Genomic DNA, 72,089 nt, shown 5'->3' with positions numbered 1-72,089 from the left:
AGAATAAATATTTGTCACATTTGAACACTAAACAGACTTACGTCATTGGACTGGAACAGCCTGGTCATCGCAAAGAATGCCTCCGTAGCCTCCGTGGTTCCAAAGTGTTCCCCCTTCAAAGACCAGATGATAATAGAATGAATCAATGGTCAAGTAGGGCTGCAACTAGACGTTATTTTCTTTGTGGTCATTCTATTGATTATTTTTCAATTAATCTAATACAAATCAAGATGTGATTTATTTTTGTATAACAGCATTATTTTGTGTGGTTGCCCTCTGGAGAACCAGTAATTGCCAGAATGTATTTATTTATCTGTATAAACTTTATTTTGCATGTCTTCTTGAGGGTCTCTGTGACGTCATGTGGGTCAATACATCATAACCATACTGTACTTGGTACTATGCATTCAAAGATTAAAATTGTCGGTTTACTTTCTGTAAAATAGCTTGTAAATATTCGTAATTTTTGCGTTTCTTTTGTGTGTGATTGTTTCTAAAGTGTAGTAGCTTATTTGGTCTTGCTACCTAATGCCATTTAAACCACTGGCTCTCAAACATTTTCATGTCAAGGACCCCAAATTAATATGCATTTAACCAACGACCCTCCCAATCTAAAAACATTTTATGCCCCTCACAACGTGTCACATCATGACACAATGTGAGCTTGTAGATTGACTATTTTCAAATAGCCAATGTATAGGTTTAAAGTGCTCACGTGGCCTATAGTAGTCGCTTCTTTTGGCCTTGTTTTCATAAACCTGGCTTGCTCTTTTCTCTCGCAAAATCTGGTGAAAACAGCAGTGACAGTGAGGCAGAGCGCTGTACCTGGTTGAGGAGGTAGATGATCTTGGTCAGGATGTGAAGACATCTTCTGGGGTTGATGGGAGTCTCGTTGAAGATACGTGCCTGAAAGACACGAGGAGAGAGTTCATTCTAGAGATGTGCCAAATACCACGATTCCGAATCCCATAACCTTTGTATCGGTCGAGTACCAATGAATCTCGTCCGGTGTGTAATTTCAAAACAATCCAGGACAGTGGTTCTCAAATTGGGGTCCAAGAGACCCTCGGGGTTCCTTGAGGGGGTTCCAAATGGACCCTTACAGGTCTGTAACTATGAGAGTGGAATGGAACCGTAAAGATTCCATTTGTACACTCTCAGAGTTGTGGGGGTCATTGAAATTGGTAAAACGGTTTGAGATAAACAAAATGCCATTACTAATTGATACAGTGCTACAAGTTAGTAAAATAATAATGTAAATAGTACAGTTAAGAGCATAAGATGGGTATACATCAACTGAAGGATTGAAAATATGACTGGAAATGACAACAGACACATCGTCATGTGCTAAATTAGATGGTATCAGAACATAGACTGACATACTCGCCGATACCAGCATTTTCTGCAGTATCGGCAGCTTTTTCGATGCTAGTGCATGGTGCCGCTTGACTGTGCAGTTAGGATTTCCTAAGGATTAGGATTAGGATTTCCTATTTTTTTGTGTATTAATCTATACACCATGGCATGCAATGACATCCTCTGTATACTTTACCTCCTGCAACACTGCACTCTTCTCCAGGTGTTGAAAAGGGTTCGAGCCACTTCCTGATTCAATAAGAAAAAAAGTGATTTAGGCTTACATAATTCAAACACTTAGAGTAACTTGTAATTATCTATGAACCCCTGATGACCCCTGGTTTAAAGAAAATACTTTTTACAGTAACGTCTTTGGCTAATTTAATTCTGCACATATACGTATAATGTGTCCACTGGCCGTATTTGTGCATAGAAAGATTGTTGTATTTTGCTTAATTTAGACATCACAGAAGGTGACAAAGTTGCCCACTTTGTATTTGCACAAATGTTCTGATGAATTGAAAATGGAGGACACTCATGTAAACAAGTCTTAGTGCTTTTTCTGGTTATATTCTCAGTAGCAGTTCTTTTTTATTAACCTGTACCCCCATTCTACAAATCGTGAATACCATTTTCAATCAATCCAACAGTCCACAGCAGTTGGGATGGCTAAAATGCAAGAGGACACATTTCACTCAACTATGTGCAGAGACAGATGCAGGAGCCAAAGACTGGGCACTTTGTGCGGGACACGAAAATTAAATAAGTCCAAAAATATATTAAAATGAATGATCGCTGCAACGTCATGAAAGAAATGCTAGCATTAGCTAAACTAAACAATCAGCAGCTTGTTACACGTAATCAACATGATTGTCAACATTAGGATTTATTTTATCAAACTGAAGCATCTCATAAAACACTTATTAATGAAACAATGCGCGAATGAATAGCCTATACAATGCAACTATATAATGTCATAACAAAACCTCTAAGCTAGCTGACGTTATAGCTTAGATGGCTAACTCTGTTCGAAACACCAAAACATCAACAGTCAGTTATTCTTCTTCATTGTAATATAACTGTTACTACAGTAATATCTCACCAGACTCCTCGTCCTTCTTGTCGAACTTTTTAATCATCGTTAAACGACGTTGTAAAGTCCAGTTGTTATGATGAACCTCTAAATGCCGAACACAGAACAGAACTTCCACGTCACACTGTTGGACTTCCACGTAGACGGAAATGCGTCACACGAATCCCACCGCAGTTCTAGGAAAGCCCCGCTGTGATTGGCCAGTAGTCGCTGTGAATGACAGTTCTCTGCTTAATACTCTATGGCTTAAACCAGTGGGGGGAGAGAGATGTTGTAAGATCTGCCAGTCAGGAGTCAGGACACAATAATGTCCAAACAGAGCACACTTCTCACCTGTCCAATACTAAAGGCTTGCATATATAATAGCTTATAGCTGAGAAAGTAGGTGCTCAGAGTTCACTTGTCATATTAGTGCAGTGTCATTTTGTTCCACATGATGGCAGTCTGACTCTAAACACACTCAGTCATGATGGCAGTCCAAACACACTCAGTCAGCAAGCATGCACATCCAGTGGTTCTCAAAGTAGGGTCTTGGCACCACCACCAGACAAGGGTTCCTTGAGGGAGTGCCAGGAGGAGGTCGCCCAGCTGGATGACTGACGGAACCAAATGGACCCTTACAGGTCTGTTTTAAACTAAAAGTGTGATGGGGTCTGTGGCCCCTAATGCATATAGTCATTTAATATACTATTCAAAAGTAGCAGATCCACAAGGTTTTGAGCTTATAGATCTGCTACTTTTGATGGTTTCTGTCGTGAGTGAGTGAGTGAGTGAGTGAGTGAGTGTGTGTGTGTGTGTGTGTGTGTGTGTGTGTGTGTGTGTGTGTGTGTGTGTGTGTGTGTGTGTGTGCTTGTCCGAGAACAAACTCAGTCAGCAAGCATGCACATTACAGGATAGGAGGCTTTCCGAGGCTATCCAGTGGTTCTCAAATTAGGGTCTGCGGACCACCACCAGACAAGGGTTCCAGGGTGCCAGGAGGTCGCCCAGCTGAATGATTGTCGGAACCAAATGGACCCTTACAAGTCTGATGGGGTCTGTGGCCCCATGCATATACATCTGACAGGTGGAAACCTCATTAGGTTATAGGCTATACTATTCAATAGTAGCAGATCCACAAGGTCAAAACTCCACAAAGGTTTTGAGCTTATAGATCTGCTACCTTTGATGAGTTATGGGTGGGACAAGAAGGGTCCTATCTGCCATGATGTTGTAATGATGTTGTTGAACAGAGCCTGAGAAGAGGAGGCCTTCCCAATTGCTACGTATAGAAGCTCCTATATCCGTTAGGTATATATATGATCGGAACCACTTCAAGTGCAATGTTGTTTATGCCGACCAGGTTTCTAAGACATTCAATTCAAATATCGTGATCAACTGTGTGAAACGCACAGCGTTTGACAACAAAATGTGCACAATTTTGAATGCTTTTGAAACTTTGTAATAACTCAAATCTTCTATGCGGTTCCCTGACACAAAATATTTTCAGATCTGGGTCTGCCCCCAAATAAAGTATTGATTTGGGGGTCCTTGACATGAAATTGTTAGAGGACGAATGGATTAAACAACAACATCAAGGATATCTCAAATAAGCAACTATACACAATTTTATTTAATTGTATTGAAATAAACATGCCCAAAGTCGCTTTTAATAAGCAGACTTGGCAACACATGAGGGCTGGACAGTAAGTGGTTCCTGCCTGGTTGTTTGGTGCTGCTCTGCTCTGTGGGTCGAGGTGTTGGTCAAGGTACTCACCGTGAGTGACCGCCCAAGATAATCACATTTTACCATGCATATAGCCTATATGGGTGCATGAGCTGTGGTTAAAAAAATAAAAAATAAATAAACACTGATGCTATTCTAGATCTGCTGTTTTTGAATATGCCAACATATAGGATAAGTGGTTAAATTATTGTGATGCAGCTTCTATATGTTAATTATTAACCAATTTTGCTGCAGGGGATGTAGAGGGGAAAGAGAAAACCTTTTTCTAAAAGTTTAGAGGGTTTAAAGTGGTTAAAATGTATGAAAATGAATGAATCCAACATAGATTACAGAAAAGATAAGTCAACAAACAAGATGAACGAAAGGTACCCGGATTTCCCTGCATGCTTTTCATCTCTTTCTCTCTCAGCTAAGGGGGTCCTTGGTCTGAAAACGCGTTGACCCATCTATATATAGACGCTCTTCAGGGAAAATATCTGGTGCGTAAATCGTGCGTAAAGTGCCTCCCCTCCATTCTTCTGTTGTCAATATTACATCTCATGCACCCTTTAAAATGGCAAGAGAATGACGTTGGTTGTGTTGCGCATCATGCATGGATGTTTTAACGTGGCTTTCTGCTGCGTGGATTGATTCTATCACAACGAATTTGAACCTGCGGCTGCACACAGCGCGCACATGCCTGCCGTGACTGCAGAGGAACGTGTAAACTGTATAGGCTATAGTTAGATAGATTATTACTTTATAACCGTTTTATAGAATGTAAATCTACAATAGTTGTCATTTACTACAAGACGACCTGGGAACCCATTCGGCAAAAAAAAGAATAATCTGTTTTGAGATATTTAATAACTTTATAGATTGTCCTCAACTTACCTCAAGGGTAACAGGTAAGTCGTCGTCGTCGTCCCCCCCCCCCCCATTATACTTACTTATGCCTTATGCACGTTTTGTGCCTTATGTATTATTGTTGTTATTGTGGTTGTTCATGCTGTTATAGGCTATAGCCCACTATATACAACCCTTTTATCAGTTAAATTATTTGCATAGTTGCACTCTGGCTTAGCAGGAGTCAGGAGAGCATAAGCCTATACTAATTTCATCAACACAGGCTATTAAGATCCATGAGTTCAAAATTAATATTATAGTCTAATAACTAAGTCTATGCACTTCCCTCCATCATCATTCATCATCTCTCCAGGCTACAGAGGACATGTTGTCATCCCTGAAGACCGTGCTGCTTCTCTCGGTGTTGTGCGCTCCTCCCTCCGAGACCTCCAAGCTGTGTCTGCGGCTCTCCTCCTCGGCTCCTTACCAGGTCCAGGCCGAAGCACAGGAGCTGCTCTGCGGCAACCACATCTACAGAGCCGCGGTGCGGAGGAGCGGAGGAGGAGACGACTGGGACTCTGCTCAGTTTGCTGCGTTGAGATCATCCGCGGAGTTTCTCTCCTCCTCTGCCGCCGAGTCTTCTAGGGAAAGACGGACATCCTCGTCGTCGTTCGGTTCTCCTCCTCTTCCCGCAAACTACAGGTTCCTCAGCCAGACCAAGCTCCGCAGCAAGCTGCTTCAGCAGCAGAACAGCGTGAGAGGAGGAGGAAGAGGAGAGGACCGGGGGAGCAAGTTCACGCTGTCCCTGGACGTCCCCACCAACATCATGAACGTCCTGTTCGACATCGCCAAAGCCAAGAGCCTGCGCGCAAAAGCCGCCGACAACGCGCGCCTCCTGGCGAAGATAGGATAGGACGGGGGAAGTGAAGTGACACTGATGATTAGGCTATATGGATGAGGAGAATGATGATCATGACGGTGACTGTGTTGTGACACTTTTTAACTTGATATTGAGTCTATATTAAATTAATATAGACTCAATATCAAGTTAAATATCAAGTAACACACGCGAGTAGGTAAATCGGGCTAAAGGTTGACTATTAATATTATTAAAACCTTTCGCCCGATTTACCTATACTCGCGTCATGCATAGGCTACCCTATAGAGTTTTCTATCATTGACATAAATAAACAGGATATGTATAGGCACCATGAGGAAGAGTGGGCACCTCGGCGTAAAATTGGAAACTTTTTTCCTCTCCAAAATGTTAAGAAATACAATATTTGGAAAATGTTTTTTAGTATAGGCTAATAAAGTAAGGCCTATGTCACCCTCTTAATTAAGATCTAATATGTTTCTAAAATTGCAAATAGCTACAAAACCGGCATAAACAAGAAGTTGAAGATATAATGAATCTGCCGTGCTGGCCCATGCATGTTCACATCATGCTTTGCATTACAAGCGCCAGTTTTGGCTCTCGTTGCCACCGAAGCCCATTATAAATAAAAGAAAGAAAATGTAATTCTATTGTGCATGTCATATGCATGTGCACACCAGATTAGAAGAATTTTCAAAATATGGATCCCCCCCCCCCCCCCCCCCCATTCAAACATTCGTCTTATCCTTTTCAGGCTGTGACCCCACAAAATAATCATATTTGAACTTGAAGCAGTTTTTACAGTTTATTGATTACCTTTGATGCAATAGTGGTCTTTTTGGGGAGGTATTTAAAAGTCCTTAAATTGTCACTTCACTGTCATCTGGTGACTCCCCCAAAATTATTTGGGGACAAATCGAGACGACCCACAGGTTGAGAACCAATGCCGTACCAAAATACCTTGAAATGTGATAATTTCTGTTAAAACACTGTCTCCACAGTTGTTTAGCCTACAGGTATAGAAGCTTTTCAAGACGTTTGTGAAATGAAGAATAAATTGTGCAGGGATCATGCACGTCGTATACTCAAAGGATAATTCATATATAAATTCAAGGTTCCTATATAGGCTACTGCATGTGACACATGTGTGTTCCTCCTAAGATTATTTTTATACTTGAAACAAATGATTATTATTTTTTCCCCCGAAAAATAAAGCAAATATAACTATTATAGTCTACTAGTCTGTTTGTCTCTTGAGTAGGCCTAAGTATATATCTGCTGTCAGGAAGAAACCACCTAACTCACTCCAAATAAATATACATTTGCAGGAAATGAAGAAAGACTTATTTTGAAAACAAAGCAATACAGCCTGATCAAAATTGGTGTTGTCACTTTATATACCCGGCATTGTCAATTACTTGCATGAGACTTGAGAGGGGGAGAGGTGGTGGAGGTCATATAGGCCTATAGCCTACCTGTACAGTGTGTGTGTGTGTGTGTGTGTGTGTGTGTGTGTGTGTGTGTGTGTGTGTGTGTGTGTGTGCGTGCGTGCGCGCTATATCAGGCCATGTCATAATGCTTGATTCATACTTATGCCATCGCGCTGCAAAGTGGTGTGAGCTTGTAGATGTGATATTTTCAGAGCACAACACCCGAGCGTATAACCAACCATAAAATGACCTGTCTTTTAGTTACTGGAGGTCTTCTCCACTAGCCCCTCCCTAACATTTTAGTCTACAACTTTATTTGTTGATGAAATATATTTAGTCATAGTTTTAGCTTTAGTACGTTTTCGTCAGTGAAAAAAGGTCGACCAACATTTTTCGTCATAGTTTTTGTCGACGAAATCAACACTGCCTCCCCGGACTACCCACTAAAAGGTTAAAAATGATTTCAGAAGTTACATTTAAAACGTGTTTAAAAAAAAAAAAAACGTTTCAGCTGGAGAACAAAAAAGGGAACCGAAACGTGGTGTTATCGTCTCCATGTCAAGGACCCCCAAATGAATGGCATTGGACCCCATCTGAAAATATATTGTGTCAGGAACCCTTAAACAATTTTCATTTGTGTTTGTTCGTTTATGAAAGTGTAACTTTCATCTTTCCTATGAAATGAATATGTTGGATTCATGTTAATGTGTATCTGCAGACATGTAACCACTTAAAACAAATCAATACTTAAACTTGACCTTTGGCTCTGTACTTGGTCTGGAAATAGCTGATCTCCAAGCTCACAACGCGGTTGCATGCAGCACATTGCATTGTGACCTTGTACATTAGCTATTTCTGTAGTATATAAAGTAGGCCTACTCAACATGTGAAACATTCATCATGGCTCCTGAAGTGGTGATAAGTTCATATTCATTCATTAAAGTCTTGATTTGTTAAGATAAATAATACAATCTTCCATTGCTAAAAATAAAATCAGTCACAGACTGTGTGGATGTATACTTGCAGCTTATCCTTGGCTTATTCATTCATAAACAAAGTGAGCAGTGGGCTCACTGCGTCAACAGGGGGCCCAAAGAGTGGGCTCAATTTAGTCAAGAACCCACTACGAAAATATAGCTCTACAAAAACGTGAATACAAATAAATAAACAAACAATATTTGTAAAAACCCACCACACACAAACTTAATGGGTGTTCAATAGGCTATAGCACTGATTTATGAAAATAAAAAAGTTGAAAAATGGATATAGCTGGAGTCTGCCCGACGACAGCGACGAGTGTGTGTGGGGTTTGGTTACTATACTGTGTATATGTGCGTCACATCTTCTGGGCCCTGCCCTTAGCAGGGTGTGATGACAGGTTGTGTCACTGTCCACCCACTCTCCCTGCAATAGGTCGGATAATGATGTAGGCCTATACCTTTGGACATACAAGGTTGTCACCAGATAGTGACGAAATGTTTAGTGTCTCTGAACTGTTTCCTGTCCCCATTTTAATTTGAGCCGACTTCTTGAAACCCATGTGCATCCTGAGACTTTATGACTTAATGCGTCACTTGTTTAATTCATCATTTGTAGGCTATAGGATCTGTTATAGAACTGAGATGTCCTTTCTGATGTGAATAGTAGTGGGTTGTGGAGAATAATTAGGGGGTGAAGAAATCAGGCAGACGTCATGGTGTAGGATTTAGGAGTTATTATTAGCTCAAAGGAAGTTATTGGATTTAAAAACATCTAGTAGATTGAAGTAGATTGTGAGTGGTGTACTGTAAAGAGGGTATGCGCATGCATGCTTAAAGTGAATGGCACATAGAGTGTCAAAGAGACAGGCAAAGTGAGTTTAACATTGTTTAATGCAATCAGATAGGACTTTTTCTGTTTGGATGTATGGGCTGTCAAGGCCAGAAAGTTATTTTTTGCCACTCAGTATATGGGTTCCTGCATAACTTCCGGGTTTGATGATGTCACACGCATACCCTCTATATTGCCTTCTTGCCAAAACAAATATTAATACCGGTAAGACTCCGAGGGTGAGAATTAAAGCGACCTCGCCCAAAAGGGCGAGGTTGTGTGCACGCATCCCCCTGGGTCAACATATGGAATGTCAGAACAGGAAGGACGGGTGCGGAGGATCAACAAATGGAATGTCAGAACAGGTCAGCTCCATATATGGAGATCTAAGGGTTTGAGGTCAGATGTAGAGTTGCTGGCCGGCTCTATGCAGATAGGTGATGATCCGGTCTACTTGTACAGTATGGTTATCCAGGGTTAGATGAAGTCAGTGTCATGATCTTCATATATGGAGATGGTCACGATTAAAAAAAAAAAAAAAAAACACAGCCCACTCACGTATAGGACAATGTCATCATGAGTCACCATGTAGAACCAAGGCTGGGTGTTTAATGAATCTACCAGGGTTCAACGTTTTACATTACAATGGGTTTGTTTAGGAAGGGGGCGTGTCTGATAAAATGAATATCAAATATATATTTTTTGTGATATTTATTATCCCACGATTTTGCAACCCATTTTTGTTGGGCTGTTGGCTAGACCACATGCACTCTTGTATCTCATAAATATGCATATCACATCTGATACTGCATGGAACAAAGCTAATGATTTTACTGTTGACGATATTGCCAAAGACTTGATGATCATCGTGCTTTGCCATAACATAGCTTTACTCTCAGAAGAAAACTCCCTCCATGCATCCCAATTCCCACCCACCCACAGTCCACACACACACACACACACACACACACACACACACACACACACGCGCCCACGTTATTGGAATCCCCTGCTACCCCGACGTCTGTCTGCCGGTGAGTCCTCTGACACAGCCACCTGGCTCCCTGCCTGGACAACACCGCCCCCCGCAGGCTGGACATATGTACCTTCACGGTGTTACCGTTGTGTGGTGGGAGATATGCAGGGAGACGGCGCCAAGGGACAGAGCTTGATATTGAAGTTCACACAAAATTACCTGCAGTTCTGCGTGCATATCCACGAATATCCCAAGCTGTGCATCATGCATGCCTATTCCCACTATAGGCTGAGGAATAAATGCCACTTGACAGTTTTCAAATCAGCCTCATGGTGGCGCTACAACAGGCCAAGTTGCGTCACACACACACACACACACACACACACACACACACACACACACACACACACACACACACTTTTTAGCTAATTTCTGCATCTCTTGACAGACAGACTCAACGGTTAAAGGACCACTTCACAATTTTTCAACCTATCTTCATATAATAGGTCCTCACTAAGAATCATGAAAAAAAATGGTGCAATCTATTTATTTTCTTTTCAAAATCTTTTTATTCAGGTTTTTGTAACAGTAGCCCAGGGGCAAGTATTAAACAGACATAAAATCTAAAAATAAAACTCAATCCCCTATCCCACCCTCCCCCACCCACAATCCAAGGATAGTCGGAAAAACAGAAATAAAATAAATAAATCTATATACACCTATACACAAAAATACATGCATACATAATTACAAAAATAAATAAATAAATGGATAATAATAAAAAGCAGATTTTTCATAGCAGAGCAGGTTTTGTTTCTGTAGAATGATGTAGAATGTTGGATAGAGTATTGAACAGATTCCCCAAAAATTTCGGACACATCCAATACTGATGGATCAAAGTTGCATCACCGCTCTTGCACTTGTCACAGGTAGGAGTTACGTCAGGATAAATACTAGCCAGTTTAGCCTTAGACATATGAGCTCTATATGGACTATTTTAAACTGCACTATAAGCAATGTCGTGCACAAAGAGAGGACTTGTGTATAGAAGAAAAAATAGAATCTCATACTTCAGACAGTGTGAGCCCCAGATCATGTTCCCAGTCAGCCTTTCTTATCCAAGGGCGCTGGCCTTGAATTTGAAATGATATCATATAATATTGAAATGGTGCCCTTAATCGTTGGGTCAAAAGACAGAAATTCATTAGGCTTATTAGGGAAGCCAGGTAGTATAGAGCTCACATAATGTCGGGCCTGCAAAAATCTGTAGAAGTGTGGTCTAGGTAGACTATATTTCTTTGAAATTTGATCAAAGGATGCAAAGCTCCCTTCTATAAATAAGTCTTTAAACCCTAAATAAATAGGTCTTTAATGCCCTTTCCATGCCAACTCTGAAAGGTCATGTCTTGCATTGATGGAACAAAAAGGTGGTTGGAAGCAACAGGACTGACCAGGGAGAGGTCTCTATAATTATAAGTTTTCCTGAACTGGGCCCACACGCTCAGCGTATGACGCACCACCGGGGTTAGTTATTGAATCAGGCAGGGGCGGCCAAGCGGTGAACTAAGAATAGAAGTGATAAATCCCTGTAAATGAACCCCAACCAATGGTTATTTGATATTTGCCATACTTTAATTGTTCTTCTTTATTAATTGCTGGCTGCTATATTTACTTCATAATACTACAGGTTCAACGACGTCGAGTCTGTGGGGGCTATGGGGCTGTAGCCCCCATGAAGAATTAAATAGCCCCTTTTAGCCCCCATGAAGATTTTCGTGGACATTTTATATTAACATTACAGATTTTCTGGGAATTATTGACCATCTGTGACTCTGTCGCAAAATTCTGAAAATGTGAACCTCTCCGCCGGCTGTTCAGAGGTGTTAAAAGTACTCAAATGCTAATCAGGTTTCTTTTGTTTTCACCTAGCCAGGTATTATATGCCTACAGTACAGTGCCCATAGGCGGCGGGTGTGTATAAGGCTAGGGAAGGCTTAGCCTTCCCAAAAATTATGCTGGGTATTTTTTTTAAATATATATAATATATGTGCGCAGCATTATATAGAAGGCTATTGTGTGTGTGTGTGTGTGTGTGTTGTTGGTCCCTGGTGATCGGGTAGGTAGGCTATACAGCAACTGGCCTAATCAGCATATGATTGGCTACTATTGGTATGTCTGTAAAGCTCGTCCGCTTCCAGTCGCTTTGTAGCAAACAGTAGCGCGCGCTGGTTTGTTTTGGGAGACAGCAAAACGCAAAATGTATTTTCCAAGGCAAAGATAAAGTAATTCAGAAGAAGAAGCTGTGTCTCGGCTGTCAGAACTCAGCACCACCACCAGTGCCCGCACGGTTCACAGTTCACACCACTGCAGCAACACTGACACGTTCAGCGGAGTGACTGCTGTCTCTGTGCCGTCTGTGAAGAGCCATGAGCCGCGACTCCCGGGAGGGGCAGCAACACCGCCGGGTAATCTACACAGACTATAGTGAGACTACACACTGACTCGAGAGAAAAGACCCATATCGTCCAAAATAGGCTAATCAGTCGTTGTCTGTGTATAGGCCAATTCATTGGTAAAAGTGCTAAATAACTCATTTTTAGACCATTTGGGAAATAAATAAATCCACAGCGGCGCGATCTAAGGGTAATGGACACATAACGGACACCCGGGTATAAATGCAATAATTTATTAACAAGAAAATAATGAATATTTACAGATATATGGCATCATGCATAAATTACAATCAACATAAAACATATTACTTTTATTACAATTTTTTTTGACTATGGCGTCTTCTCTCGTGTATCATCAGATGTCCGGCTCCATGCTCGCCTCTCCTTGGAGGCCAGTTGGGTCAAAACAAAGTATATCACATTGTGACAGCTGTAGTGAGTCTACAGTCCACCTGCCTGCTGGCAATATAGCCTGGTTGTGATATGTAGATGTGATTGATATTTTTGTTTGTTTTTTTAAGTCATTCTATAACACAAAGTAATTGAATTTATTTTATGTATTAATTGTATTTTATATATTCCTATGTTATTACTAATTTTATGTATAAATATATTACTAATTGTATTTATTTGATGTATTACTATGTTATTACTAATTTTACTTCATGCATTACAAATTGTATTTGTTTTATGTATTACTGTTATTACTAATTTTATTTTTTATGCATTTATTTATTTTATGTATTACGGTTATTACTAATTTTATGCATTACTATATTGATAATTTAATTTATTTTATGTATTATTGTCTATATTACTAATTATATTTATTTTAGCCATTACTATGCTATTACTAATTTTATTTACTATTTTAATTTACATTTATTTTACCATTTTAATTTACTATAATCTATTTTTTTATCGTTCGTTTTATCCATTTATTTACATTATGATCTAGTTATTTATATTGGTTTATTATTTTATTGTTTATTATTTTCAAAGAGCCCTGATTGATCACATCTACATATCACCACTACCAGTCAGGATCTGAGTGACTCAGAACCCTGGTGACCTCCAGATGGAGCCACACAGGAGACCAGCAACGTCCTAAAGAAAAGAAAGAAATGCTCATTACTACTTTGTTCATAAAACAATATTGATTGAAATATTTATTAACAGTTTGCAGAATTACAGTACATGTCAAGCACAAACTCAATACAAAGGCATGCATGATGCACAGCTTGGGATATTCGTGGATATGCACGCAGAACTGCAGGTAATTTTGTGTGAACTTCAATATCAAACTGCAAGTGGACGACCCAATTAAGCATTACACTCGTTTAAAAGAGGGTCCACCATGTTCAATTCTTCAAAACATTTAGAGACGTACAAATAAGACACTTCTATATAGTCAAAGAACAGAACAGGAATTCATCATAAAGGAGGTAAAAAGGGAAAATAAACGTATACAGTGAGGGGAAAAAGGGAGTCACATAAGTCTTAATGACTGTTGGTAGGGCGTTCCACATTTTGGTGGCATAGGAGTGAAAATAATTTAGTCCCTCGTTTGTGCCGAATCTGGGTTGTACATGGTTCGTTGCACTCCCTCTGGTGTTGTGGGTGTGGACTTCGTTAACATAAAGGAAGTATCTAGACAGGTACATGGGTATCTTGGTGGTGTATCGAATCTTGTGGACCAGACCCATTGCAAGATGCTGTACTCTGTCGTCGACCCTAAGCCATTCCAGCCTGTCAAAGTGGGCAGGAGTGAGGTAGGTTCGGGGGGTGAGGCCAAGTAGGAGCCTGACCAGTTTGTTTTGGGAGGTCTGGAGCCTAGTTTTAAGGGCCTTTGAGGTGCTGTGGTACATGCATAGTCAAAGAAACCTTGTACGAGGGCTCCTGTTAAGGTCTTCAAGGTGTTTTTGTTGACCAGTGAGGAGATCCTGTAAAGGAATCTTGTTCTTTGGTTGACTTTTTTGATTACGTTGGTGGCCATTTTATCACCGGAAAGATTAGCCTCCAGGATGGAACCTAGGTAGGTAATTTCATCTTTACGTGTGATAACATTGTCACCAACTCTAACCAAGAAGCCATTTGCCTTGCTGAGATTACTATTAGATTCAAAGAGAATGGATTCAGTTTTTCCCAGGTGTAAAGATAGTTTGTTATCAGCGAGCCAGGTGCAGATTCTACCGAGTTCAGAGCTGAGGGCCTTTTCAACCTGCAGTTTGTTCCTGTCCGAGACTAGCAGTGCCGAGTCATCTGCGAACAGGAACAAGTTGCAGTCACAAGCTGATGTCATGTCATGATCATAGTGTGTGCGTGTGTTGTATAGTTACCTTGCTGTGATGTAACTCCAAAGGTGATCAGAAATAGTTGCTCCATCGGCTAGAAACGTGCTCTTCACCGGCATGATGATCTTGTTCCTAAAAAAAGTCTATAGTCAACCCTAACTGATTACAGAACATGATATAAAAAAACACAACTAGAAGGATTTAGGCCTGTCACAATTACCTAATCGCCAAGTATTTGAGATACTTTTTTAGAGATTAGTCATAATCGTCTCCATGTTGAAAATGTTCATATATTGTCAAACATTTTAAAGAAATAATGGAAGCAACCGATCTACAAGCTCTAAACGTGTCACTTTGTAATTTTCTTCTCTTTTAGTGTATAAAGTTGTTGAATTATGCCATGTGCAGCTTTTTGTTTACAAAGCCTACAAAAGCCAAAGTTTTATTTAGAATGTTATGTTATGACGCAATTAAATTGTTACTAGTAATTTATTTGAGAAACAATTAAATCGGCCATTATAAAACCTCAAATTCCGACAGGCCTAAACGGGTTCCAGTGATGTCTACCGAACCTTCCAGCTCCATCCGAGCCTCCCAGAAGTCCTCAGCGGAAACAGGAAAGCTTCGGATCTCGGGCATCGGCTGAGATCTCCATTCTAACAAAGAACGAAAGACAGACAGACAGACACACACGCACCCCAAATTAGCTTTGCTGTGTGTGTGGGTGTGTGTCCTGTCACAACATACACATGCACTTACAGTAACGTTTAAGAATAGGGATTGACCGATTATCGGCAACGGACGATTATTGGCTTTTTACTATAAAGCCTATAAAAAAGCCCCAACCCTAAAGCGGTTCGTACTGTCGAGTTCCTCACCGAAGCGGTTCGTATATGTTGAGTTCCTCTCCGAAGTCCTCCAGCGTCTACCCAGATCTCCGTCCTCTGTCCTCCCATCCATCCAGGCCCAGGTCCGAAGTCCTCCAGCGTCTACACAGATCTCCGTCCTCTGTCCTCCCATGCATCCAGGCCCAGGTCGGAAGTCCTCCAGCGTCTACCCAGATCTCCGTCCTCTGTCCTCCCATCCATCCAGGCCCAGGTCCGAAGTCCTCCAGCGTCTACCCAGATCTCCGTCCTCTGTCCTCCCATCCATCCAGGCCCAGGTCCGAAGTCCTCCAGCGTCTACCCAGATCTCCGTCCTCCCATCCATCCATGGACAGACCTGCAGATCTCTAGAGGCTCCAGCTGCGTCTGCCATTTCCATCCTGAGAGAGAAAGAAGAAAGCATTAGCTCTACAAGCTCACAACACATTGCAACACGGTGTGAGCTTGTAGATCTGCTATTTTTGCTGAACGCTCCCTCAGAATAGGGATGCTGGGGTTGAAGTGGTAGTGTCATTAAGACTTTGATTAGCTTGGAAGGCTGACAGATATTCAACCACAGTGCCACTAGGAGGCATCAACACATGTACAGTCCTCAACATCTTTTGTCATTTTGTTATTCAAGTGCTTCTAAAAGCAGATGAGATATTGACTCTCAAACTATTGTGCAGAGTCATTTAGATTTATCATAAAATATTTAAAACATTTGGATGACTGTAGTAAATGATGCCATTCTTCGTGCCATAACAGTACAAAAGCAGTTATCCATCCTCAGAAACAAGCCATAACTATTCCTACTCACAGCTCATCAGAGTCCTCTGAGGAAGCCACCGGGGGGGGGGGGGGGGGGGGGGGAGCTTTGGAACGGATCTCTGTCCGGGAACATCAGCTCGTCTATCGATATCTCCATTCTAACAAAGAAAGAAAAGAAAAAAAAACACACCAAATTAGCTTTGCTCTGTGTGTGCATGTGTGTGTGTGTGTGTGCGTGTACCCTGTCCAGCAGTGGCGTTCTAGCGACGTCTACCCAGATCTCCGTCCTCCCATCCATCCATGGACAGACCTGCAGATCTCTAGAGGCTTCAGCTGCGTCTGCCATTTCCATCCTGAGAGAGAAAGAAGAAAGCATTAGCTCTACAAGCTCACAACACGTTGCAACGCGGTGTGAGCTTGTAGATCTGCTATTTTTTGCTGAACGCTCCCCCCAGAATAGGGATGCTGGGGTTTTAAGACTTTGATTAGCTTGGAAGGCTGACAGACATTCAACCACAGTGCCACTAGGAGGCATCAACACATGTACAGTCCTCAACATCTTTTGTCATTTTTTATTCAAGTGCTTCTAAAAGCAGATGAGATATTGACTCTCAAACTATTGTGCAGAGTCATTTAGATTTATCATAAAATATTTAAAACATTTGGATGACTGTAGTAAATAGTGCCACTAGGAGGAATCATACTGCCATGCTATACTTCGTACCATAACAGTACAACAGATATCCATCCCAACAAGAAATATTCCTACTCACAGCTCATCAGAAGTCCTCCAGGAGGGAAGCTTTGGAACGGATCTGTCCTTCCACGACGTCTACCACGACCCATCCACCCTAAGAAAGAAAGAACGAAAGATTAATTTAAGTGACCAAGAGCCAGATATACGTACATTGTGTCCTTTCACATCATACACAAAATGTATAGAGAACATTTAAAACAGAAGCCGACCATACCACTCGCAGTAATGGAAAAGTCTAAGTGGTTTCTTACTTTGAGCCGCCTTCAGAGCCCCCCCATGCAGATTCATCCATGGACAGCGAGAACTGCAGATGTCCACCTGTAGGGGCTCCGGTTGAGCCTCGCAGCATCTGGAATGAATACATGGTGGTTATAGTCTATGAATGGCTTTGCACATCGTTGCTGCTGCCAATAGGAATTTGTGATGTCTGTCTGTTTTTTTATAATACATACAATTTATATAGCACTTTTCAAGGTACCCAAAGTTGCTTCACAAAACAGTAAAAACTAATTTATTTGAAAATAAACTAGTAACTGCTGTTCAACACTAACAGCTACATCCACGACCTCCCTGCAACAACATCAGTGAAGTATGGCTATGCAGACGACCGGATTACTGTGTCCCAGTCTGGAGCCGTAGCTCTCATGTCAAGAAGCTGGATGCTGCCCTCAACACCGGATGGGCCACCCCAAACAAACTGCCTGCCTGTTCTCGCTGGAATCACTCCAACAGAGGTCAGACGAGAAGCAGCCACGCTGGCCCTCACTGAGAAGGCACAGCTGAGTGAATCCCAGCCATCTCCTCCACAAGGTCGTCAGAGACACCACAGCACACATGCCTCAAGTCACGGTGCCGTTTGCCACAACACACACACACACACCAAGTCACGGCGACCTTTGCCACAGCACACGTGCCTCAAGTCACTGTGCCCCTTTGCCACACAGGCCCAGGAACTGCTCCACACAACACCAGCTGACACCTCCAAGGCATCCTGGGTGAAGGCAAGACAGACAATGACACATTGTACTGGCTTGCTGCAACAGAGCTGAAGTTCTATGGACATACGGCAGAAGATGTTTAAGAAACTTTTTTGTAATTTCTTCGGCAAACCTTTGTGGCATTTAATTTATGGAACATGTGGATGTTTCTTTATTTATTGGTGAAGTTTTAGTGCCACTTGTGGCATTCTTTGAAATGTATTGACACGTTTGATATATGTTTTTGTTAGGGATGTCCGATATTATCGGCCGATAAAGGCATTAAAAATTAATAACTTAATTTTACTTTATTTATTATTTTACATTAAAAAGCTCACAATACAATAAGACACATGAGAGCTTGTAGATCTGCCATTTTCAAATGATTTTTATACATTTTAAATCTTGAGATGAAAGATTAGATCATTTTAGATGAGACATTTTGCATAATGAGTAATTATTAATAATTACTTTTGGTATTTTAAGTACATTTTCTACCAAAACCTTTGTACCTTTACTCGAGTACATGTTGAATTGTAACGGAGTATTTCTATATTGCAGTATTGCCTACTTTTTTTAAGTAAAAAGTTTGAGTTATGTTTCCACCACTGGAAAAAGCCTGCATATAATATATATATATATATATGTATCTGTTGATATCGGCAATTAGGAGTTGGACAATATCCAACACGGACTGTCGGACATCCCTTGATTTGTGTGATTTTGTCCAGCTTTTAGTGAGTTTGTGGCATTTTGTTTACTTTTGTTAACAACCAAAGAGCACACCCAGTATGTATCACAAGGCTATTTCCACCAGTCAGGTGTACTTATATCTACATCTCATAAGCGGCCATGAACTAAACACTACAGATATCACAATTTGACTTTGGCAGCAGCAAGAAACGACTGATATGCAAAGCTCTTCAGCCATGCTTCTCTCTATACAAACACTCATAATGTCCACATGGACATAGCAGCCATGATGGGGTGGTTCACACAGGAGACCAGGTTCAGTGTTCCAGCAGCATCAACGGTCATCTCCATCTACATCTAGAAAGAAAGAAAGACATCAGAAGCTGACCATATCACTCACAGTAATAGAAACATTTTAAAAGGATCTCTGGTTAATAAGACAAATATTCCTTAACATTATACTTGCCATCTATAACTAAAATTGTAAAATATAAACCAGTTAAATATTTTATTTCTTTCATATAATCTTTTACTACATAGGAACTGTTCCCGTCGCAGGTCCATGTGTGGTCCAGCGCTATGGAATGCACTTGCTAATAAAAAGTACTTAAAATATTGCTTTGATGCTTATATCAATTAAGCTGTTTTTGTATTAGCAAACACACGGACAGGCCTCTTTCATACTGGAGTAATTCATCCGCTTCATTTACAGACATCAGTAAAACGTGACATGACGTCCGTATTTAAAATACAACAGCAGCGCTTATTTTCCAGATCCAAACTTAGCGTTGCACAAAGCTTGCTTAATAGCGACATCAATTCATTCCAATCCACATTAAATGTCGCGCTCTGCGCGTTCATTCATCCGTATGGTATCGCTCATTTCATTAGCTTCAATAGCGTGACACATCCATTATGGTTAGATCCTTCCAATCGATCCAATTTCAATACTTGTGTCCGTATCAGAGTAAAGATTTCAACTTGAATGTAGGGCCAATATGCCTTTCTTTCTTTTATCACCAGAGATATACGGTTTAACAACGTGCTCACACTTTGGGACTTGGGCGTCTTGTAGTTTACTCACTTGTAGCCGCTTGTCGATGGTGATTGATGATGACTGCATGTCACACCCCTCTCTGAGGCTAGGGTAGTATGAACAAACGGATGGCACGGCTACGCAGTTGGGCAGAGTTTAAGCAAGATTTATTAACCCCAAGTGACAGACAAGTGATAACAACAAAGGAGACCAAACGTCTGCAAAATAGAAATAAAAAGATATATTCAAAACAAAGTACTGCATATCATATATAACCACATAAATCAAACTCATTTCCAAATAAATCATTATCATACGATATAAGCATAAGTATTTATAAATCCAGCCTTTTCAAATGTACATTAAATAATTATAATCTATATAAAACATTATATATATATATATATATATATATATATATATATCATAATAAACATCACAGTAATAGATCTATGTAAACCATGGTATTAAATAATAACAAAATAACATCACCTCCTCAGAGACAGCTCCTTCCCCGACCAACAGCAGCAGAGTGTGCAGACAGACTGACTTGGATATTCAGTCTCTGAGCTTTATACCCCCCATGGCCCCTCCCACTAGACTGGACCAACTGAATAGGGGTCAACATGATCCACAACATGTCAACTCTGCCTGGCTTGGCACAAAACACATTCATATACATTATATTCATATTCACATTTCAGTTGAGCTTGTAGCTCTATTTTAAAGTCTTTTTAGGTTTCCCAAAAGTCCTTTAATCCTTTGATGTCCTTCTGTGACAGGCAATCCTCCCCCTCCCTGGAAGGGGAGTTGGTTTGGCCCAATATAGAGTTCAGCTGCTTAAAGAGACAGGAATCTAGAGAGCAGTGTGTGTGTGTGTGTGTGTGTGTGTGTGTGTGTGTGTGTTCAGTTTGCTGCTTCTTAGTAGTCTTTGCATGTCCTAACAGTGCGCGCTTACTGAAAGGCATGTACACTAGCAGCAAACAGTGACAGGGTGGGGTCACACTGTCACAGGTTGATATTATGGTAGGAGTTTGTGTCGTGTGAGTGTAATGGTTTCAAAATAAACGGGGCAAACAAAACAAGAACAGGCTCCAGACATAAACTAAATAAAGGTCTCAAAAAACAGACGAGCGCAGGGTTCAATAAACAAATAATAAAGTACTTTTCTTTCTGTTGGCAGAGCTGCCATTACAGCGAATCGCGATAGACGGAATCTAGATAGCCTGGGAGCTAGTCGGACATCAGTCGGGGAGGCGGGGCTGCGGGGAGCCCCCATGACGATCATCATAACTCTTCGGCTCTGTACAGGTTGTTTTCCCTCTATATACACTTTGAGAACTTAGTGTGTGTGGTTTACAAAAGATCCAGTAGGTGGCACAGTTGGCCCATCTATTTGCTGTGTATTCGCCCACGTATAGTATCATTGTGGGAATCTCGCGGGAGTTCTAAAAATACAAGATGGCGTTTCCCTTTTTAACACCCCTTGGAAGGCGGAATGAGGTCTGTATAAGAACATTTCATAGTGCCAAGAGTTGTGTGTTTGTTTAGTTAAAAGAAGAGCGTTTTTTATTGCCCTAATCAATGTAAACACTATTGTCATGTCACTGCAACACATGGCTATACCTGAAAGACTTTTTCGTTTTCAAAGGCTGATTTTAATTTGTCTATGCTGTTTAGTGTTTGGTCCTCACATAGCTAAGCTTACTTGCATTGTTTTAATAAGTATATCTTTGCTTATTGTCAAGTTGTTTTGCTTATATTGGCTTATTATTTTATGTTGATGCATATTCTTTGTGTTTTATGCTTTTTCTAGTTTTCATGGTGCCACACCAAAAATAAAGAGCATCTGTAATGAAACTCTACTGTCTCACTATCAAATCCATACCAAGCCCAGGGGGCAGTTACAATCCCTACATGACTTTAGCTCCAGAGATGTCCATTCTGGGCAATTAGGCTTAAGGTAGAAATGATTCCAAAAGGCAAGACAGCGGATGTTAGCAGCCCAATAGTAACGACGAAAATCGGGGAGCCCCATGCCTCCATCCCTCTTTACCCTTTAAAGTAACATTCTGCTCACACGCGGCCTCTATTCTGCCAAATGGCGCAATCCAATTCTACTAGGTCTGTGTCTCATAGGAGGGCGGTTCAGAAACAGTCCTCCAGTCAGGGACGGATTAACGTCCACGAGGGCCCCTGGGCCTGTAATATTTGCAGGGCCGCCATAGCGTGCGTGTGTGTCACATGTGTTTTTAATCATCTAACCTAAATTTAACAAAATCAACAGCCAATGAAGGTTTGACGCCCTTCTCAGGGCGTCAAACCTAGTACCCCAGTCCAAAAAAAAAAGAAAAATTTGCCTAATGATCATGTCACTGGAGGACGTTTTCTAAACTGCCCACAGCCCTCCTATGAGACAGACGGAGTAGAATTTTTTCTCATTGTGATTAGTGAAGACCTATTATATAAAGATAGGTAGGTTGAAAAGTGGTCCTTTAAGGATAAACCTGCCATAATTTTTATTTGCGTTCTCTCTATTCACTTTGTGATGCTGCTACCAATTAGTTGAGACACGACCCAAGATTGTAGTACAAAATTAACAATTTTTTTATTTATTAAAAAAAAGCGGGTTACAAAAAACATTTATTTGCATATCAAAATTGTTAAGTGTTTGAGGTATCACTGAAAATAGGGAGAATGGTTATTTAACAAAAAAAACAAATCAAATCTAAAATGGAAGGGAAAGGAACAACAGTCCTTTATAGGGGCCATTTGTTCAATGGACCTAAAGGCAATGACCAACAAAGTTCATTGATATGCATAATGGATAATGGTATGGACCTTTAAGCAATAGCAAAACAAGGTAAGGTAAGGTCAATTTTATTTATAAAGCGCCTTTCAAACAAATGTCACAAGGTGCTGTACAATAAATAAAATCACATAGATCAACAATAAAACGACAACACAATGCAGTACATTAGAGTAGTGATAAAATATATAAACGTGCAGTACAGTACATAGATAGACAGTATTACAAACCAAAGTGCTTGCAAAACAAATGGGGTTTTAGCAGCTTTTTGAACGTATCGACATATTCTGCCCTCCTTAGGGAAAGGGTAGCCCCTCTCGGACCCCCCTGGTTGAGCTCTTTTCATTGCTACCCTTTGGGTCCCTGTTCATCACTTGAAATCCTTATGGAAATTATGGTACACAGACATAAATAACTTCAGAAACGTCTTTGCTACGATTACCTGAGGCGGGTCAGAATGTCCAAAAGGAGCATATAGGAGCTATAGGAGACAACGGAAGCCACTGCGAATTTTCCTAATTTCCACAAGGATTTCAACTGATGAACAGGGACCCCACGGGTAGCGATGAAAAGAGCTCAACCGGGGGGATCCGAGAGGGGCTAGGGAAAGGGGTAATTCATTCCATAGGGTAGGGGCTACAACCGCAAAAGCTCTATCGCCTTTAGTTCTTAATCTTGTTTTAGGAACTTTAAGAAAGTCTTTACCTGAAAACCTAAGTGTTCTCACATTTGCTTTGGGGGATAGTAGTTCAGTTATGTACATAGGAGACATCCCATGGAGAGCTTTAAAAGTTATTAATACTTTTTTTTAAACTATTCTGCAGTCAATTGGAAGCCAATGTAAAGCACAGGGGTGATATGAGACCTAAACATTTGTTTGTTAAAAGTCTGGCAGCTGCATTCTGCACTAACTGGAGGCGGTGTATTGAGGAGCGACTGAGGGTAGTGAAAACAATTAAATACTACATGTATAATTGTATATCACCATATCATCTAGGCCCAATATATCCACACACACACAGGTCATGCACAAATGTCACTAATTAATACATACACACAATATAATATATAACGACAAACTGTCAAATATGCAAACCAATAAAAGGATCCCCATACCAAATTACAGCTCTTAAGTCAAACACATCTCTCAATGGTCACAGGGAAATAACAAGCCCCCCTGTCTCCACCTGTAGCTGTTAAACAGTGACAAACCATGCAGGTTAGAGACAAAGTGACACAACATCTTGCATGACAGAAAATATCAAACAACTTATTTCTGGGTTCAGCTTTACCTGATCATATTATAGTACTCCCATTTCTCCAAGTTAACTGCCTACAGTACACTATACAATTGGTGACCACACCCCAAACAACTCTTGGGCAGAAAACCTTGAATACTGTCTACAGCGTACAGCAACAAGTAGACCTGACAATATAAAAAAACATACTCTCACTTTAGAATCATAGAAAGCCCATAAAAACGAGGATACATACAAAACGAGCATATATAGGCTTACCGAGAGACAGGCCCCCTTCTCAACACCACGCTCCCAGCAGTGTTGCGAGGCCCACAGCTTTCCGACCTGCTACCTGCCTGCTCAGAAAGGCTTTAAATACCCTTGCCACTTAACCTCTGCCTCCCTCTAGGGGCTACAACTTGGTCATTAAGGTCCACAGAATGAGAGGTCTGATCTGCTGAAAACATTGCGAAAAAAAAGTATGGGCATTATTGTATACCACACCATAGACCAGGGATACTCAAATAGATTTACCTGTGGGCCACATTACAAAAATGGCAAGGGGCCAGGGGCCAGTAGATAAAATTACGACGCACAAGGAAGAAAATAAAAGATTTTGGTAGCCTACTATAACTACTGCATATACTTCTAAGCTTCATTTGTAGTTGTGTTCATTTAATATTTATTTTATTGCAGGTCTGATTAAAAATGCTGGTCCAGGTACAGACAAATGCAGAAATATGTGAAATTAGTTATTAGATAAAGTTGAAGGACTGCTTGATTTTCTGCAGTTCCATGAAGGAAGGTAACATTACGCATATCATGGCACATCAAATTTGAACTCCTAGTCCTAGTGGGGATGGGTTTAGTAAGGGAACATGTTCTAGGTTAATTTTAGCTGGACCACATACAGGCTATAATAGTCATTTGCATGACACTATCATGTCCTTCTTGCATGATGTAACATAAAGCTGTGTGCATGACATTGACAGTTTAAGTTCTGAGATTTCTTATGAGCCAAGTATGACAACACCTATTTATTAATTTTCAGGAACACTTCTATGATGCCCACAGCAACACAGGTCTCCCAGGAAGTGATCCTGATGCTGCAGCAAGTGAGTTGTATTCTTTTATCTTATTTGCAATAATTGCAGTTACAGATTCCATCACTATATGATTAATTTGGCTATGGGTGAATGTAATAAAAGCACCTTGGACAAAGGCACTATATAAATGCACCATTTACCATGCAATACGCTTCAATCATGAAAATAAAATAGGTTTGGTATTTTGTGTAATCTTGCTTGTCAGCTAGGTGTGATGTGAAAGCATGAACTCTTCCTCAACTAAATGACTCCCTGTTCTCTCTGTTGTGACTGTCCTTAGCCTACGGCCCAGAAATGGCCTCCCTGGTGATGATGCTGCTGCATCTTCTTCCACCATCACCTTGGGACCCGAAGTCTCCAAAGGTCAATCCCTGTGATGCAGTTGAGTCTTTAAGGTAATGATGTTATAGAGATTTAAAAAAGTAAATAATGTCAGTCTTCAGGGATGTGATTTTCATTAATGTAAAAGTAATTCCTCTTCTCTTCTGAGAAATGCTGCTTTTCCTAGACTTCACTGCTTCACTGTTTCATTCTTGTTTTATAACAGCCCTGTTACGCTCTATCATCAGTGTTTCAGTGTGTCTACTGTCTAGCATATTGGTAGTATGTCAACTTGCAGAGTGCGATGTAGCCTACTATAGAGATTAGAGAGAGTGGAAAGATCTTCAAAGCTGCACGTTAGTTCTTGTCTAATGTTTCCTTATCTCAACCCTAGTTATGCTGCAGTTTGGAAGAGCATCTACGCAACCAGGAGAATCCACGGCAGTACCTCCTTGCTGTTGGGCGTTAGAAGAGCAAGATCGACAGCTTCTACATCGTCATGGATCAGCACCTCATCCCATGCCAGGCAAACCGTTCACTCTGAACATTTGAACTTTCAAAGCACATTTTGTGTTTAATGTGTCTTCAGTGATTTAAATAGGTTTTCAATGTAATGGGTGCCGGGGCCCCGGGTGGTCTTTTTCCCAGGGACATGTCATGTGTCCGACTTCAATGACGACAGAGTACAGTATTGCATCCCAGGACTTTTTGGAAGCACTTTTACATTGTTCATAGTGTTGAGAAAAGACCACATTTATTTTTGTCATGCAAGCTATTTACAGAGAAGTTTGAGCATCATTCAAACATTATGAATGAAGTTATATAATATACAAACCTTCATCTGAAACACTGTAGCTCCGAACATCAAATGGTGTAGAACATTTCAGCTCAGACAGTTTCATTATACACCTTGCCTCACTTCTTGATACTCTGAATGCATGATGCTCATGCACCTCTTTTGACAAGAGAGATTTTCATTGTTAACCCCATTCTCACCACTGAGGGGAAAATTAGGTTTCCCTGTGATGCTCAATGGCCATATGATGCATCTTAGCCAGTGATTTAGTTATATATTTTATTTTTATAATCTTGTGTTTAGCTTCAGACCTCATTATATTGTCCTATTATCCTAATAGAAGGATAATAGATCATAAAGTGATGCTTCAAGTGCTTAAATGGTGTTTATAATGTTGGCATGAACGACAATAAATGTTTTGAAAAGTGTTATTTGTCCAATTACTTCAAGAAGAAGGAACTCTTGGTCTAGTGTTAAATGTTGAACTATTTCCAAAGTGTTCATTTAACTCTAGACAGTGTGGACCTATATAGAGTCTGAAAAAGAGTTAAAATTGACTCTGAGAGAGTCAATTCAACACCAGACTTTTTGCGGTGTAGCTGTCTGCCTTCCTGCCTGTCCAATTGTCCATGAGTAGCTGTCTGTCTGTCTATGAGTAGCTGTCTGCCTTCCTGCCTGTCCAATTGTCCATGAGTAGCTGTCTGCCTGCCTGTCCAATTGTCCATGAGTAGCATGTCTGTCTGCCTGTCTATGAGTAGCTGTCTGCCTTCCTGCCTGTCCAATTGTCCATGAGTAGCTGTCTGCCTGCCTGTCCAATTCTCCATGAGTAGCTGTCTGTCTGCCTGTCTATGAGTAGCTGTCTGACTGCCTGCCTGTCCAATTCTCCATGAGTAGCTGTCTGTCTGTCTGCCTGTCTATGAGTAGCTGTCTGCCTGCCTGCCAGCCAGCAAGTTGGTTAACAGAAAATAAATTGTTATGGCTGAGTAAAATAAAATACAATAAACACAATTTGCCTGAAAATAGATTACCCAGCTATGACCTTTTTCATGAAAAAAAATGAGTGATATGGCTGACTGAGTAAAATAAAACAATCTACCTGAAAATAGATAGCTATAAGTGAAGAGCAATTTCCGCAATTTCCGCAATTACCATTTCCGCAATTTCAATTTCCGCAATTTCCGCAATTTCCATTTCCTCAATTTCCATTTCCACCATTTCCGCAATTTCCGCAATTACCATTTCTGCAATTTCCGCATTTCCGCAATTTCCATTTCCACCATTTCCGCAATTACCATTTCCGCATTTCCGCAATTCCCGCAATTTCCATTTCCACCATTTCCACAATTTCCGCAATTACAATTTCCGCAATTTCCATTTCCATTTCCAACTATTAATGGCAGCTGGGTTTCATCATTCAAATAAAATAGAATTCTGTCCGTTTAGCTATAAAATTATGTCAGGGAATAGGGATACACAGTATATGTCTTTCATTTGCATTGCATCTCCCCCCCCCCAAGCTTTTATTTTCGTTCGAGTAATAGTACAACTCTAATAGTATTACTTATAATAATGTAATTAAAGATAACTTCATTCAGATTTATTTATTTTTATTTCATTTTCCAGATTTTTTTTCTTCTTTCTTTTAGATTTTCATTGGTGGGCCAGTCATAATGGCTATAGGGGTTCAGTGAATTGCTCAAGGACACTTCGACAAAATCGACACGCAGCCAGGAGTTGAACCGGGGACCGTGTGTGTGCGTGTGTGATGCACAAAAACATACATGTGCATACAAGGAAAACAATGTGGAGGGATAAAGTAAAACCAAAGCAAGCACATTACAAAAGTATAAAGACCTGTTTAATACAAGAAAATATATAATTACATCAGTACATTCAATGTTCAATGTGTAACCAAACAAATGTAAGGCTAATTTAAGTATAGGCCTACAGTATATATAACAAAGTTGAATATATCTGTGACATTTACATGGAATTCTTTATTCTACATACAACAGGAGTGCTACTCTTTCAAATCTGTACACAAATCAAAAACAAACATTTTACACCCTCATGTACAAATATGTTTCTTGTTGGTCAGCTGGTTTCACCTCCAGGGTGCTGGACCTGTAGAAAAAAATGTCAAGTGCTTCAATAACATTCATACACTACAACATTGATTTCGTCAACTAAAACAATGACGAAAAATCACACCCGTGTGAAGTAGGTGGTGCAACTCCGTGTGAGGGTCCCGGGGGGTCCCCGGAACCTCCAGACCCCCAGGAACGCGCCCAGAGACCAAAAAACATCGGGCATAATTATGGTCACTCTACCTCTCATGTGAGTTCCACTGCTCTTCTTCTGGCACTCCTTCTGGCACTCCTGTCTGGTAGGGAAGCGGTTTCCGTTCCCTCCACAGCCTCCGAACACAAAAGGCCTGCAGTCCTCCGAGCGAGGATGGAAGTACCACAGCAGCACGTACTCTAAACAGCTGCCCTCTGACATGGGCTCAAAACACCGGTTAACAGAGGAGTCTGAAGAGAGAGGAGAGGAGAGGAGAGGAGAGGAGAGGAGAGGAGAGGAGAGGAGAGATTTAATTATGCTTTAAGTAGCATGTGACATGTTAAACTAGGGGTTTTTCATGATTCTGAATACATTCCAAGCATTAGTTTTGCATGAAAAACACTCCTTGGGCTAAATTCAGCCATAGCCCAAGGAGTGTTGTTCACGCAAAACACATCAGACAGAAACAGACGAACTATAGGATGATGGTCTCACCAATAAAATACTTTATTACTCCAGCTGTCCCTCTCCTCTGACGCTGGGTCAGCTCCACAAGCACCTCCCCAGCAGAACCTACTGGTCAGACAGAAGAGCACTGATGTTACTGGGAGGGATCACATTCCCTGCACTGATTTAGGAGGGTGCCTCAAATGCCAAAAGTTTAATCTTATGGCATAGTAAATGCTTCTTCCCTCCAGACCTGACATCTGCAATCCATACCTACCTTCCATGGTATAATACATGCATAATATTGAATTCAAATGCATTTTTATGTCCTGCAACAGCTAAGCAAAGAGTGATCTCCATTCTAATGATCTGGGGTTGTAAAATAAACATGGGCATTGGGGACATTTGACTAGTGGCAATGTCATGGAAATGCTTCATTTATTTAGCTGTGAGTGACGTGCGTGACTCACAGTGACTGTGTGTGTGTGCGTGCGTGCGTGCGTCTCACCACCAGTGACGGGGCCGGGGGTCCCCTCTTCTGCAAGGATGACAGCAGGAGGAGGACGGCTGGGGAAGTCTCTCCCGTCTCCATCATGTTCCTTTACTCCTCCTCCTCCTCCACTCCGCTCCTCGTTGAGGAGACTGGGGTCATTGTCAGCCACGCCCCCGACGCTCTCACTGTCCGGATCCTCCGACTTCACTATGAACTGATAATCCACCCCTGCACGCACGAATCAATCAATCAATCAATCAATCAATCAATCAATCAATCAATCAGTCAATCGTCACAGGCAGCACAATTACAGGTAACAGTGAGGTGAAACTCTTGTTCATTCAGGCTTCCACATTTGCAGCTCAAGGAGCAAAAAGGAAAATAATTTGTAAAAGAATGGAAAACAGGACGAGCACAATAAAAGCCTGGAAGCAGCATATTAACATTAGTATATTGTCATTTAAACATGTCCTAAATCACATGTAGTGCATTCAGTATGGTGCATGTCAATGTCAATATTATGATGATTAGAAGTCTGAATGAAAGTTCTAAACACATTAAAAGTGCATTAAAAGAGTATAATGCAAATCAGTTAAGCACATGCAGGTGGCAGTCAACTTCAGAAGCCTGACAGCTGCTAGATTAAAAAACTCTTGTTATGGCTGATCGTCTGACACCAAAAAATATAGGCTATATGCACAGCAGCCATATTCTTCTTTAGGTCTTACCAATGATGCTAACGAAGGCTATGTTCTCGTCAAACTAACCAAAGCAAGCTAATTCTGTCAATTTATAGAACGTCACCAAACCTGACTGGTACAATTCGTTTTTTATAATACATTTTAAAAAGTCAAACTTCCTATTGATTTTGCTATTTGAAGATCCAGATCCGGATCTGCTCATCCAGTTCGGGTTTTGTTACCAAAAAAAAAGCTAAATCAACAGGAAGTTGCCATTTTTACATATTTAAAAAATAAAAAATAAATAAACAGTAGGCCTACTGGGACTTGTGATGTTCTTGTCAGAATCAGCTTCGTTTGCGTTCATTTACAGGCTAAAAGAGTGACTTTGAGAGACATTTGACCGCTCCGTCAACGAGGAGCCTATATATATTCTAAATGATCAATGGAGCAATTATGTTTGATCTCCCCTCCCACCTTTGGAGTTAAATCATATGGCGAGGTAACTACACAGACCCAGACCTCTACCAAAGTGGTCCAGCCGTGGGGATGCATCGTGACTCACACAGCCAGACCTAGAAGCCAATGTGGAAAAACCCATCAGACACTGTGCTGACAAAGTGCCGTTGGTTCTGTTGGTGTAACAGCGGCGTGGTGTTTGTGAATGGCTCTGGCGTGGTTGGCACCGCAGTGTGTGTTCCTCTGAGGGTACACGACAGATGGCACTGCACAGGTGCCATCATGCCACTACCACGGGAGCTCTGGGAGCACACACCACACACACGCACACGCGCGCAAACGCACACACGTACACACACAAACACACACACAGTACTGCGTCGTGATGTGAGCTTGTAGATCAGCTATTTTCTGCATTTTCGTGCAACTCTAAATGTCTAATCCTAAAACCCTAACCTCAACGATTGATTGATTGATTGATTGAATTAACAGTTTGCAAACTGCAGAGTGGTACATTAATGGTAACCTGACTCCACCAGATTGCGGCAGTATCACAAGTTCCCTCCTGTCTGCATCTGGTCTCGACTTGTAGTCCTGTTAGGTTGTGTTTACATGTGCGTGGTGGCACAGCTACAATACGTCATCTCGCATTGATCCCGCGCCTCTAGCGTCCGCATACCGCTCCGATCAGCATTTGATCGTAGAGCATCGTCTCTGCCCGAGAGAGACCAGATGGGAGCAGGAGGAGGAACTCACTGCTGCCGCCACCTGGCGGAGTCAGGTTACGATAATGGTGCTCAAAGGATAATACAAAAAGCCCTGCGAGGGCTTGTTTCCATTGGTCCTGTGTATTCAATTAATCAAGAAACCTAGTTGTATAAACCTACAACTCAAAGCTATTTTAAACCAAAAAGCAACCCATTATCTTGTGAGGACCAGGAAAATGGTCCTCACAACGTCTGTCTCAAAATCTACTATAATTGTGGGGACATTTAGCCTTCACAAGTAAAGTAAAAACACACACATATACTTGTGCACACGCACTCACCGCACTTTTCGACCACCTCTTGACTGACTAGATCCTTCACCTCTTCAACCTTGAGACAGAGAGAAAGTCAAGATTCAAAGTCTATGGTGTTCAATAATAATAATTGCCTGCAGTATGTACTGCATACACACATATGCACCTGATGCATGATGCACAGAATCGCTGAGGTGGTTTGTTTATTTTTGGAACACAGCTCTTAAATGACGCAATCTAAGATTTGCCAATAGGGATTCCACATAAGGCCGTGACCCAGGGGTAATGAGAGTGACGTCACTGTCTGTGTGTGTGTGTGTGTGTGTGTGTGTGTGTGTGTGTGTGTGTGTGTGTGTGTGTGTGTGTGTGTGTGTGTGTGTGTGTGTGTGTGTGTGTGTACTGTATGTGTATGTGTGTGTGTGTGTGTGTGTGTGTGTGTGTGTGTGTGTGTGTGTGTGTGTGTGTGTGTGTGTGTGTGTGTGTGCACGTGCGTGCGTGTGTGTGCACTGTGCACGGTGTGAGCGTCGGAAAAACTCACAGAGAGTCCAGGCTCTCCTTTATCGCCTTTCCCTCCTTCATTCCCTGCGTTGCCCTGTAAGATAAGCACACATCCACTTATACATAAACACTTCCCTTTATACCAGTCTTCAACAGGGGGTCCGGGACCCCTGAGGGCTCCTCAGAGTTGGTTGATTGGATTCTTCTACTTTATTTTTTCATTAACCGTTTGGGGTGCAGGTCTTTTTTCCGACAGCATATTGATCCGAAACCTCAATCCTAACCTAACCCTAACCGCAAGCACGGGAGCAGCGCATGTCGGACCATCGCTTTTTCGCATCGCAGCAAATGTCCCCCCGCTGCGGATCGGATCGTTGCCCCGTCGGCTAGAATGCTGTCGGAAAAAAAGGCCGCCTCCCAACCATTTGAACCCCATAGCAATCCCTATTGTGACGAGAACTTTGGTGTAGAGGTGGGGAAAAGCAGACCAAATATAGAGCCAAAGGTCACGTTTACTAAGTATTGAGCCTAGGGTTTAAGTGGTTAAATGTCTTGACAATACAAAGAATCCAACACTGATGATAGCGCTGTCAAACAAGTCTATCTGTGTGTGTGTGTGTGTGTGTGTGTGTGTGTGTGTGTGTGTGCATGTGTGCATGTGCGTGTGTGCGTGCATAGGGTTCGAGGAGTGTGCCTTATACAGTAGTGATTGTAACTTGTTTCCATTTCAAGGACCCTAGTTTTAGGCCCCTTAACATTAAGGCCACAACAGACCCGCCCATAACCCCATCCTCAAGGACCCTTGGGGTTCCCCGGACCCCATAACCCCCTCCTCAAGGACCCCTGGCGGTCCCTGGACCCCCACTGCCCTTACAGTGTCTCCTGTCCTGCCAGACGTGCCAGGGGGTCCTCTCTGGCATGGCTTGGCTTTGCCCCTTCTGCCCCGTACTCCCTGGGAAACAGAAGAAGGAAAATAAAAAGTCACCAAAATTAAAAATAAGAAAGTAATTCTTTGAGGATTTCCCCCCTAAATCATCTCTCCTTGACACTGACCACCTCTGGTAAAATCTCCTTTATCCTTATTGAAAAGATAATACTGTTCCCACCCCCATGTCAAGAGTGTTACCTAGGCTATTGTCAGGATACAAGGATGACTGAACCCAATATGCAGAGTCTCAAACAGGAAAGTTCAAAATAAACTTATTTATTGAAGCACGAGGCAGCTGACAAACAAAAGACTGTGGGCTCCATCTTGCGGCAGCGGCCCTTTTTCCTTAATTTGGGGATTTAGCATTGTGTGAGAGGTGTGGCCCCGTAAAATTTGCTATCAGTCCCATAAACAGTAAACACAACTGGAAGGCACTCGCAACCGACCCTGCAGCTTGCAGGCCAGGTATACGGAGGAGGTTAGGAGGCGCTTTGGGCAGCTGGACAAGGGAGCGGAGCCCAGCAGCAAATACAGGAGATTTGACTAGGCTGTGTGTTCCAGTGCTGGACAGAGCTAGAACCTCCCTGCGGTCCAGACATTCGGGGGTTGTAGCGGCACGGGGTAGTGTGGAGGAAGCGCACCTCAACTTTGAGCGTGAAGTATACTGTGGAGAGACGTGGGGCACTGAACGAAGTCAAGCAGTTTCTGTTCAGTACATAATGACACCATCAAAGAGGAGGAACTAATGGAGAGTGTGCGTAGAGTGCAGGCAGCGTAAGGTGAAAGGCAGTATGGGGAGGAGGAGGGTCATCAATGAGATGACTGGGCCGAAGAGGACTAAGGAGGGAAAGGTTGATGGACACAGCCCAGAGGAGAGGGTGGTGACCTGGTTTAACCACTTCAAAAGGCAGCGGATGGAGCTGAGGAGGAAGACATACCAGCAAGTCCGTAAATAATTAGTCCCCCCTCCATTGGGGGGCCTCCTTTCTTCACACAATTTCAAATTGTAGCCTAATTAGGGGATGGGGACGGTGCTTATACCATTTCAAATTGTCTGAAGAGAGAAGGTGGGTGGAAACGTGTCATGAAGTTTGTAATGATGGCAGTCAGTTGATGACTTTATAAATGAGTCACCTCATTTAGAGCTTAGTCTTCCTCTTCCTTCATACAAACTGTAAAGGTTTTCTGTTGGCAGATGCAAAGCTACAGCGGCGTTTTCGACGGAAGCTGCGCAACGTGAAGATACAAAGCGACACCCGGCGTTTGTAGCTGCTATACAAGACCTATAAAGCCACACTCCCAATAAGTTGTGCAGATGGCTTTTTAATATCACTGCTAACTATAGCTGTCTGTCCATCTGGATCACGTACAGTAGAAGAGGAAGTGTTGATTATTGTAATCAAGCGGATTTCATTCTCACCTCCCACTGTGGGCACTAATTCTAATTAATTCTATTTGTAGACAAAATTGACAGTGGTGGAAAAAGTACTAGACACATAACCCTTCTCATTTTAGAATTAATTCTAACATGAGAAAGGTTATTCTATATAACCCCACGTACCAAGGTGAATTAGTTTAGATTATTAAGGTTTGTCTGTAACTGGTCAAGCATCCACATGTTGGTGGGTGTTTTTTCTTCTTTCATGACAGGAGACATGCAACAATGTTCCTTTTTGACCCACTCAGTACGTTCAGTTCACTAATTCAGTGATTGTGTGTGCAATCAATTCAGTGATTGTATATTCAATCAATTCAGTGATTGTATATTCAATCAATTCAGTGATTGTGTGTTCAATCAATTCAGTGATTGTGTGTTCAATCAATTCGTATATTTAGATAATCCTTTCTGTTGCGCACTGAAAGGGTTGTGTGGTGCTTCGGATGTTCTGTGATCTATTTATTGTGTGGAATATTATGCTTGAACCATATTGCCGGTCCTGAGCAATCTGGCACCCTAAGCAGGATATGTTCAGATATGTTTTTTATTGCCACTCGGGTTGTCTAGCAGCACACCGGCCATGTTGCACCTCTGTAGGTTGGAAAATGGTGTTTACATGTGTTGCAGTTTTTTTTATGTGTACCTGAGCATGTTGGATTTAGGATTCTGGAGAAAACTTCTGGGAGAGGAAGTTTTCTTTCTCTTTTGCCACTCAGAATAGCCAAATGGCATTGATCACGCCTCCAGGTCTTAAGTTAAGTAATAAGACCTGGTACAAAATACAGCCCTAAGGGTCGTAACAAGTACTCAAAATGCTTTAAAAGTATCAATAATGTAATGTAGATGTATTCCGTTACAAGTAGAAGTTTCGTATTCAAAATGTACTCATATTGCAGAATGTCCCATTTCAGTAGTTCAACATCTTTTGCGGATCTACAAGCTCACAATGCGTCGCACTGCCTCCCCCTGGCCATCCAGGGCACCTGGAAAGGAACTAATGAATGGAAGGTGTAGTTAGGTAAAGTTCTTGTGTCGTGGCTGTTTCCAACTCTTTCGAGGTATAGTTACTGTAGATGCTCCGTGCCAACCCTCCTCTCCTCAAATGTGAAGTGGGATGCTGAGTGGAGAGAAGCACCTCTCCATGCTCCACTCCACTCCACTGCCACCACTCCACTCACAACCTCTCACCGCCACATTCTGATGAACCCATGAAGACCTGGAACGCATCTGTGGCACCTTAGCTTGTAACCACTTTAACCGTTATTTGAAACTTTACCTGTTAAAAAATAGCACGCAAAATAGCACGCACCACGCACACACACACACACACACACATACGCACACACACACGTGCACACCTGTGGTCCTCCTAATGTGGCCTTACCTGTGGTCCCGTGTCCCCCCGCAGCCCCGGCGGTCCCGCCTGTCCTTCGTCTCCGTTGCTCCCGGCACTCCCGGCCAAGCCCTTGAACCCTGGGAACCCGGCGAACCCCGACAGCCCCTGCGTGGAGGAGAATGAAGGAACCGGCTCGTTCATCGTGTACCAGAGTTATATTTCTATGTGAGGAGACATATACACTGTGACTGACTGTGACACACAGTCACACACACACATACACATTACACACACACACACACACACACACACACACACACACACACACACACACACACACACACACACACACACACACACACACACACACACACACACACACACACACACACACACACACACACACACACACACACACACACACACACACACACACACACACACACACACACACACACACACACACACACACACACACACACACACACACACCTTTTCTCCCTTCTGTCCTGGGACTCCATCCACGCCGTTGATTCCTCCGTCCCCCTTATCACCCTGAAGGTACAGTGACACAATATTGATTGATTGATTGATTGATTGAAATTTCTATTCACAGTTTGTAGAACGGGTACAGTTCAAACGAAAGGGTCCTCCATTTTAAATTCATCAGAACATTTAGAGACGTACAAATATACACTTCTATGAAAAAAAGGAAATTAAAAACACTTAAAATAGACACTTGTGCTTTCTAGGGTATGATTTGGGGCCCTATCAGATGAATGCAAAATTAATATCAACATCCTAATACTGTCAAATAATTATGTGTTTGCGTAACGGGTCCATTTGGTTCCATTTGTACACTCTCAGAGTTAAATTAACAGTGGTTTTACAATATAAATTGGGGTACCAGAGATAGAAATGCCATTAAATCGGGGTTCCGTAGCATAATGCGTGTGAAACTGGGAGGTCCATGAAAATAATATGTTTCGAAATCACTGCTAGAGCCGGAAAAATCCTCCCTTGTCAGGGGGGTCACTGGCATATGTTTTCAAATGGGGGGGGTCCGTGGCCTAATACATGTTGATTTGGGGGTCCTTGACACGAAAAAGTTTGGGAACCACTGGTATAGGAGACCATTTCCTAGCGCACGCTCGTTTTTACCCCGTCGGCTATACCGTACCTTGGGTCCAGTGAGTCCATGGAGGCCTGGTATCGTACCTATACCATACCTTGGGTCCAGTGAGTCCATGGAGGCCTGGTACCGTACCTATACCGTACCTTGGGTCCAGTGAGTCCATGGAGGCCTGGTACCGTACCTATACCGTACCTATACCGTACCTTGGGTCCAGTGAGTCCATGGAGGCCTGGTACCGTACCTATACCGTACCTTGGGTCCAGTGAGTCCATGGAGGCCTGGTACACCAGCAGTGCCAGGTGATCCCGTGTCACCCTGTCACACAGAGATGATACGCCATATGTCACTTCCATGTCACATGTACAGTAAAGATATTATCAGTGGTGGAAGGTAACTTTACTTCTATTAAGTGCTGTACGGAAGTACAATTTTGAGATATTTGTGTACTTTTCTTAAGTATTTCCAATACCTTTGCTTCTACTCCACTACAGTGTATACTAGAGGCAAATGTTGTAATTTTACTCCACTACAATTGTTTGAAAACTTTAGTTACTAATTACTTTATAGATTTGGATTATTATGACAAAACACACATTAACCACTTCAGCCCTATACATTTAGATCAACAAGCTCAAGCTTGTTGATCGGCTATTTTCAAAAGTTTCAAAAGTTAAAAAATTTGAAAACTTTAAATGGGACATTTCTGCATAATGAGTATGTTTTCTTATGGTACTTTAATTTTGATGCCATTACTTTTACTACAAAAATTCTGGACTTTTACTTGTAACAGAGTATTTCTGCATTGCCATATTGATACCTTTACTTACTGTAAGTAAAACATGTGTACTATTACCACTACTGGATATTATTTACACACACACTTAAAGCGGTTTAATTTGAACAAACCAGTGTCTAACCTGTTCTCCCTTCAGTCCTGGAGTCCCCATGCGTCCTGGAAACCCTCTGAATCCCTGTCCATTACAGTACAAACCAGTAAGATGTAGAAAAAGCCCAGTAAACTATTGTAAAAACTCAGTAAACTATTGTAAAACCCAATACAATTACATTTCCACAATTATGTGCTGCACTTATGTGCTGCCTAAATGTCTTACTGTACCACTTGCTGTTTACATTTCTGACTACCGTAATAAAGTATTGAATCAATCAATCAATGACTCTGCTACGCATCATATACTGTAGAAATTTGGTGCTTCATCAGTCCTGCAGTTTGCAAAATTCATGCACGCGCACGCACACGCGCACACACACACACACACACACACACACACACACACACACACACACACACACACACACACACACACACACACACACACACACACACACACACACACACACACACACACACACACACACACACACACATTTCACCTTTTCTCCTTTGTCTCCATTGTCTCCTGCTAAGCCTGGCTCACCCGCATCTCCCTGTAAAACACATGTAACATCTTCATTTGCTTACACAAACAATAGAAGATGCACAAACTTGGGAAACTCAACAAGAAGTGTTTCAGGATACAGGAAGGCAGCAACGTCTCCTAATACAGTATGGAGGAGACGATGCTACATTCTAAACTTACATACAGTATGGACCATACTGTGTGTAAGTATAGGTAATTTTTTTTTTATAAAGCACCTTTCGAAACAAAGTTACTCCCAATGATCACAGACACTGAAGAGAATTTGGCCGATTATCAGCTCTTGGCTTATTGGGGAATCCTGCAATGTGCAGGCCTCTCACGACTTAATGTATTACAGAGGCTTCAAATTGAGAACACAAAAGATTGGTCCGCGACCCAGAAACGGGTCCCGACTCAATGTCTCCTGCACAATACCTGATCCCCCTTCTGGCCTTGCAGTCCAATGTCTCCTTTGTCACCCTTGGCTCCGTCCAATCCGTGGTCGCCGTTGCGACCCTGGAACCAAAAATGAAACCATGACACCGATGAGGTAGACCCGGTTCATTTAACTCTGACAGTGTAGAAATTATGTGGAACAACACGGAACAACAACAGAACATCCTGAGCATGTGGAAGCGCCGCCCAAAGGCCGTGCTTTGGGCGACCCTACCCGTGCGTTTTCAACCTATCTCCGTGGCCGGAGAATATACACGGACAGTGTACACCCAATAGTTACAGAGACACAACAACACGGAACAACAACAGAACCCGCCCAGTACGGAAAACACAGGGTCAGTTGTCAAAGATAATTTAGATAAAGTGTAGCCTATGTGTGTCTAACTCGGAACGCACTGCGACACAGATTCGTGGCACTAGACGCGAGGACCCGCGGGTTGAGCTTCTATAGTATTTGTACTGTGTGTGTATGTGTGTGTGTCACAGTGTGAGTGTGTGTGTGTGTGTGTGTGTGTGTGTGTGTGTGTGTGTGTGTGTGTGTGTGTGCGAGCGTGTTGTATGTGCACGCGTGCATGCGATTAATTGAATCCTACCTTTACACCGTTGATGCCAGGCTCCCCGATATCTCCCTGTTAAGAAATTAGACAATTAATGCAGCACCACCGCCAATTAACGGAGAGAACTGATTGTTTCTTCTCACTGGTTTCAAGTTCAAGAAGATAAAATATTAAATTAAATTAAATATATAAATAGAGATGAATGCTTCCTGACCTTCTGTCCTACAGGTCCTCTCTTTCCAAAAGGTCCCACTGAACCCTTAGAGCCTGCGTCACCTTTCAGACCCTGAAGATGAAACAGTATAGCATCATCATTCATCACGTTAACCCTTATAATTACAGAAATGTGATACTGCTTGTTTTTTGTTTTGTTTTTCTTTGTTAGCCTATTATTTTCTTTTACCCCGTTGTTCTCTCAAGGTAGTCATTATGCCAATGAATGTCCCCTGCCAATCCCCACACATTTCTGTGTTGCCACCACAGCTGCATGGCTGCGAGCCATTGTGAGCTTGTAGATCAACTATTTTCACAATGTTTGCCTCTTTCTTACGTAATATTTCACAATTCTGGCCACTTTAGGCATTTACAAGTTCTTAAAAGTCCTTACATTGTAACTTTAGAAATGTGCAGATACCCTTTATACACTTTTAGGCAGATACCCTGTATACACCTTTAGGCTACTGCATGTTGGTTTATTTACTGTTGAGTGAGAAAATGTATCGGCTAATCGGGGACCAGTGGAGGGCATGTCCTTTAAATCTGTCTGTTGATGGTGACTGGTATGTGACCTACGTTGCGAGTTTTTCACTATACGCAATACCTGCACACAAGAAAGTAAGACTCACAGCTTTATGGTTAGTGTTAAAATTGGAAACAAAAGAAGGAAACCAGCGTGTGTGCGTGCGTGCGGCATGCATGCGTGCGTGCGTTTATGTCTCTGTGTGTGAGAGTCTGGATGAGGAAGTGAAATAATTATGTGTTTTTTTTTTTTATCCCACGATTTTGTAACCCATTTTCACCCCTGTGTCAATTATTTAATGTGATCCTGGGCTCTACACACCCTCCACCAACCTAGTCCCCATATATGGGGGACATGGGGAGAGCAACAGACTTGAACTCATGCTTCCTTCATGCCCGAGTGTCCAAGTTGCTCCTTTACACCTGACTGGGGGAGTTTCCCTGGTTGGACATAGCGTGTGGAAGGAACACGTTATTCCAACCAGTTCCTTTCCCGTCCATCAGGCGCCCCGGCTGGCCAGGGGGAGGCAGTTTAGAGACCAGGATTACTGCATGTTTTTGTGAGGGTACCTACCCTAGGGGAGACGGGGAGAACATGCAAACTCCACACAGAAAGGCCCTTTCGCCAACCCCGCCTTGGGTATGTGCACTGATGACGCGGAGGAGGAAACACGCCGCCAGCACCCACAGCGTCCCGAGCGGGAATCGAACCCAGAACCTTCTAGCTGTGAGGCGACAGCACTAACAACTGTGCCACCGTGCCCCCAAAAACGTTATGTTTTGAGGTGGTTTGTTTCTACCTTGACTCCAGGAGGACCGTCCTCTCCCTTCTCTCCCTTGTCACCATCGAACCCTGGGGGACCGAGCAGACCCTGAAACAAGCCCAACGTCACAGACCGTTACAATTTACAAACAAAAGCTAAATCAGTGGTTCCAGGGGAGGCCCACTTGAAAGTCCTGAGAGCATTCATATACATAATACATTTAGTATACAATACATTTTCAGGTGGGTTGCTAATTTCAGCCAATCAGGAGAGAGTACCCATTCATCAGCTTCAATTTGAAAGTGTTTTAAAGTTCTCTGTCCTGATTGGATAAAATTGGTATTCTGAAGAAAAAATATGTTCTGTTTATTAAAGAGCTGAGAACTGAACAAATATTCACACTTGCTGCACACCTTCCAGCTTTTATATAGAATTATGTACTAAAACTAATCTAACAAAAAACATGTTCTATTGGGGTTCCCAAACTTTTCAACCTAGCTGCGACCCCAAATAAATGCTGCCATTGTCTCGCGGCCCCAACCTATGGCCTGGAGGTATAATTTTATGCACATAAACGTGCACGTATGGTGCACATTTGTCTGCACATCTAATGCAAGCCTAGGGCTATGTAGGGGTTTTGTAACAATTATGATTAAAATGTATATATTTGTTATCATTTTTACATTTCACTCATTCTGTTGAATTGAGGTGTGTAAAATATCTTTGACCCCACCGTCAGTGTTCCGCGACCCCATAGGTTCCGACCCCAATCAATGCTATAGTCTATATTGTGTGTGTGTGTGTGTGTGTGTGTGTGTGTGTGTGTGTGTGTGTGTGTGTGTGTGTGTGTGTGTGTGTGTGTGTGTGGGGGGGGGGGGGGTCTTTGACATGAAATTGTTTGAGAACCACTGGTGTAAACAAACTTGACAAGACTTTAAGGAGACCTACCGCTTCTCCCTTGGTCCCTTTGTACCCGCGGGGTCCTTGGATCTGGAGAACACTCCCCTGTGGAATCAAACCATTAGTCCTCAACATGAATGAAAGAAAGACCACATGTTTCAGTACATTTACATTTGTAAATGAGCACTTTAATATATATACTCATACTACAGCGGCACTCAAAAGCAGCAAAAGTAGCAGATCTGCACGCTCGAAAGGTTCGCACCGCATTTCGAGCTTGTCGATCTGCTACTGAATTTGGAATCCGGAAAAGGTAACAGATTTGGACATATGAGGTTTCCACCCGACAGAGACGATATAATGGAAGAACCGGATGCCAGGAAATATGTTCACGGACATTAAAAGGCACAGTTGAGCAGTCAAAAATATAATACTTATCATTCAACTTTCACCACTTCACAAAAACCATATCGTACCCGCTCTCCTCTGAACCCAGGTAATCCGCGGTCACCCTGGAAAGAAAGAGAGACAAGGTTATACGACCTTTCTGATTTGAAATTAGATGCATAAACAAGCATTTATCTTGTCCTCCAAACACGATATACTGTACATTTACATTCCCATTCCCAGTGGAGGCATATGTGACTCCATTGGGAATGGAGTCTGCGAGGAGTTGAGAGCTTGTAGTTCGGCTATTTCATTTCGACTAAGAGCAAAGGTCTGCGAGTTTACAAAGTATTGAGGGGTTAAGTGGTTAAAGGACAACTTTGTTTTTATTTTTTTCAACCAAAGTAAAAGATGAGTTTTCTGGGCCTACGACACACAGTATGGCATCGCCCCGATATCCCATTCAGTATGGGTATATGTCACATTCAGTAGATCCCGTGATCTTTTGTGGCCAGATGAAATTTCCTGGGGTCTGGACTATAGTAAATAACAATAAAGAAATTGCTGTGAAATTTTGTGAAAATTAATAAATAAATAAATACCAGTAGACATATTTAGCCACTTGTTCGAATGGCCCATGCCCCGGCAAAAATAGCTAAAATTGGAAATGGAAGAAGATGATGATGATAATGATGATGATGCAGCTACGCCTCAAAGAGCAACAGCAATCAGACGAGCAGCTAAAATGGCCAGCCAAATGATTGCATTTCAGCCAAAGTCAGCCAAGTTACGTCAAGAGAGGAATCTTTCTCTCTCTGGCTAGTGGCGCGCATGCAGTCACAGAGAAAAACAAAGTGTTTGCACACCACAAATTGACTGATTCTGTGGACAGCAATTGCTCACATCCAAAGCAATGTTGCGATGATTTTGAGTCTGCATTCTGTTTCATTTGCACAATTGACACACCGCTGCTAAAAATATACATTGTAACCATCCGTACCGTTCCATATTGTTATTTATTTTATTTTTTCCTTTTCATCTATTACGTGTTGACGTACTGTAGCCCAGGGGTTCTCAACCTGTGGGTTGTAAATAATTTACAATTGCTAACTGATGCCCAGGTAGCAGGGGTGGACTGGCCACAGGACTGACTGATGCCCAGGTAGCAGGGGTGGACTGGCCACAGGACGTACCGGTCATATTACTGACTGATGCCCAGGTAGCAGGGGTGGACTGGCCACAGGACTGTCTGATGCCCAGGTAGCAGGGGTGGACTGGCCACAGGACTGACTGATGCCCAGGTAGCAGGGGTGGACTGGCCACAGGACTGACTGATGCCCAGGTAGCAGGGGTGGACTGGCCACAGGACTGACTGATGCCCAGGTAGCAGGGGTGGACTGGCCACAGGACGTACCGCTAATATTACCGGTGGGCCGCTCAGTGATGATGATTAAAATATAATAATAATGAAAAACAGGCAGGAAAAGTGAGTGACAAATAAACCCTCTTCTATCTTGAATCCTTTTGCCAGCATTATTGTGAGAGCAACAAAGGGTTGTGTAGTTGTCTGTTGGTTTAAGTATCATTCAAGTTGTTCTGTAAAAGTGGTGGATTTAGGGCTTGTTTCAAGTTGTTTGTGTGTGCTTCGACGGAGCGGGCGGTAGAGTTTCTGCTATCTGCGTGCTGGTTCCAATACCACTTGTTTATCCTGAGTTCTCTGTCCTGATTGGATAAAATTGGTATTCTTAATGTTTTTTTGTGGCTTTCGCCTTTATCTTATATTTATTATTTATTTATTTGTTCTCTGGCCCAGCCATATAAATGCAACAAATTGACGAAGCGTACCAAGTCTTGAGGATTTTACTGTGCACAGATATTGAGAGATATTATGAAGAATTCATATTATGATAAATCTGCCCACCTTTTCTCCTTTGCCCCCTAGTAAGCCTTTTGGACCCTGCAAAAATAGGTCAAACACAAGAAGACCTTTTCTGTATATAAAATTTACAATGTAGGCATTTAGCAGACACTCTTAATCCAGAGCGATTTACAGTAATCAAGGTAAAAACAAGGTAATACATCAAATACATAGAAACAGCAATATGGGATCATATAGGTAAACAGAGAACCTATCATCAGTCTAGTCTAAACAGAAAATAATAATCTGTACAATGAAATTATACACACTTTAAGATGCAAGGACAACAAATGAACCTGTCATCTGTCTAACTATCATGCTACCTAAATTACATTTTAACCTTTGCATAAGACTGCAAGATAATCAAGGCTAGGTGCTACGGCAAATGCGGGCTAAAGTGGAGTCTGCTGAGGTGAGTCTTTAGATTGCATGAGACATTTTGCCTTTTCGCTTCGTCTTATCTTTATCTTATCTTGGTCTCAGAAAACGTTCTTATTTGTATCCCAGTTACTGGGAGGCAGTGGAAGTTACTCACTAGAGGGCCGGTGGGGGCTTTAACTCCAGGAGTGCCGTTTTCACCCTGAAACACAATCACACAAAAGAATTGCATAATAAAACTTAGATTATATACATTAAGCAAGATCATATTCTACGTATACATTAACATGTCTAAGTATAAAACTCACCCTTCTACCAGGGTTGCCGGGTATACCCCTGGAGCCTGGCACTCCTCGAACGAGCTCCCCCTAGCAGGGATAATAATTAAATCCAATCAACTTTTGGGTGGATTTTTCAATAGGTTAAAAAGCACTTGAACGATGGTGTAAAGTAACATAACAAATGAATGTGTATTAATGTGAATACAAGACATTTTTATTTTGTACTCTGCTCTAGATCAAAACTCAATTGGCAACACAATTAAATCAAATGATTACATGGCTTGGTTGAATGCTTGATTCTGATTAGTCAATCGCTGAATTCAGTGGTGCATACGTTTGTTCATACAACAATCATTAAAATGGTAAATGGTGCATTTATATAGCGCCTTTATCCAAGGCGCTTTACATAGATTGTGCATTACATTCACCCATTCATACACCGATGGCAGCGGAAACCATGCAAGGCACCAACTAGCACATCGGGAGCAATTAGGGGTTCAGTGTCTTGCTCAAGGACACTTCGACAGTAACTCTGGGGGAGCCCGGATTCGAACTGGCAACCTTGCGGTTCCCATCCAGGCACTCTACCCCTGAGCCACCGCCGCCCCTATTAACAGCCATTAAGTTCGACAACACCGTCTTCCCGACATGCACGGCAGGTTAAAACTAACCCGTGGCTCCCGACATGTGTGGCAGGTTAAAACAGATGAAAAAGTATATCATAAATAGTAAATACCTTTTCACCTTTCACTCCAGGCGTACCGTCAACACCCTGTGAAGCAAATAACACCCCTCCTGTTAAACCAGCTGTTAAACCTGTTAAACACAATTACAATGTAGGCATTTAGCAGACCCTCTACAAACTTAAGGAGATGATATATTCATATTAACGATTCCATATTTCAATATACTGTACGGTTGGCAACTCTAACTTCTGTTACCTGTACGCCAGGCGGTCCTCGCCCTCCAGGGGTCCCAGGTGTTCCGTTCTTCCCTCGTCTTCCTCTGTCCCCCTACACAACACACTCCCGTGTTACTTCAATTCAACTCGACATGGTCTATTTTGAGTCACACATTGCGAGCTATTTTTTGGAAGAGATAATTGAGTGTATGTAGTAGGCTATATAGAGCACTGGTTCCCAAACCTTTTAGCTTGAGACCCAAAATATATTTTTTATATTCATGAAATTCTTCTTTTTATGAAATTCATGTATTGTTTTGTATGTTTTTTTAATGTTTTGAAAAAATGTAGGAAACAAAAAAGATAAAGGATGTTTGTAGGCCTACTCGTGACCCATGTGTCCACGACCCACCAATGGGTCCCGACCCAGTGCTTGGGAAACAGTGGTATATACGGTATTTGACATATTTATTACCTCTCTCCCGGGTAATCCGGGGTCACCATCATGACCCTTGGATCCCGGGGTACCTGGACCTCCTGGGTTGCCACGGATACCCTGGATACCTTGAGCACCCGAAGGCCCCTGCTCCCCTGGCTCCCCCTGAGCAGGGTTAAAAGTGAGACACAAAGGGAAACAGAAAGTTGCAAAAACATCTACCTTTCAAATACACTGAAGTGTTCTCATAGTGCAAGAGTAAATTTATTTCCTTGAGTATGTTTGCTATTTTTGCGTAACACCTCCTTAAACAGAGCTAACCAAATTTGTAAATCATTAATCATTTCAGACAGACAGACAGAGCAATTTCACCTTATGTCCTGGAGGACCAGCCTGTCCTGCTGGACCTCTGTGACCGATGCCTGGCTCACCCTAAAAAACACACACACACACACACACACACACACACACACACACACACACACACACACACACACACACACACACACACACACACACACACACACATGCAGCCACGAATTAAAGTGAAAAGTGTAAGAGAGGGTGATGCGTTGTGAATGAGAATATTCACGTTTGCTTACCTTGTGTCCTTTTTCACCAATTCCCCCCTGAAAAGAATGAAAAAGGAATGTAAACAAATGCACACAAAATCATAATTATACTGTCTGTCTGTGTCTGTCTATCTGTCCTATGGATATCTCCTACTATAAATGTAACATCTCTGCGTGCGTGTACGGTTGTAATGCACGTAACTCGAGAACCGTTTGACCCACCAACTTCACATTTGACACACCCCCACAGGGAACGCAGTGCCAGGTATCGAGTCGTTCGGACCCACGGTTCTCCAGAACCACCACAAAAGGTTCTGGTCAGGCGCCAGTGGGCCTAATGAGGCCAACTCCTTTCACCTGTGCAATTTCCAGCCTCTGCCTCAGCCAATTGATTGCCATGGCAACCGCACACCTGACAATTGATTACTTAACCACTACACTTTTCACAGTCAGTTTGCACTCTTCGGGCACAGGCAGACAGACAGATACAGAGATCTCCATATACATTATGGGCACAAAATGGACACAGACAGATAGTTAAATGTTGCTATGACAAGTTGACAACGGGTATTATTAGGTTCCCAAGTTGCATCGTTCTCAAGTAGGCCGGTGGCCGACGGGCACGTACAGGTCTAGTAGTTATTCATTCATAATAATACAGGCTGTTGACATGCAGTCACCTTTGGTCCAGTCAGTCCGTTCTCACCCGGGCCTCCCTAAAGACAAACATGTACTGTATGTCAGTCATCACATGATTATCACAGATAACTAAAACCAAGAAAACATGCCATACTGCCATTTTCTGATCCTTTAGTATGCTGATGATGATACAAGGAACGAATATGACTTGAAATATGAGTGTGTGTGTGTGTGTGTGTGTGTGTGTGTGTGTGTGTGTGTGTGTGTGTGTGTGTGTGTGTGTGTGTGTGCGCGAGCGAGAGGGAGAGGTTAGGTTTAGGCATTTAGAGGTTATAGGTTCATGAAGACATCTGGGTCTCCATTTTCGTTCGAGCATTCTCTAAATACACTATTTGGGGATTTAGCAGTAGGGAAGGGGTGTTGTTCCCTGTCTAAATCCCGTTACCCGTTACATTATGCATAGGTGTGGTTTGGGCGTTAATTAAACCAATCACCGTGCCACATGCCTTTAAGAGATCCCTTATCCGTTGCCCGTTATGCCCAGTGCTATATTGCTTCATAGTCTTATGGATGGACTGACAAGACAACCATATACTGTATGGAGGCGTATGGAGGGTGACGGACGGGTTTTGCAGGTTTTCATAGTATAACAAATGTGCGTGTGTGTGTGTGTGTGTGTATGGGGGGGGGGGGGGGGTCTCATACCTTCAGATAGTAGTATTCGGGTGGGTATGGCACATCTTCATCATCATATCCCCGCCCACCCCCCTCCCCTGCCCGAGCTCTCTCCATCTCCGCCCGGTGTCTCTCTCTCTCCCACTCTGCTCTCTCTCTCTCCAGGTCCCTGCCCCCTCCTCCCTTCTCCTCCTTCTTCTCCTCCTCCTCGGTGGCCTCTCTCTCTGGCTCACCCTCCCTCTCCCTCTCCATCTCCATCCTCTCCTTCTCTCTCTCCGCTCCCAGTCCATCCTCCTCCTCCTCTTCCTCCCAGCCTCTCTCTGCGTCCACATCGTCCTCTTCCTCCGTCCTCCACCCGTCTCCGCTCCTCTCCTCTTCTTTGTCTCCGTACTCCGGGTGAGGGTCATCGCCTCCGTCCCTTCCTCTCCCCTCCTCCTCTTCCTCCACCTTCGTCGTCCTTCCTCCCTCCTCTTCCGCCTCACTCAGTGCGTCGTCACTCCCGAGGAAGGTGTGAGGGTTGGGGTTCTCTCGCTTCTGGGAACAGGTGGACAGGTTCTTTAGAGTGAGAAGCGCTCTATTGGCCTCATCAATTTATCATGCCATAATGAAAAGCGCTCTATCGTCACTTTAACTTCTCATTGTTTTATTGTGGATCAATGCTTATAATCAATGGCTTCTTTTGTCCATCACAGACTTACATTCCAGCTGTTGAAGCCACTGGCACCAGGAGGCAATGACTTTGAAGAAAAGACAGAAGGCGCAAATGTTCTCATTTATGGGAGTAAAAAATAGTACAGTAATTATATTCTTAATATTCCGGTGTATAATGTATACTACATTTACAGTACCTAGTCTTGTGGACAATGTCACACCAACATTTCACTGCTTAAACTGTATGAGTGAGTGATAAATAAACCCGTCTTCATTCCATCTCTGACTTAAATAATGTGAAAACAATGAAATAAAATAAATCAATGGCACCATCATTACCCCGGTTCAGGTGGGGTGGGTATACAACTCACACGGCATGACACGTTGCTATAGCTGACCAAGAACAGAGGGTTAACTAATAATTTCTGTAATTGTGTCCTCAAAATTTGAGGACAGAATTATAATAGCCCTTTCCTATACCCAAAGTCACTTTAACATAAAGAAAAGGAAGGAACCAACTTTAAAAAGAACAAGACATAAATTGTAAAAATGTTCAGGTGCTCAAAGGAACACTTGAGTTGTTTTTCCAATCTTGTCCCAATGAAGGCTCTGTCAAGTGTCAACGATTGTTCCATTTATGTCTGTGTCTGAGAGGCAGCTTGAATATGTATTCACAAACGTCATGGACGTCAAATATGACTCATTCAGCCGAGTGACATCAACCGGGGTGATGGCGTTATCAAAAGAACTGCTCAATCTGGGAACCTACTGATCACTTTCAACCACTTTCAGCCTGCGCTGGGCTCGTCATCACAGGCCAAGTGTTTTTGAACAGGGCTTGAGAATGTGTTTTTTTTACATGCTGTTACATGCTGTGACAAATAAAGAGATGCTCGAAAACCAACAACTTACCTTTTGTGAGTCTTTGTATTGACGTCTGCCTCCCGGCACTCCAGGCATGTGAGCCTAAAACGGGCAGTGACATCGGATATGTAGCAAATAAGCCTATGATTTATCATCAGTGATATCTGATACAGTATATGTAGCAAATATGGTAGAAAATGAGTTATCAGCAGTGATATAATGGTGCATTTATGTAGGCGCTTCACAGAGGTTGTGCATTACATTCACCCATTCACACACCCCTCCACACATACGTTCACACACCGATGCCGGAGGAAACTATGCAGGGCACCAACCTGCACATCGGGAGCAATTTAGGGGTTCAGAGTCTGGCTCAAGGACACTTTGAAACTAACTCTGGGGGAGCCCGGGTTTGAACTGGGAACCTGGCGGTTGCCATCCGGTCACTCTATCCCTGAGTCACTGCCGCCCCATATAGGAAATATATTTCCTTTTAACACAGTTTAACACAGGCCTATAAGTATAAGTCTCTCTTCTTCTTTTTTCCCTTGGAAATGAGAGCTCAATGCTTGTTGAAAATGTGTATTTGCTACTAATCGTGTGCCTACCGTGTGATCAGGCCAGGGGGCGCTCTTCTTTATCCTCCTGAGATGAAATCGATCCACCTGGGTCAATGTTTTTAAATATGAAATTCAAATTCAATACAACGTCATGCATGATCTACAACCTACAGTAACACAGACATGGTTATTGGCAGTGGTTTTGAGTAACTAAGTACACGTAGAGTATCTGAGTAGTACTGCTTTTTGGAAGCTTGTGACTTTACTTCACTCCACTACATTTCTAGGAAGGGACATCATATAACTGGTCCACTCCTCACAAATGCTGATGATAATATGGTGCAACTTTTTTCTATTTTGGCTACTCTGTATCTCAGAGAATATTTAGTTTATTTAATTTTATTACATTTTAACGCGTGAAGTGAACAATGGCTTCCGTTATAGCATTCTAACTTTACAGGAATTGCTAACTTTCCGTTTCGATGAGCTTGGAATGGATTCACCATTGATGATGTCACTTGTAGGCGGATTTCTGAACTGTCACACTGAGACAGAGTGAGTATAGACTTATAGTAGTATAGATATTTGCATGAGCATTACTTACATACTCTTTGTTCCTTGTGGAACATGTGGCTATGTGTGCTTCCATCTGGTGCTGTCCTGTGCAGCATTGTGCCTCGCCCCATGTTAGGTTTAACTGAGGTCAGAACTGAATCATGAGCATTACTGAGTACCAATTATATGAAGATAAGGTTGAAAATGAGTGAAGTCTTTCTTTAAGCGCCATTTAGAAAGAGTGAAAACAGTCAAGCTCCATGCTCCTCCTTGTGGAGAGGGCCGTCTTACTGAGACAACATGTAGTCCAGGAAGGAAGTGAGACCACTGTGATCACTGGCACTAAAATATCTAAAAACACATATTACACTCATGAAAACTCCTGGAAAGTGTTTATTGTGTCCTAAACATCATTAAAATAAGATCTGGTTGCAGTGGCCCTTTAAGGAGTATTCTATTGATTTGATTGATTGTTTACAGTATATCAATGAATCAACTTAAAATATATACGTAAAACATTTATATATCAATTCAGAATGGAGTACAAATGTGACATGCAGGTAGGTCTGACTTTGGTGCTCTATGGTGTTGCATAATACATAAATATAAGAATAAAGGACACAGCCATGTCTATAAAGTTATTTCAACATATTTTACTTGGGCTACATGCATAGAAAGGTTAAACACGGGAGAAGGACATTACAAAAAAACAAAACAAAAATGTCACCAGTGGAAAAAGGTTTTGTAAAATAGATATTATGTAGCTGATCAGAGCAACATATTTCTTTCTGAATGTTACAGTTATTCAAAGTGTTTAAAAGTAAACAAAAATACAATCTTTTGTCTCCGTGTTTCAATAAATAAAGCTTTTCATGACAACTTGATACAAAATGGATACACAAACAAATCTGTTATAGCAAAGTGGTTCTAAATCAGCTGATCTAATCTAGTCTTTGCAACACAAAAATATTGTTGTTTATTTAATTTTTTGAACATAAATAAATTAGGAATAGATGTAGAACAAAACACAAGTCTTGTCTCGGGGGTGTGGCTTTGGACGAGTGACATCACGGCGTTGCGTGAAAAGGTTGTTTTCCCCCCGTTGTGAAAACGGTGATGAGGTTCATGGGCGATCGAGTGGCGATCTTCACCAGCGATAAACATCACAGTAAAACGTATACACTCGGCGTTCAGTCGATAACGAACGCTTACGGACTCTAGAGTCACATTCTCTCAGGGTTTAAGGGATGTCCTGTGTAACAAAAAACAAAAAGGTGAAAAAAGAGAGAAAGTATTAAAAAAATTGAAATAGAAATCCCATTAATTTCCGGAAATATTTATATATTCTTTTAAGTCTGTAGCCAAGCCATCCAGGCTCCTGGTGAATCATGTGAGTGAGTCACAGCATATTTGAATATTTAATAACTACCCTTTTTTGTGGTTTTCAAATATTTATGGACACAGATTCAAAATGTTTTATGGCCACGTTTCACCAGGAGCCTGGATGGTCTGATTCCAGATTTAGAATAATTTCTCATTTTTGTTCGAAAAAACAAAACAAAAAACGAATGGGTTTTCTATCTGTGGCACCACAAAATGGCCGCCACGGCTATGCCCTAAAAGCTTTCTGTTTAATTAATTACTCAATGAAGAGTGTGGCATATTATCGCATCATTGCTACTCAGGCATAGTCATGCTGCAAAGCATGCTGGGACATGGCAGTGTTTCTGGTGTCCTACTGTATCTCATGCTTTGATTTTATGTTGTAGCTATATGTTCGGTGGATGTAGGTGTGCATTCTAATGCTTAGTAGGCTATATAATTGTGTTATGAATTATGTTTTCAATTCACATTGCATTCGTATTAAAGACGCACCTTTTTAGCACTGGTGAATTTTTATTTTTTTCACATGTTAGTAAGAGAAGAAAAGCTTGAAATGACAAGTGCTCATGGTTAATGATATATAATATAATTAAGAGAAAAAGACAGGACACTCACAGGGCTGGGCTGCTGGATCAAAAACCAACAGAAGAATATATGAAATCCGCACTCGGGTATAATACTTGGTTTGGAAGTTCTACAGGGTAGGCTCAAAAAGGGGTTGAAATTCCATGTGACACGTTGTGCTTATAGATCTCGTATTTCGGAAAGCAAAAGCACCACATATTGACCGCACAACCCCAGCCACCCCCTTGACCTTGAGCACGTGTCAATCACATTCATTGATTAGTACAGCGGAAAGAGTTTTGCATTCCCACGCATGCAAGGCCTCCTCTAAAACCCCTACATGATGGCCGCGCTTGCCGACAACAAGATCTGAAGCTAGCAACGATTGCATGCAATACGATGCATTGATGGTTTTGTTCTTCTTAAACCCCAGCATACATATTGTGGGGAAAGCTTTCGCACGCGTCGAAACAGCGAATACTTTCCGCCACAATAAAAGACAACGGAAAATGCACTATTCAGAGACTCGGGTCAGTGGTTCCCAAACATTTTAGCTCAAGACCCAAAAGAGAAATTAGACTATTCCCAAAGTAGTGAAAGTGAAAATAGCAGATTTTCACTACTTATTAAATGGTTTGTTTTTATTTATTTAAATATGTTGGAATTCACTTAATTGATAAGAAGTTTTCTTGTTTGAACTTTGGGAAACAGTGGTTTAAGTGGTTAAAGATCAGTTGTTGGCAAGTGACACTGTCGTGCGATGGAATATAAATTAAGCTTATAGGATAGGATTCAGCCTATTTTAAATATCTTGGCTATTTCCGGCATGTGCCGTTGTCTTGCAGTGAACTATATGGCCCTATTAGTCAACCAGAAAATCCGATCTGTACCTTGTCTTTGTCTTGTGTCGAGAAGGGAGGCATCGGTGTTGAATCTTCCTCCTAAATCAGGGCAAAACAGCGGATAAGACTTGTGTAATAGAGTTGCAACGAAATTTAACCCCCCCCCCCCCCCCACACACACACACACACACACACACACACACACACACACTTCAATCTTCAATGGGCTTGATTTGAACATAACTCAAATATCGGCAATGCGTGGCATGCAGTTGTATCTGTTAAGAGAACGTACAGCGGGTGCATTGGTGTAAAGATCAAAGAACTAATTGTCAGCGTTGGAGAACAGATAATCTCTGTTCTCCAGTACATTTGTAGTGCTTTGACATAAAATGTCAAAGCACTACAAATGTACTGACACTAACACAATAGGATCATAGCAGTCATCAGTGCAAGAGCAGCATCCTACACAGTAACTCTGTCTGCAAGTGCTGCACTTAAAGCTATTACTCATCTGATATTTTCATGTCAGATTTGAATTCATTGCCTCTCAATTAGACAATGGACCTACTAACTGATTATTAGTCACTGAAAAGTAACAGTTGTGGACATGACGTTTCCACAACTTTCCAGCTGACAGAGACCACAATGAAGTTTACAGTAACTACAGTAGGCTACCTGTCCCCGTCTCTTTTGTGCACAATCCCATCCCCCCCCCCCATATTACTTTAATACAAAGAGGTGGGCTGGCCAATCAGGGGGCGTATTGAAGTGTATTTAAAAATGGTTGTCTACACTTTTTATAAGTTATCAATTGACAACAGTGAACTCACCTGTGTCACTGTCACTGTGTGTGAGTGTGAGCTACTGTTAGATGAATGGTCGTCCAATGTTTTAAAGTGGTTGGCATCATGCGTCGATCCATGCTAGTGGGGTAAGAACAATCAAAGTTAACAGTCATTTTACAATAGCTTGATATTAAATCAATAAGCCACAAGAGGTCTGAGGTTACCTTGAATTTTATAATGGCTGAAAGCCCCACACACACCGTCTGCAAACGCCGCGTGTCAAAACAGCCGCCTCCGTTATTTTCAATGAACCTATCCCACACCGGCGGGGTCCGACTTGCGTTCACGCCTCGCCTGACGCTCCGATACACCACTGTTCTATTTTCCAGGCGTTGCCGCGCGGCAACGCCTGTGCCGCGTCGCTGCGCACCCGGTGTGTGTCGGGCTTGAGAGGCGAGGTGAGACATGACGCACAGCGGATATGCTTGATATGAATGTGAAGGTCACATTACGAGGGTGGTTGGTTAGCTTTCATGGGGGAATAGGAGGCACTTGCTGTCTTTACAAGCCCCACCCGGAGCCACTCGTTCACAGTCCTATGAGCGCGGGTGGTGCTTTAGAAGCCCGCATGGCCACGGTGGTGCTTAGAAGCCTGCATGGCCAGCTGGGTTTGTAAGGAAATCAAGCCTAGTTCAGCTGCAGCACCGTGGAAAGAAACAACGTACCTGATACAAACTGAATTACGGTGTAGATTATTGTGACATTTAGTACGCAGTCTAATCAGAAACCTGCCAATCAGAAACAAGTCTTACCATTTTCATAAGACACAGGAACTAACGTTTGTCTGGACTACTGTCAGTATGAGGACCCCCTCAAAAACGAGATGACGCATCTCAAGGGGCAAATAATAATAATAAGATTAGATTTATCCGGATAGCACAAAAAGTCTGAAGACTTAATTCCTGCGATCCCATTGCGATACCCTGTATATACTGTATGTTAATCGCAATATTACACTCAAGGTTGTGCTTTACTGTTTTGTTTAGTGTTGAATGAGAAAACAATGTTACACATCTGAGGACCCCCCAAAATAATTTGGGGGTTTGGGAACCACTGGTCTCTAACAGTGACCTCTTGAGACATGGAAGTGTATGAAGTCCTCCACACAACAAGAATGATAGGATTCAGGTCAGGTGGTAATTTTTCACCATAGTTTCAGACAGTCAACGAAATTAACACTTTCCTCCAGCCAGATTCACTTTAAACATTGAGACTTTCAGAACATCATCGTACCAGTTCCTCCCCTCTCCCATCCCAAGAGGCCAAAGTGTCTTCTGTGGAAAGTTTTTCCTGTTACAAATAAAGCAAAGTATAAGACTGCAGCCAAGGTGTAAGGTGTGAGTGTATTCCATATCAGGTTGTGAATATCATGAGAGGGCTTTAACCCATCATAGAAGGTATCTTGTTTGGCAGCTTGGTAACAAACAACACCTCTTCATAGCATACTGTAGATGTGTCATCCCACTCTAATCCACATACAATTATTCATGTATTTCTTTACATGTGTGAATTTCTTGAGTTTTCAGTTACGGATCCCCATTAGTCCTCACTACAGTGAAGACTACTCTTCCTGGGGTCCAAACACTCATACAATGAAATTAAAACATAATACAATGTAATGCTGTCATTACATAATTAGTTTAGTGGACTATAACATTTGACCAGGAGTGTTTTATATCTGTATTCTTTGAGTCAAGCATTTTTTGTAGCTACAGCCATCCACCTCGTATTCATGACTGGTCCCTTCGTCGTTATGAATCGGCTCCTCGTCTTCCTCGTCTAGCAGCTCCGTTGCCTTTCAGACAAAAGAGGAAAACCAAGGAATGAGTCACATTATTAATGGTTCACAGTCAGTACTAGCAGCACGCTGAAGATGCAAATTAAAGCAAGCAAAGCAAACATAAACGACAGCCACCACAGCTGTTGAGACAAGCACATTGATGTTAGGACAAACACAAGGCCCTGAAAGCCTGTATTTGAGGGTTTTTTCTGCCAGCATCACTACATTGTAAAGCATTTAAAAGTGCTTTAAGTTATATATTGTTTAAATGTTTTGTTCAAAGTCACATATCTCTCTATTGTAGTAATGATAGTAGCTACTAGTAGCTACCATCATATCAAAGCGTTCATTTACGAAAGAAAAACGTTAGAATATGGAGATAAGAGGTTTTCGGCCCGACAACAACGTTATTACGTTTTTGTTTAAAGTTAGATTTCTTCATATATAAATGTTCTCTCCAGCTCATTCATAATTACACGCGCACGGCACGCACGCACGCACCACTGGAACACGAGCTTTGTCCTCGTCCCACCTGGAAATGTATTTTCTGGTTATAGAGCTGAAGGGACAGGGAGCTGTTACTGAACAATAGAGAATAGAGGAATAAAGTAGCTTTTAACAATACATTTTTTTGTTTAAAAAAAAAAATATTACTTTAATGTTTGTATTTCAGTATAATTGCCTTAACATTATATTTTTTCCAACATTGTAAATTCTGATTCATATTTCAGTTTTAGTTGTATTTTGCCACACAGAGCAGCACATGTCAGTGTTAGTGCGCATCAGACCAGTGTTGCCAGATGTACGATACGATAACTATCGTATTTGTACCATGCTCTTTATCATTCCAAAAATGCTCAAATATTAATTGATAATTCACCATATCACAAAAAACTCAAGTCAGTAAGTCAGTAAATCTGACCCTAGAGTTGCACTTAGAGGCATTTAAAACACCAGTATTCCATTCCAGTTCCAGGCTTTTAACTGTGCAAGCTCCAGGAAGTTGTCTGATTCAATGCATAAGTGATGTGTGATGTGTAGTCTGAGTCTCATACAGGTTGTTTAAGAAAAAATACTTGATTGTTTGTGTGAAATTACGTATTATTTACACCTGTGATGTATATATATTTTAGTTCCCATTTGGCAACACTAGTGCAGTCTCCAGTCCATTTATTTGCGTTTGGTGGACATTTACCAGGCGTTGTCTCTGCCTCTTATGTCTTCCTTTGTTTCCTCTCCCCTGGTTAAGAAGTTCACAGTTAATCAGAATGAAGGAAAAGGTCAACAAACATGCATCACTCACAAGTGGGTTGAGAAAGAAAGAGTTTAAACGGATAGTTCACCCGAAAAATAACCTTTTTCTGTCAATTACGCCATTCTTTTGTTGTCGCATTCCTAAGCCAATCATTAATTTTGATGACCAGCAGTGGTTCCCTATGGAGACACAAAGAGTTTCCTTTGTGTCTCCATTTAGGGAATCACTACTGGTCATCAGATGGGGTGAGTAAAAAAGTAATTTGGGGGTGAACTATCCAGTAGTTAAGCACTTAAACCATATCATTTGTTGAGCGGAGTGCCTCAGGGCTCTATACTTGTGACTCTGTTTTTTGGTATCAGTTAACTTCACTGAAATTAGCCGATCACAATGTGTTGTTGATCTGCAATTTTCTGCAAAGGTATTCCCCGGAATACGGATGCTGGGATTTAAGTGGTTAAGGAAGATATGAGAGGGGGTAAAATAGCAGTAATTGAATAAAAAAGAAGTCAGTAATGTTAAGGTTTATCAGACTGAGGGCCCTATCTTGCACCACCCCTTACCCCCATTATCCCTAATCCTATTTGCCATGTTTTGCTATTTTAAAACATTTTAATATAGTTCAACTAGCTAATCTACATCGACACGTTGAGAACTTGTAAATCAGCTATTTTAAAAATGTTTTAAAATAGTAAAAAATGGCAAATACGTTTAGGAATAAGGGGTAATAAGGTAATAATTCTCCCCGTGTCCCCTAGGGTAGATACCCTCACAAAAACATGCCGTAATCCTGGTCTCTAAAACTACCTCCCCCTGGCCAGCCGGGGTGCCTGATGGAGGGGAAAGGAACTGGTCGGAATAACGTGTCCCTTCCACGTGCTACGTCCGGCCGGGGAAATTCCCCTCTGTCAGGTGAAAAGAAGCAGCTTGGACTCCTCATGCATAGAAGGAGGCATGAGGTCAGTCCGCTGCCCCCCCAGGTTGGCAGAGGAAGTGTAGCGCCCAGGATTACATTAGATAATTGGCACTGGGTGAAAAGAAAACTGGGTTACAAAATCGTGGGATAAAAATTGAAGTTAAAAAAAAAAAGATCAGTATAATCGAAACGCGGCGTGAAGCGACGTGTTTGGAGCTTGTGGATCTGCTACTTTTCAATTTGACTTCTGAAAAGACGCAACAGTTTTTGGACATAGTGAGGTTTCCACCCGACAGAGACGATATGATATTACGGTACACATGAAGGCTATGAAATCATTATGAGTGTATGACGAGTGTATACTATTTCATGTATATTCCATGGTATTTCTTTGGCGATCAAATAAGGCAGGATTAATGATGGTTTTGGAACATCGATCACGACTACTGTCGCGTCCCATGAAGCTCTTTGTACCTTCACACCACGATCCTTGTGCTTCCTCTTATCTGCCGAGCTCTTCTTCACCGAGTCTCCTCCCTGTGACAGGAGCTGACGCAAGTGCACACGCGCACGCAAGTGCACACGCGCGCGCGCGCACACACACACACACACACACACACACACACACACACACACACACACACACACACACACACACACACACACACACACTTTATTTGAAACCACATTAAATAGCTCTATATTATTGTATGATAGTAATCATTGCTATAGAGTGTTTGTTCAGTAACAGGAGTCTGTATGTCTCTCCAACTCTTTAAGAACAGAAATGCATTTTCAGCTCGGGATACCAGTTTTATCCAATCAGGATAGAGAACTCAAGTGAAATTGGAAGTGATGACACAGAGAAATGAGCAGACCAAATTGGCACTGAGTGAGGTGTTAACTGTCTTGCTCATGGATGCCTTGACACATAGCCGGGGGCCAGGTGATCAAACCTTCTTCTGCTTCCCAGGCGGCCTCCCGACCCATTCCGTAGCACACACCGTGGTCTCCTTACCTCTCGTGCTGTGGTGTGGTTGAAGGTAGAGTTGGTGGCGGTGAGATTCATCCTGCGGGAGGGTATTTCTCTCCCGTCTTCCTCTGCCATCGCCATCATCACCGTTCCCTTGGAGCCGAGCTCCATCATGCCCAGCTCCTGCTGTCCATTGACGCCCCACATGGGCGGATCTTTTGCGTCCTCGTTCAACGATTCCTTGGAGAGGAAGAGCATCAATCAAACATGTCTGGGCATATACTGATGACATCAGGGATCTCCATTCTCCATATATGGGCACAAAAGGGACACAGACAGACAGGTGCAACTGATTGACTGGTCGGTACTCTGACAAAAACCCCAATGGTCCCACTATGACTCAGACATATCGGTTAGATTGGCAGCACGGGGCACAGTCGGTAGTGCCTCACAGCTAGAAGGTCGTGGGTTCAATGTGTCTGCTGTGACAGACACAATTATGCAAACAAAACAGACCCTTGTGAATAGATCAGTTCTACTTACTGTGAGAGGCTCTTGAAGTTGTCTGTCCAACTCGGTTTCCACCTCGGACTGTTTAGGCAGATCGAACGTCACCGAACTCTGTCACAAAACGGGATCACATTCACATGTGAGCTTCACTGAGATGCAGATGTTCATACATCAACAGTTGTAATGGTGAAAATGTACCATTTGCCTTAAGCACAATGTATTGTGCATATTATACTTATGCATGTATTGTGCACATTGTTATTGTCAAAAATAGATGTACCCTACATATTGGATGAGAGAGAGTTAAGTATTTTTTTTAATCAGAGTTAAGTATTTAATGCAGGAATTTTACTTGTTACACAGTATTTCTGCGGTATTGTTACTTTTACATTAAGTAAATAATTAAGTAATTATTTTCTACCACTGCCTGTTACTGTACAGCATAGCAGCAAAATAAATGTCAGAGACCAACCCAAAAATTAAGAGCAGCCGAACACACACACACACACACACACACACACACACACACACACACACACACACACACACACACACACACACACACACACACACACACAACTTTATACTTGACGATTATACACTTATAACCCTCAGCATCCCTATTCTGGGGGATGGGGAACATTCACCAGAGTACAACAAGCTGGCTGTCTCTAGGTCGAAACGGAAGGCACCACACTAGATAATTCATGTGGAACCATATGCAACACTGACATTTAATAGCCTTTTCATCCACATGCTGCACCCATGACTAATAAGACAGTGTGTCACAAGGAAAAGGTGAGAGAATATCCGTTTCCATTAGATCAGGTTGAAATTAACTTTTATACGTGACAATTATCTACTTTAACTGCAGCATCCCTACTCTGGACGGAAGGGGAACAACGACAACTCGCATAATTATGTAATCCTCTCCTCCTCGCTTGGAGACGGGACTGACGTGTGGAAGTTGAGGTATTGTATTTTGGCCATAACAGAGTACAGTGTGATACCTTGAGCTCCTCCGTGATGACGTTGGATCGGTGAACATCTTCCTCCTTATTGGTTCTCCTGGAGTCATCCAGCACCTGAAGCAACTCTTCCATTCCATCCTGCAGCAGCCTGTCAATCAACGCCTTCAGCAGGGACAGCTGGGAAATGGAGTTTTTAGTTGTCCTTTATTTCGACCAGTGATTTTCAACCAGTGGTCCGGGGACCACAGTGGTCCTTCATGGGACTCCAGGTGGTCCCCAGCTAAATGATGGAAACTTGGTAACCAAATGGACCCTTCTATATCTTTAAAATTAAACCAAATGGACCCAGTTTACGCTCTCAAGAGTTAAATTATTGTTAAACATCTGCATTACTTAATTTACAAGAAGTCTACACAATAAGATAATGTAAAATTATTGTTATTTTGATCAATGTTTGCCTGTTATCTCTCCTAATGGTACCAACAACAATACAGCATGGAATTGTGGACAAAATCTTATCCAATGATAACAAAATATTCTTTAGTTTTGGGTCTGAGAGGCTAAATCTCAAATGGTGGTCCGTGCTGAATAAATAATGGCCCTTGATATGAAAAGGGTTGAAAACCATACAGTGATTATGGTCATACAGTGATTACTGAACTACAGTCAGGGATTGTTTGGGGGGACACACGACGACAACTGTATGAATTCTTTGTTGTGAACTGAACTCACCCGAATTCCATAGCCTTCAAACATCACCTCAATGTCCTAGAAGAGATGGAAACACAATGATCAATTATTGAATTAATAATCAACAAATGCATGTCAATCTGGGGGTGCAACAGTTAATTAAACTTTATAATAATCATAAAATCATTATAAAAAGTAATAGATTTTTTATAAAACGTTTAAACATGGCGGGTCTACAAGCTCACAATTAGCTTGTAGATTGGTTATTTCTGCACTGTTTGACAATGTATAAAATAGAACTTCAGTGATTAATCAGAATCTTTTTTATTTTAATGTTTTTTTTGTGGCTTTCGCCTTTATTTTACATTTTTTATGGAGGGATAGACAGGAAATGGGGAGAGAGATGAGGGTGTGACATGCAGTAAAGGCCGGGAGTTGAACCTGCGGCACACTGCCAGACTGGATTACCAGCCAAGGTGCCTGGACCGCTGAGCCACGGCCCAGGCCGGTTAATCAGAATCAATCAACTTAAATTTTCTATTTTATGAATTGACTAGTAACTCTGAGGACCCCCTAGGGGTCCCGGACCCCCTGTTGAAGACCCCTGCTGTATTTACCTTCATTTCAACAGTCCTGCCAGGGGGACCGACAGCTCCCTGTAACAACATGGAAGCAACAAGATTAAATGCTACAATGTGCAATGATCCACCATACATGTTATGTTTTGCTGATAGAAAGACATAAAAAAAAGAAATGAACAGCGATTACTGATAGGTATTTTTCATTTGTAGATCTGTTATTTTGGCGAATGAAGGTTTTCATGTGATCTGTGACTGACATTTGATGTCACGCTGTCCCACTGACTTTAAAAAGTTATTATTTCTGGCCCCGCCAGAGTTTAGATAGTAACACTTCTCCCCTAGCCAGCGTTGGTAGATAAGAATTGTTTTGTTTCCCGAATGCCATAACATGTTTTGCAGGCTTGTATTATACTAACTGCACTCATAGTAACGTCCATGCCCTGTCCCCCGGTTCCACTAGCTGATATTGCATATCCGGACTATCTCTGCCCCGTGAGATAGTTTCTGTATGCAATACACAGTGACGTCTTGCATCATCTGTCCATTTGTAAACAAATATGTTTTGTGACCCTGTTGTTCGACACATTTTCCGGTGTATTGATTACGATATGCTATATTAACCCTGTTCAATTTGAACATGGGCAGAGATCCTTGTGAAACGCTTTCCGGATTGCATGCCTTCTTCTCTCCCGGTACAATGGTGAATATATCTGATTGAACCTCCCTCTAAGTTCGGCTTGTGCACTGTCTTTCTTCCTTGTGTCGGTCAATTCATTCTAAGGTATTTTGGTTAACTCTGTTATACTCTGACTTTTACTCATTATAGTCTAAAAATGTTTTAGAACCACTTCAGTATATTGTTACAGGCCCTTTGCCTCAGTGTTTGGGTGAAGAGTATTTTATTGTAATTGGATTACTTCCAAAAGTATTTATACAGTTCCGGTGTTCCGGAGCTCCAAGCTAGCACTAGCTATCATGCTATTATATATTTATTAATTTATACAGTCCTTGGTCTTATACGGTATTATGGTAGATTTATTCCTATCAATTACCTTGTCTCCTTTGAAACCTGTTTCTCCTTTATCTCCCTGCAAGGACATACATAAAACATAATACAAGACAACTTAGACAACTGTTGCTGGGCCATTACAGTATGCTATAAATGATCTATTCGTCAGATATCCATTGTCAGCCAGTGATGGAGCAGCTTACCTTTATACCCGCTGGACCCTGTAGTACAGAGACAGACATGTATTTAAAATGCATGCAGGTACAATAGAAGAAACATGCATTTAAAATGCATGTTGAACCATGCATTTAGAATGCATGTATAGAAACAGTCAATGGTGGAAAAAGTACTAAATGTCTTAAATAAAAGTAGCAATACTGCACTGCAATGTAGAAAGACTCTGTTACAAGTAAAAGTCCGGCAATCAAAATTTACTTGAGTAACACACAAAGGTGCCCCATACTCCCATTTCACTAGTTTTCAAATGTATACACTATACTTTTTTGAGAATAGCAGATCTACAAGCTCACAATGTGTCACATCGCGGCTATTTTCACATGGCCGAAATGTATATACAGTAGGGCTGAAGTGGGTCATTTATGTTTTGTAATAATAATCAAAATATACCAAGCCGTTTTCAAATACTTGCAGTGGAGTAACAGTATGGCATTTGCTCTGAGATGTAGTGGAGTAAAAGTAAAACTAGTGAAAATTGGAAAAACTAAATTACTGTAAGTACAGTACTTGAGTAAATGTACTTAGTTACTTTCCACCACTGGTATAGAAACATGCATTTAGAATGCATATGCACCAGTTCTGTTCTTGTTTTCCCACCAAATTTAGAACCGGTTATACTGTATACATCGAAAATGAATTGGTTCCGAACACTAAAAGTTGGTTTGAACCTATAAACCCCCCTAAATACCAGTTCGGGGCTGAACTAGAAAACCACATGTTCTGGGCATGCCAAAATTCTACAGGTTGAAAGATGCAGATGCGATGAAAATAATGGCAAAAGCAACCCAAAAAATGTGCTTGCCATTAATTAAAGTGATGTGGTCTAATTCAGGGGCCTTCAATGTTTTTCAGCCCAAGAACCCCCTTATGAGAGAGAGATGAAACAGGGACCCCCACTAGATTTCATATTCGTTGGATTAATGTTAACCACTTAAACCTGACCTTTCACTTTGTAGTTTGTGCTTGGTCTGCTCTTATTCCCCTCTACAGTGTACACCTCTTTGCTGGAAATAGCAGATCTACAAGCTCACAACGCCTCGGAGCATGTTGATCGGCTATACTGTAGATTGGCACTTTTTTGGCTAAATCATTTTATAGGTTACAACCTTTCAAGCTTAAATCATGCATGGATGTACATTACAGTATGTAGGCCTATATGTCTCAGAGTATATAGGCTATGTATACATTTCTAACGGGCGTAATCTGTCTTCTTCACATCATCCAAGACAAGTGCGTGTGTCTAAAACCCCCACAAGTCAACTTAATAGTCACTTTAGATATTCTGCTCATGTAGGCTACAGGCACACTGGTTCCCCTTCAAACTATGAGGACACACAGTGACGCAGGCCACTTCACTAGAAAGAACCAAGATTCTAAGAATCCTGAAAGGAAAGACATTCTGAATGCATGCGAGACATTATGCATTTAGAATGCACAGAAGACACATGCATCATTTATAATGCATGTACTGTATATACGCGACTTTATTAATGCATGCAGATATATGCATTTGATATCGCAGGTATCTATAGTATGGCATGACGCCCAGCTTATACCACAAGCCTATTAATTAATAAGCACAAGAGCAGCACATGGTGACACCAACATATCAACTCAAGCAATGATAACACCACAGAGTTGTTGAGCGACATGTACGCATTAATTATAGCAGCTGTGGGGGCAGTTAAAGATGTGCTCTGATTTTTGTTTGTTTTTCACGTGTTTATGAGGTGACAATACTTCATGAGACCCCTTGGTGTGGTTGTTATGTGCAATGTCTTCCCTTTGTAGTGACATCACAAAATCACGGCACTCCATCATTAAAGATAAAACTAACCGGCGCTCCCGGGGGACCCATTGGCATCGTAAAGGCTTGTCTGAGCTCATCCACGGTTGCTCCCTGCCAAAAGATGATGAAGCAAAAATGTATTATTATTGCTTTATTTGCTTAGCATCGATCGGTCCGTTTTGCTAAAAGACCAGCATGCAGGTGGAGTTCAGGTCGCAGGTCACACAGCTGCTATAGGGAGCATAGTAAGGCTTTGATTTATGACTGTGTACGGGAGAGAAGTTAGCGCTAACGGGCTCATTAGAAGAGATTCCAAGTTTTATTTTTGAGTGGTGCAACCACTCCACGGAACAGCAATGTCCGTGTTCACCCATGTGTGTGCCTATGTATGTGCTGGTTCATGAGCACCAGTATGACTATGACTACCGTACCAGTAGGGGCGCTGTTGTGCCAGAAACAGAGAGAGAGAGATAGTATTATTAGTGCTGCACTGTTGCCTGCTAATGAGAGAGACAGAGAGAGAGAGAGAGAGAGAGGAGAGGAGGAGGGGGAGAGGGGAGTTGCACCACTCAGTTCACACGGGTGTGATCTTTTTCTTATAGCCAATTATGAGCTGACCATCAGGGAAGAGGACGTCAGTCTATCTTGGTGACTTGTTTAAGTACCTTGTATGTTTTGTGAATGTCACTGCGCTGTAAACTTTCTATTTGTTCTACTCAGTCTGGGTCTCACAGGAGGGCTGTGGAGTGTGGACACAAAAAACTACACTGTATACTACCACTACTACTATTATAAATCATAAAATATATGTATGTAGCAATATGTAGCAAGATATGTAGCAATGATCCTTCTTACCTCTGGAGTGACCAGAACCTGTGTACCAGGTAAGCCTGGAGCTCCTGTTTCTCCTTTAGTGCCGTCTTTACCCTGGTTTAAAACAAAGTATAAACATATTCCATTCACCAGATGCTGTTATTTCAGTGAAAACAAAATGTTATTAATGTTAATGAGTTAAAAACCACATGACTTTAACCCACTAAGGCCTGAGGTCGATTCCAGTAGTCTTCTAAATCCTAAAAGTTTTCTGGAAAATGTATATCAGTGGGGCTCAAACATTAATCTGAATATCACTTAATCTTTCATCAAAGGATCCCCAAAATTAAATGAATTTGGCCGCCAGAGATGGGGTTAGATGGGATATTAGTTAAAAATGTTTGCTTTAAAAATATATATTCAAAATGTTAGCTTCTATGAGCTTGTAGATCTGCAATAGCCAAAGTATAAAATAATGGTTAAAGTGGTCAAAATATAAAAATACACAGTTGTCATATTTTCCTGGTTTTAATGAGTCGGTATTAATATGATTTCATATTAGTTAGTTATATGACTTTACATGGATGTAATTGACCTTGGCTTAAAATCATATTACTTTTAATATGAAATGACATTCAATCTAAGTAATTTCATCTTTAATAGACTTACATTAGTACCAGATCCACCCTTGTCACCCTGGAAGAAGAAAACAAAAAAAATACTTGAACGCTGATTTCGAGCACGTTTTGTATATTTCTCGCATTTTTTGTGTTGTTTGGAATCTAAAAGACGCAAACATATAACTTTAGATAATAGTGTAAAAAGACATTGAGGGAGCACAACAGAAACTCATATACTGTACACTCGGGGAAATGACAAATGCACTGATTTATCCAACTCAGAGAGTGCACAAATGAAACCAAATGGACACTTGCAGGTCCATCTGGTTATACAATTGGTTCGCCAACTACCTTTTTATCAGTAAACAAACACATAATTAAAAACGGAGCTAGGATGAGCTAAAGTTGCTATAAGAAATATTTCTCAAAATATAATATTCCTTTGAATTGAATTGAGTCACAGGAGGTGACTCAAAGCCAAACTCTGTTTAGGCTGTGTGGAGGAGAAGGTTCAAAGGAAATGAAAGGTGGTCTCAAGCCGACACCCACGTAGATGACAACACACATGCAGGAACACACATTACTTATGGAATTTGTAGAATTATGGAATTCCAGATTCCACAGTATCCTTAGATGTTCATGAAGTGTCAACCCCGTTATATTTGCTTCCCTGTAAGAGTCATTTTAATTTGCGGATTCAAATAAAGAAACGTGTGTGTGTGTGTGTGTGTGTGTGTGTGTGTGTGTGTGTGTGTGTGTGTGCGTGCGTGCGTGCGTGCGTCAACTCAATTCCTCCAGGGCGGACGAGTAGGAGAGGAGTACACACCAGACTATGATATTTCCAGAGATAAAACTAGATTAAAACAAAAAACATTTCAGTTAACTGAAATATGACTAAAAGTAAATAAGAGTTCGTTCGAAAGCCTATGACTGAAACTAAGTCAAAGTTTGCCGTCAAAATTAACACTATCTCAGAGTTAGACATGACCCAGGGAAACAAAGAACAAAATGGATACATTTATGGAAGAATATATATGAATAAGAATAAATGAAAAGTACCTTTTTGCCACCGTCACCTCTCATCCCTCGTTCTCCCTGTGAAATAAAACAATTAAAGATAGATCTCATGAGACGTACACGCAGTGGTGGAAAATAAATGTAATCAAGCACTGTATTTAAGAAATATTTTTAGGTATTATTTTTACTTTACTGAAGTACTTTTCAATAACCTTAATTCTATTCAATTCAATTACATCTCAAAAACAAATATTGTACTCTTTACTCCACTATAATTATTTGAAAACTTCAGTTGCTAGTTATTTTGTAGATTTTGATTATTATTACAATAATATTACAATTTAGAAAATAGCAGATCTGCTATTAACATTTAAAACCTTGTGAAATAGGACCTTCTGCATAATGTGTAATTTTACTTGTATTTTTAAGTATATGTTGAAGCCAATATACTTTTGTATTTTACTCAAGTACATTTTTAATACTAAACTTGTACTTATATCATATTATTTCTACAATAGGGTATTGATACTTTTACTTAAGTAAAACATGTGAGTACTTAATTCTTCTATTGGGAACGTGGCGTAAACAAAGGGTTAAATAAAAAAATAAAACATTTTAAAACTCACGTCTTTCCCCGTCACACCTCTCTTCCCATCAATGCCAGGTCTCCCCTGGAAGACAAAACAAATCCAATGTTTTATGTTGTTTCAATAGCAAAACTATTGCATTCATTTGCATTTCAGTTATTGCTATAGGCTTCATATTAAATTGAAACTATGCCTTAGTTTTGAGAATTTCAACGTTTCACCTTGTGGAAGATTTACCGGCATTATTGAGAGAATGTGTTATATCAGATTTTAATGATAGAATTATACAATTTGTGCTAAAATGTCAAGATCACGAATAGACCATTAACCGCTTGAGCACATTTTATTTAGGTAATAATATTTATTTGATCTTAGCGTTCAGACTTACAGGTGTGATGGTACAATTCGGGAGTTTACGGGAGTTTGTTGGAAAGATTAACGGGAGTTTCCTGTAATATACACATCTGTATTCCAAGCTTTTTGCGCAGTGAAACCTGGGTGATTTTCACCCGGACAATTTTCATAATGTTGCTGATGTCTGAGGTGGGTGGTTCTTTTTTTTCATCATAGAAGGTAGGTTTGTTTCCCTGCACACATCCCTGTTTTTTTCTACAGGCAGGTGTTCGGGTGAATTTCACTCACGTATAGTGATCCCATATACCCACAACGGGCTTCATATGCATTACGCATACAACATCAACTAGCTCGCAGGCTACGCATGATAACAGAACAATACTCACTGGTGTTCCTGGTAAACCAGGAATTCCTGCAATCCCACCTCGACCGTGGTCTCCTTTTGCTCCCCTCTGTCACACACACACACACACACACACACACACACTTTAACAATTTTATGAATGCCATTTTTACAATTTTGGGGCATTTTTAACCGTAAGCTTGAGGCCGGAGAATAGCAGCTTTACAAGCGTTGTAGCTGAGCTTGCTCACCCACTAGTTCTTATTACGATTTGTTTTACAGATGCTATACAGTGTTTTGGTTACTTAAATTGTTTTCTTGTCACTCTATTTATGTGACCATTTTACCCTGTCATTTGTTGACTGAATAGGGTAGGGTTGATGACATTTACTGTGATCTTGCATATTGAATAGTCATGCTGCGATAACCGATAAGAGTCTCTGCTAAATGCCTAAATTGTAATTGTAAATTGCACCATTTGGTTCATGGGTCAGAGCTGCTGCAGAGAGACAGAAGTATTTCAAACAGTGTACTCACCAGACCAGGTTCTCCCCTCAGGCCCTGCTCACCCTGCAGTTAGAAAACATCTTTACATTTTCAAAGTCAATCGTAATTGTTTATGTAATACACTGGTAATAATTGTGTTCTGCGGGCAGATTTTATTTGGCTTCCTTCCTAAAATGTTAATATCAGTCAGTGGCCTGCCAGTATATATTCATGTGAAATTCATACATTGACATTTTGGTGATTCTTTTTTTACATTGGCTAAAATGATTGTGATGCTACATATACTGTATTAACACATTTTGCTGTACTGGGGACCCCCTGGAACCCCCCACAAGGACCCCTGGGAGTCCCGGATCCCACTTTGAATACTATTGCGCAGCCAGACAACTATTCCACAATCTCCGAATGCTAGAGTCTGGAACTACACCTACAGTAGGGTGAGGGTTTAGGTGGCGTGTGTAACCGTTATAGTCAAACCTTGGATCCTGGTTTCCCTGGTGACTCCCCTCCACCTGTTCCAGATCCAGACACTCCCTGCAAAGTGTTTGAAAACCACTCATAATTTAGATAATTATCGAAATGAACAGACATGACCAATAGAATACAGGTTCAATTATTTGACTAGGACTGTAATTATTGAGAAGAGCGTGTTAATAATAATAATAATAATAATAATAATAATTATTATTATTATTATTATTAATGTATTTCTATATGAACAAATCAAGATTTTAAATATTTTTTCTTCTTCAAAAATTGAGCTTGCATAATTTATTGTTTGAATCAATCAAGCATTTTATTTAAGTATTATCTTTCACAATCAATCAGTTCGATAAATTAGACTGGCTAAGCAAAGCATTTAATAAATGGAGCACATTCACAACTCATTCATAATTTATATATGTATATATTGTACTGTATGTAGTGTAGTCTCTGTCGGGTGGAAGGCTGATGCAAACTGTTATACTTTTCAAGATTCAAATTCAAAAACTGCAAAAGTAGCAGAACTACAAGCTCAAAACGTGCAGCTTCACACCACACTGACACACACTTCAAGATTGTCCATCTACTACTTCTGATGCTTTCGTGTGATGCTGATAGTATGATGAAGTAGGGCATTCATTTTTTGAAAACAAAAAACACAAAAAGTTAGAACATGCAGATACCAGTAAGAGTTTTCCTACGATGTCTACATCTAATGAGACATTTCTTCAGAAGTTATATTGGTTTTGCAGAAGGAACCAGTATGATTCTGACAGTAACTGGGATGTTATTAAAATGATGAATAATCATACCAGGGCTGGTCCTGGAGGGCCAGGTTTACCTCCGGGTCCCTGTGGAGAGAGAGTTTAATTCACGTTTCAGTATCATATCATATATGTTGGAAAAACTGCATCCATTCTCTTTGGATCAGTAATCTCAGCAAGGCAGATGGTTTCTTGGTTAGAGACTGAGTGGGTGACAATAATCACACAAAATTATTAAATTACCTATAGGTTCCATCCTGGAGGCAAATCTTTCTGGTGATAAAATGGCCACCAACGTAATCAAAAAAGTCAACCAAAGAACAAGATTCCTAATTTCCTATACAGGATCTCCTCACTGGTCAACAAAAACTCCTTGAGACCCTAACAGGAGCCCTTCTACAAGGTTTCTTCCACTATGCATGCACCTCTTGGTACCACAGCACCTCAAAGGCCCTTAAAACAAGGCTCCAGACTTCCCAAAACAAACTGATCAGGCCACTACTTGGCCTCACTCCCCAACTTGACAGGCTGGAATGGCTTAGAGTTGACGACAGAGTACAGCATCTTGCAATGGGTCTGGTCCACAAAATTCGCTACACCACCAAGATACCCATGTATCTGTCTAAATACTTCCTTAATGTCAATGAAGTCCACACCCACCAGAGTGAGATTCGGCACAAACAAAGGACTAAATTAATTTTGCGCCTATGCCACCAAAATGTGGAACACCCTACCAACAGTCATTAAGGCATGTGATTGTCAAAACCGCTCTCAAAAGGGCACCTATACGGATGGCTGCAATTCGAAACTGGCCCCTGTAAAAGTCCCACCCCCTTTTCCCCTTACTGTATATTTTTTCCCTTTTTACCTCCTTCTATGATGATTGATGTTTTTTGTTAGTGTATATTTGTATACGTCTCTAAATGTTCTGATGAATTGAAAATGGTCAACCCTATTGTAAACAAGTGTAATGCTTTGTGCTGTAAGGGCCTTTCTGTGTGGAGTTTGCATGTTCTCCCGTGTCCCCTAGGGTAGGTATACCCTCACAAAAAACATGCAGTAATCCTGGTCTCTAAACTACCTCCCCCTGGCCGGATGGAAGGGAAAGGAACTGGTCGGAATAACGCGTTCATTACTTCCTTCCACACGCTACGTCCAACTGAGGAAATCGTGGGATAAAAAATAAATAAAAAATACTTCAATCAATCAATCAGTTTACCTTGATTACTGTAAATCACTCTGGATAAGGAATGTCGGCTAAATGCCTATATTTACATTGCAATTGTGAACTCACAGTAGGACCAGGCAGACCTGTCTCTCCTCTCAGTCCGGGCTCCCCAGGCTCTCCTATTTCACCCTGATACCCAATAGAAGAGAACAGAAGAGGTTTCCAAATACATATATATACATATTTATATTGCATATCATTGTTGTCAGGCAGAAACCTCATTAATTAAACTTAATTTCATTAAGTAAACAGTTTTGGACATATGAGGTTTGCACTCGACAGAGACGATACAGTATAATGAGATTTAGAGATGTGATTTTCGGTGCCATTACCTTAATCGCCCTGGTCAGTACGTTGTTGTCTGTGGAGGTGACCTGAACACAAAAGGACATAAAGTCACACTAGGGATGCATGATAGACATTTTGTCCGATATCCAATAACTGATTAAAATCGATA

At 41.5% G+C, this 72,089-nt stretch overlaps 3 protein-coding genes and 3 long non-coding RNA genes across 6 annotated transcripts in view; 2 read left to right on the top strand and 4 right to left on the bottom strand.

Moving 5' to 3' along the window:
- The window catches only part of copg2 (COPI coat complex subunit gamma 2), a 15,667-nt gene extending 13,084 nt beyond the window's left edge, over window positions 1-2,583 (bottom strand). The window contains exons 1-4 of the mRNA XM_080757232.1: window positions 2,459-2,583; window positions 1,553-1,605; window positions 826-906; window positions 42-113 (exon numbers count right to left, since the gene is read on the bottom strand). Of these exons, the coding sequence (XP_080613358.1) occupies window positions 42-113; window positions 826-906; window positions 1,553-1,605; window positions 2,459-2,495 (243 nt within the window). The 5' untranslated portion in view covers window positions 2,496-2,583. The remainder of the gene's footprint in view (window positions 1-41; window positions 114-825; window positions 907-1,552; window positions 1,606-2,458) is intronic.
- A 2,799-nt stretch (window positions 2,584-5,382) lies between these two features.
- On the top strand, window positions 5,383-5,910 carry ucn3l (urocortin 3, like; the record flags this gene model as incomplete). Its single annotated transcript, XM_080757175.1, has 1 exon — window positions 5,383-5,910. One exon carries the CDS (start codon window positions 5,383-5,385, stop codon window positions 5,908-5,910), a length of 528 nt encoding a protein of 175 aa, XP_080613301.1.
- A 7,513-nt stretch (window positions 5,911-13,423) lies between these two features.
- On the bottom strand, window positions 13,424-16,092 carry LOC308311200. Its single transcript, XR_013963599.1, has 4 exons — window positions 15,715-16,092; window positions 15,409-15,492; window positions 14,882-14,968; window positions 13,424-13,649 (listed from the first exon to the last, which is right to left on the bottom strand). It is a non-coding gene; the product is annotated as an uncharacterized lncRNA (long non-coding RNA).
- Window positions 16,093-16,733: 641 nt separating this feature from the next.
- Window positions 16,734-17,626, bottom strand: LOC308310694. Its single transcript, XR_013963523.1, has 3 exons — window positions 17,479-17,626; window positions 17,244-17,321; window positions 16,734-16,823 (listed from the first exon to the last, which is right to left on the bottom strand). It is a non-coding gene; the product is annotated as an uncharacterized lncRNA (long non-coding RNA).
- Window positions 17,627-25,037: 7,411 nt separating this feature from the next.
- LOC308310917 lies at window positions 25,038-26,194 on the top strand. The gene is made up of 3 exons (XR_013963568.1): window positions 25,038-25,095; window positions 25,367-25,481; window positions 25,802-26,194. It is a non-coding gene; the product is annotated as an uncharacterized lncRNA (long non-coding RNA).
- A 1,924-nt stretch (window positions 26,195-28,118) lies between these two features.
- On the bottom strand, window positions 28,119-48,055 carry LOC308310668 (uncharacterized protein; the record flags this gene model as incomplete). Its single annotated transcript, XM_080757049.1, has 28 exons — window positions 28,119-28,327; window positions 28,534-28,734; window positions 28,979-29,056; window positions 29,439-29,651; window positions 31,611-31,659; window positions 32,122-32,175; window positions 32,956-33,033; window positions 35,832-35,948; window positions 36,276-36,338; window positions 37,171-37,233; window positions 37,836-37,889; window positions 38,311-38,364; window positions 38,772-38,852; window positions 39,386-39,421; window positions 39,564-39,635; window positions 40,888-40,959; window positions 41,800-41,856; window positions 42,228-42,263; window positions 44,060-44,095; window positions 44,592-44,636; window positions 44,743-44,802; window positions 45,452-45,487; window positions 45,657-45,728; window positions 46,092-46,217; window positions 46,425-46,484; window positions 46,655-46,681; window positions 47,305-47,340; window positions 47,969-48,055. 28 exons carry the CDS (start codon window positions 48,053-48,055, stop codon window positions 28,308-28,310), a joined length of 1,983 nt encoding a protein of 660 aa, XP_080613175.1. The 3' UTR covers window positions 28,119-28,307.
- Window positions 48,056-72,089: the final 24,034 nt, after the last annotated feature.

The sequence above is a fragment of the Protomyctophum bolini genome (genome assembly GCF_963924005.1).
Source record: "Protomyctophum bolini genome assembly, chromosome: 23".
NCBI lineage: Eukaryota > Metazoa > Chordata > Actinopteri > Myctophiformes > Myctophidae > Protomyctophum > Protomyctophum bolini.
This window is presented reverse-complemented; position numbering and strand designations above follow the sequence as displayed.